This window comes from Pinus tabuliformis, chromosome 4_2 (assembly GCF_031772625.1).
Source record: "Pinus tabuliformis cultivar Carrire ecotype Pingquan chromosome 4_2, CPIR1, whole genome shotgun sequence".
In the NCBI taxonomy this organism is placed as follows: Eukaryota; Viridiplantae; Streptophyta; class Pinopsida; order Pinales; family Pinaceae; genus Pinus; species Pinus tabuliformis.
In genome coordinates this window covers 868649627-868713387 of record NC_142304.1, presented here as the reverse complement: position 1 = coordinate 868713387, position 63761 = coordinate 868649627, and the positions used below count along the sequence as shown (strand labels likewise).

The 63761-nt window shown below is 40.8% G+C and overlaps 1 pseudogene across 1 annotated transcript; it reads right to left on the bottom strand.

The window, feature by feature from the left end:
- Positions 1-4525: 4525 nt before the first annotated feature.
- On the bottom strand, positions 4526-55926 carry LOC149172414 (COP9 signalosome complex subunit 6 pseudogene; annotated as a pseudogene). Its single transcript, XR_016259272.1, has 3 exons — positions 55471-55926; positions 22576-22664; positions 4526-4675 (listed from the first exon to the last, which is right to left on the bottom strand). The product of XR_016259272.1 is annotated as a COP9 signalosome complex subunit 6 pseudogene (transcript).
- Between the last annotated feature and the right edge of the window lie 7835 nt (positions 55927-63761).

The following is a 63761-nucleotide window of genomic DNA, read 5'->3' as shown; positions in this document are numbered from 1 at the left end:
AGCTGACTTGTAAAGTTGTAGGCCATCACTGAAAATATGCAGCCTGCTATTAAGCCACTTTATTCTCTGATGTCACTTTATTCTCTGACATTTCTCTGATGTCACAGTGCATAGATATTTCACTTGCTAATTCTTGTGTGTATGTAGTGTGCTGTTTTTTTTGGCTGTTGGTTAAACACAGTGTTTGGGTCGATGGCCTTCACATAAGGAATGCCTTAACAGCAGGGTTGCGGGTGACTCACATTGGCTCAAAAGAAGGGCATAAAAAAATACAGGTATTAGGGACTCCATGATAATCATTAGGCATATGATCTATGCTTCATCAGCTCCCAGGGACTGATCCCCTCTTTCGATTTGGTGTCTTTCTTCCATATTCTCAGAGGAAATAATCAAAAAGTTGGCAAACAGGCAAACCATGCCTCCCAGTTGAGAGAAGAAAGGAGCATTGTGAACGAAGCCAATGGCACGACTCGCATCCCCTAATTGTGTCTATGAGCTTCAAGTTCTAGGTCAAGGATGTTACTCTTTGTTTGCAAGGAAGTTAGCAAACATTAGAATTGGAGATTTTGCTTTTTGTTTTCTTAACTTGGCTTACTGGCCTCTCCTCTGTTGAAGAAAGTGTAACTAGGTTCGGTATTTACAAATGTAATTTTGATCTTTGTACTTGTCAAGAAAAAGAAATATTATTTTTGTAAATTATAAGAATGAGTTTCTTGCTCATTTCATAAGTCTAGGAAAGTCAAAGAGTCAAAGTCATGTATAAGGAGCTCTTCTTGAGCCTATGTGTAATGTATATGGGTCAACCGAATGTCTAGAACAGCCCTCCAAAGACAAGCACAATCACTCTTGATGAAGTCGGCCTCCAAACAAGATAAAATACAGTCATGTCGGCTCAGAATGAAGACACAACAGTTCATTTGTACAGGTCAGCTTATTATGGAGACGAAACCACTATATATACCCAGTGAGGGTCTGTGCAAAACAGAGACATGGAAATCGGATTCCTCTGTGATTTTCGTGGGTACAGTACAGAAGAAAAACTCAACTTTCTAAATTAATTCGATGGGTACAGGAGTCTGCAATTCGCATTACAGGAGGACACTATTTCGAGGTCTCTGAAATTTCGTGGATATTTACAGTGGCACAGTTGCAGTCTCAGCACAATCATTTATGATGGAGAGGATCATGATGATCCCACTACAGTCTCGGCACATTTGTTATATTACACTCTCGGCATAATTATAATCACAGTATCTCTGTCTCAGCATACTTCTAAGATGAAGTCATGGTCTCGATATATTTAACGATGAAGGGATACACACTCAGAATACTCTTTAGGAACAGTCACAGTCAAGGCGTAAGTATGATGATAAGGATCTCGGTGATCTCACAGAGACACACCTTGTCTCATATTCTGGACGCAGTCATAATCATGGCACAGTGATTTCATGACCGTGATGAAGATATAATTACAAAGGCATAATCATAATAGAAGATCTCAGTGCAGCTTCAGTATATAGATTTCGTAGGTACAGTGATGATCTTCGTAATTGCACAGTGATAATCTCAGTAAATATGCAGTGATGATCTCAATATGATCTCAGTAAATGTACAGTGATAAACTCAGTGAATGCACAGTAATGATCTCGATGATGGCATAGCTATGATGATCTCAAAGATGACCTCGGTGAAGCAGCAGTGAAGGTGATGATCTCAGCAGTGAAGAGGATTGGTGTCTTGGTCTTGGAGTGGCTTAATTAGGTCAAGGGTCATGGTCTTGGTATTTGTCAATTGGAATCTCTATAAGAAGAATTTTGTGTGGGTTTTCCTCTCCAAGAGGGAGAGGTTTTGGCCCTGGTAGAAAGCCAACATTTTGTGTTCTTGTCTCTTTGCTTTGGTAGCTATTTGATGAACTAAAGAAGACACACTTTAATATTAAAGAATATGCTAATAAGCAAAAGTTAAATACCTCACAAATAGTTATCATGCTAAGAAGAATCTCATTAACTTCACTTGCCCTAGATTCTTCAACATCTTTGTTTCCCGTCCCCTCCCGCTCCCTTCGTTTCCCCTCCCCTCCCGCTCCCTTCGTTTCCCCTCTTTCCTATTTAACCCCCCCGTCCCTTCCCTTTGCCTTTCTCCTATCTTTCTCCCAGCTGCTCCCCTCTTCCATTGCGTCCTGCCTCCCCTCCTTACCATCATGTTCCCCTCCCCAACCCACCTCATCCCCTTGCACCTTGGGCCCTGTTGCATCACTGCATGTGAGTCTGGGCCTATCCTGGAGCCTCATGGCAGGAGCTTCCTCTGCTTGTAGCCGCAATGTGTCTGTGATCGTCACCCTGGTACAACACTTGTGCGTGGAAGGGTTCAATGGGTGTGTATTCAGCTCCCACGCCCTGGATCAAGGTGCAAAGGTCGGCGCACCACCTCGGGTGATTGCAGGATAATGGGGAATTCGGAGCAACATTTAATTCTGCACACATAACCACCCTGATCACTCGTGGGAGGAAGTTGAGGATGGGAATGACAGACCAGAAGCAGAGCTGCGAAATAGTGGCGGACTACTATGAATTTATGGAGGTACATCAGGATCTCAGCTCCAGCAGTTCCTCCCATGGTACTGCATCATCACACAGTCCTGCATTTGCTATTTAAGGAATAACGGTATGTTCAGTTTTTATGGTTTAAGGTTCTTTTCTGCTCAGGTGGCCTCTGTGAAGGCCTGGCGGCTGAAGTTGAGGTCGCTACGAGTCAATGGTTGGGTCTAGGTTGAAGGGAAGAAACTCAAGGCATCGGGTGTGCCTGAGTTTTCGAGTGGGAAGCTTCAGGGGGTTGCGGGTCTGAGTGTAGTTGCTTGGGTGAGGGTTGTTGGGTTGGGTGTTGTTAATTTGCTGAATTGGGAGGGGGTTTCAGACCAGAACCTCGGGTATAATTCGAGAGTGGACCCGCAGAGGGAAGTTTGTCTGAAAACGACCAAAATTGAGAAAGTTGTAGGTGAGAAGGTTGTTAATCTGCTAGACTATGAGGGTGTTCTGGGTCAAAACCTTGGGGCTTTGTTGGAGGCCAGTGAGGTGGACGGGGTGGTGGACGGTTGGTTCCTGGAGCGGTGGGTCAAGAGCATCCTGGAGTCGAGAGGGAACGACAGAAAGGTCTGTGACATTCTGGGAAGTCTGGAGGTGGACTCGAGTGTGCAAAGTGCAAAGGATAGTTCCTGGTCGGGCCCTTGGGGCAGTCGCAGGCTAAGGTCGGGGGGGCCGCGGGTGGGAGATTCTTTGGCTGGTAGGAGAAATCGGCCAACCTGCATCAACTGTGTGCAGGACCACTTGGAATTAAGGGAAGGACTGGTTGTTCTGCAACATAACATACACCAGCAGTAGTAGGAGAACCTGACTATGCAGGAGAGACAATTGGAAAAGAGGGAACGTATTCGCCAACTGGAGGATGAAGTGGATGCATTGCGGCAACAAATTGAGCAGTTGAAGCTCAAGGTGGAGGAGAGCAGCAAGAGCAACGATGAGGACTCCACTAAGTTGGACCTAAACAAGAGCAACGAAGAAGTCTCCATTGGCCTGGACCTGAACAGTCCAGCGCCAATGGATGTTTAGTTTTTATAGTATTTCTTACTGTTTTTTAAATGGCACAATACAAATGTAAATACTTAATGCTACAATTTTGTCGAATTTATAGTTATAGGAGCTCTGGAATTGGAAAATTATGTGAATATTACAGTGAATACTCTTATAGCAGGAATGCAGATCAAATGATGCATCAACAGCGCTTAGCAAGCTTGAAAACACTTTGTAAAATCTCGGTTTTGTTTGTGAACGGGCACGCTATATTTATATAAAAAATCTACTCATTCTAGTTAAAAGAAAATAGTTTTACAAAAACTTTCTTTTTTTCTAACTTAAAGTAATTTTTCACCTCCTTTCTGTTTTTTTTAAACTTTATATGACTTTTTAAAATTATAAAATATCCCTTTCTATTGTTCTATTTTTTTTAATAATAATTACTTTAATAATTTAATATTGATATTTTACTTCAATTTTTTTCCCTCTTTGTAATTATAATTTTTCAAAGTGTAATTTCCTTGTACAATGTTCTTATGAAAAGAAAATGTGTCAGTCTTAGATAATTTGATGGTTTTCTCTTCACATAATTATTATTTTTTTTAATGCTTGTTTGGTGAACTGTAGTTATGAACAATCACGATTTTCTGAAACTGCATCTATCCTTCCCACAACAATCGGTAAAGTTACCAATGGTTGTATGGCTTTTCGCAATTGTAATTGAATGGAAACCAACGATTTTTATTTTCACAAAGAGGTTGTCTTCCTTGGTAGCAGTGTACAGCATAAGCAACTGTGTACTAAACAAGGTATGGAATGGAACAATGGATTGATAGCAGTGGCGAGCAGTGGAGGGTGGTTGCGGCAGCGCAACTCGAGAGGCTATGGTGCACTAACAACGGCTCGATGGGGTGGCGACGTATGGTGCAGATGGCCGACAGTTGTTGTAGAGGGAACTAGTCAACTTTGGGGAGTTGGGTCGATGGCTTTCTGTGGGGAGCAGCATTGTAGCGAGCTTTTGTCTGGTTGACAGGGTAATGTGGTAGTTGTGTGGTGCTATCAATTGCGGCGTTGGTTGAGTTTAAAAGCCTGACGACAATCAAAACCTGGCGAAACATAAAAACTCCAAACTTGTGTAGAAAAACGCTTTAATTTGCAACGACAACGAAGTTGACAAAGAGTTGATGGCCAAAGGCCAAATCAGACTGGATTTGTGCAGTGGTTGAGCGGCCAGAGGATCGAACAGCTCTAATACCAATGTAATGAACAAGGTTCATATACTCAGAGGAATGCTCTAATAAAAATGTAACAAACAAAGTTCATATACTCGAAAAGTTAAACACTCCAGAAGACTTGGAATATGAAGATCTCCATTGAAGATACAAGAATATATATTAAAATGTATGAATGAGAATGATGATAGAAATGAGAGTGTGGGCCTGCAAGTGTCCCTTTTATGAACAGCCATGTCCTTAGGGACATACCTCTTCATTAACTGATTACTAATTAATCATTATTTATGATGTGTTATTCTTATTTTTATTTACATTTTTTATATCTATATTTTATTCATAACAGAGCTTAGGATTGAAGGCCAAAGAGGTAGGATCTTGACTCTAATCTAGCATTTGTGTTTTTGTATGTTCATTGTTAAATGAAAATGCTGTCTTCTCTCTTTCCCATTCCCATTCCTCCATTTTATTGCAGACAAGAAACTATAACTCCACCAAAGTTCAAAAAATCAAAACTTCAAACATCATGGCTATATGGCTTAGCATTCTCTTCATGTTGGTTCTTTTTTTGTTGTTATGGTGTTGGAGAGTAGGAGAAGGAGGGTTGATCATGATGAAGATGATGAAGAAGTGGGTAGTGGTGGATTTGAAACCCCTGGAGAGGAGCGGTACCTTGGTGAGGAGGAAGAGGAGAGTGGAGATGAGGGCACAAAAACGAAAGCAAACCAAACCCCATTGTGGAAATATGTTTCTAGGCTTGAAACGGGGAAAGCCTAGAACCACTAAATAAAACATATTGTTCAGGAAAAAGATCCTAACTTGTATGATATTATTCACAAATGTGTGTGTGTACGGTGGAATAAACTTAATGTTCCACTACATGCCTTGGTGTATATCCTTATGCCAAAATACTACTCTCCATCTTGGTTGGGAAAACCTACACCTGGGGGTGGGGTTAATGCCAAACCCCATACAGATCCAAAGGTACAACAGGGATATATGAAAGCATTAGACAAGTTGGTCCCTGATAGGGAGGAGTGTGCTAATTTGCGTCTTGAATTAGGCAGATACTTCACTAGCACTGGAGTGTTTGGTTCTTTGCATGCAATGGAAGATAGGGACAGATTTGATGATATCACATGGTGGGACGCATATGGCAAGTAGGGGATTTCGCCAAAATTGGCAAAAAAAGTGCTCTCACAAGTTGTAAATACTTCTTCTGCAAATAGGTGTTGGAGCACCTACAACTTCATCCATAGTGTGAGAAGAAACAGACTCAATGAAAATCGGGCAGAAAGCTTGGTTTATGTGCACTACAACTTGAAGTTGTTGAATCATTATTGTGATCGGGCACCTAAGGCTACATCATATAAAACTTGGGACAAGAACCTAGAGGAAGATAATTTGGAGGATGGTGCTCTACATCTAGAAGAATTGCAAACAGAACTTCAAAGAGATAATGATGAAGCAACACCAGCGATGCCACCCCCACCATCCAGTCTTAGTGCTCGAATTCCAACATCTTTGCCTTTGTTGCAGACACCTAAATGTACACCCTCACGTGGAGGGCATGTGGCTTCTGGTCCTGGTCATCCGACTATGCGGGAGGAGACTCCCAATAGTAGTAGACCACCACGACCTTCTCAAAAATTAGACTTTTCTCATGGCTGCAAGACAAAGTAGTAGATAATAGATTTACTTGTCTTTTCTAGTGTAAGGACCAAATGTCGTATACGCAGCGGAAATATTTAAAATACTTCGAAAACAAAAACACCCATCATAGGATTGTAATTGTAAATTGTAAAATGTATAAAAAAATTGATGTAGGATGATACAAATGAGTATGAGGGTCCTGTATATATAGCTAAGTATGTACCCTTTCACTAACGGTTATATCCTTGACGACATAACTTTTCATTAATTGCTAACTAATTAACCATTAATCTTATTTGTTGTCTTTTACATTTTCTGTGTTTAATTTTATATGAATTTAATTTGTTATATCTAGTTTCTAGTAGTTTTTATAACTGTTGACTCTTTCATATTTATTATGATATTTTTTGTAAACAATATATGACAATTTAAGTTTGAAGTTGGCAATTATAACTCATTGGTAATGAATTATGAATACGATGCTTCGTGAAGGTTGAAAGTTGAAACATTTCATTTCATGTTAGATATTTTTTGTTATAGTTTGGTTACTTGGTAATGGTTAATAGTACAACTTTAGTGATCAATGATGATAAATGTTATATATTGAAATTTTGAAAGCTTGAAACTTTAAGATTGATGAATCATGAGACTCAATATGTTGTATGTTACTAACTTGTGGACATGGTCAATGAGGATTATAACTTCTAGATGATTGATGTTATATGGTTCAATCCATGTTTTTATGTTTTTTATATCTAATTCATCATTCTACATGATTTTGTTGACATATATGCAACAAAATATATAAAAATTCGCTCCCAAACCGGGAGCATTTGAAAATGTCACTCCCTGCTCCCACTCCCAAGTAACCTTGCTTAAGAGTACACTCTATCACCAATACGCCCCATGGGGCCACTTGATCACTTTAAAGGTTTAAATTTTAACCCGGCTTCTAAGCACTCGACAAAGATGTTAATGCAGCAACTGACTCTCATTTTCAAGCTCTAATCAGCGAGCCTTGGTAGTGAGGTGTTCTGCAGGGACTGTCCACAATCTTTCACTAATGGTTATGACTAATGTGGTGGTTATGACTAATGGTTGCAAGGCTTTTCATCAATATTTTGGCATGATTAAGAGCATAACATTGCGTCTTTGTAAAATGCTTATTTCTTTTTAATGTACTGGACCTGGAAATAATGCAAGAAGTTGTTATTGAAACCACAAAGGCCTAAAACTATAGTATATGAAATAGCAAAAAACAAAGACAAGAAGCCTAATGTATGAAAAGCATTATTGTACCATTGCACTTTGAAATGTCCCAAATTTTTGGATTTCCTTGTGGTGAGATTAGGAGAGATTTCCAAAGCCTATGTCAGCAAGGTCATAGGAGCAGGACTATATTATTGGTGGGCCCAGAGGATTTTGAGGAGTTTTATCGGGGCCACTAGGATCGCTTGCTATAATTCATCATTAGGATCAGTTTTGCAAGATTCACTCTTGATTCCGTTCCATTTCAGAGACTCCTGTAAAACAGAGTTATTAATGGCCATATTTTAATTATTTTAATTTACGCTTAAGGTGTTGAGTAGGATCAATCCAATCATAATCGTTGTCATGGATTTTCTTCAAATTCGTCACCATAGGAGTGTCCATGGACCTTCAAGGCACCTCTATTTATACTAAAACGTTGAGCACAAGTGGGGGCAATTTGGTTGCTGGCCGACCTTGATGAACTGTCCCATAACACAAATAAATTCATATCTCCATGAATACTTATCGGAATCAGATGATCTTTATATCAATCCTACACCTCTCAGTGAGAGGAATCCAAAAAAAATCAGCTGCCAAAAATAAGATGACTCACGTGGAATTTGGCCCTTTTTGCCAATTTTAACACTCCCTCTCAACTAGGGAGAACTCCATCCGTTGATCCATCTGCCAGACTGTGTTATCTCTGCCATCAGTGCCTTGCACTACTCTGCTCTGCTGAACCATGAAGAAGAAGAATTAATCGAGAATGTCTCATACCATTCTCTACTGACCCGAAGTCAATCCTATATGAAGAGTGTGTCATACCACTCTTACTGATCCCAGATCAGTGCCAAAAGAGAGTGAGTTATATCACTCTTACTGACCCGAAGTCAGTTCCAAAAGAGAGTGTCTCAAACCACTCATACTGACCCGAAGTCAATTTCATTGATCTTAGATCAATATCGTAAGAGAGTGTCTCAAACCACTCATACTGACCCGAAGTCAGTTTCACTAATCCCAGATCAATATCATAAGAGAGTGTCTCAAACCACTCATACTAACCTGAAGTCAGTTTCATTGATCCCAGATCAATATAAGAGTGTCTTAAAGCACTCATACTGATCCGAAGTCAGTTTCATTGATCCCAGATCAATATCATCCTAGCATAGGGAGTACGACAGTAACATGTTGCGTCCATCGGTACCACTATGGTCCCTATCCTCATTTCCCTACTCATTGGGAAGATGAGAGGTACTTCCCATGAGTCCCAGACTGCATGGGTAGGATGTCTCGGCAGGAGAAGGATGAACCACTCATCCTACCTACATGTCGCAAGGCGTATCCCAGGGGAAGGTTGTACCACTCACCTTGTACACAACAAATCACTAGGGGAAGGTTGAACCATTCACCCTATGGTTGCTCATCACTCCAAGATGTACCCCCAAGCCCCCCAGAGCTCAATGTCCATATCATATAGGACCCTTAGGAGAGAGTCTCTCCACGACTCTTAGTCGCTCTCGGAAAGTCACGAGTTTGACCTTTCCCAGGGGCTTCGACAGAATGTCGGCGACCTGCACATTAGTCCCAATGTAATGGAGCCTTCTTGCTCATTGATGTACCATATCCCAAATAAAGTGGTACTTGATGTTTATATGCTTGGAGCGATCATAACACACGGGATTCCTCAACAATTGAATCCCTCTTTGGTTGTCACAGAAGATCACGGTGGTACCCATCATGTGTCCAAACAGCTCATTGAAGAGCTTCCTCAACCAACCAACTTCACACAAGGTCATACTCGTAGCTATGTATTCGGTCTCAGCGATGCTCAAAGCAACTGACTTCTGCTTCCTGCTCATCCAGGATATCGTAGCAGAAACCAAAGAGAAAAAGCACCCAGAAGCGCTCTTGTGATCCTCCACACTGCCTGCCGAATCAGCATTCGAATAATCATGCAACTTCACATTTCCGACAGTGTATCTCAATCCATGAGAAACTGTGCCCCGAAGATATCTCAGAAGATTCTTGGCACCAATCTAGTGAGGCTCAACTATATATGAGCTCAACATGCTAACTGCAAAACATGTATCTGGACGAGAGTTCACCAAGAACATCAATGCTAGAATGAGTTTATGAAACTCAGAGGCATTTCCCAAATCAAGTCTGGCATCACTACCACATAACTTCTGAAAGTTAAGGACCATCGAGGTAGTCACAGGTTTGCAGTTTACTATTCCAAATCCGAAATCTAACTCCCTCTTACTTTTGCAAATGAGAGGGTCAGCACCTGTCAGGAAGAGGTCATCCTCATAAGGTGCCAGAATGAGATGTCTATCATCCACAACCTTCAAGCAATTGTTTGGACCGGCTTCACTCCTAGTAAGTCCCAGCTTCATCAGACAGCTATCAATCCTCTCATATCAAGCCCGGGGTGTTTTGCTTCAAGCCATAGAGGGCTTTCTTCAACCTGTATGAGATTCCTGATCATGAATCTCAAACCCCTCGGGTTGTTCCAAACCTATAGACCTACTACATAAGGGGAATGGTCCCCTTGTAAGATTTTCCTTTGGTACATCTCGGACATGTACCTTCATGCTTTTCTTGATTTCAGGCATCCCTATCACCATTTGACTCACATCGGGTAGGGCCCCTTTATAAGCATACCTTCAGTGATATAGAAGAGATGTGTCAATTGACATGGTCCCTAAGGGGTTTCCTGCAACTTGATACACATTGTCAACCCAGAATAAAGGCATCTTTGAAAATTCCATTTTCAAACACGTACCTTTCCATTGATGAATGCCACCTTGAAACCTTTGACTTCCATTGCCGAAATGGACAACAGATTCTTCTTGCGATCAGGTTGTAGAATTTCCCACTGTAGATCACCTGATAATGCAATATACTAAAGCAAAATACTTGATCTACTTCTACAAACAAACGTGCGGAAGCTTAATCGATTTTGAGCAAGATCAAATAGAACACATATAACAAAGAATGAGAAATCAATCACACATGAACACAGGAGAATACTCTCAGGAAAGCCTCAGCTGAAAACCCTGATCCCTGTATTATCATACAGTGGAAATATCTCTGGATTACACAAAGCTCTAGCTCACAAGCTATCCAGCTCTTAGTACAATCCCTCCATGTTGCTCATAGATTGAATAGACACAACATATGCCTTCCTCCAGTCCTCCAAGCCTCTTATTTCTTTGCGCAATTTCTCCTGGGTCCTCTGGCTGCCACCTGTGTGAAATCACCTCTCACACAACTCACCAAACTCAGAGGTAACTGCGCAATCTCCATGGAATGAATTCCTTCTGCATGCAAGAGATATCCTCAATGGAATATTCCTGCAACTGATAGTACATTGTCCCATCCTCTGATCTCAACTGGGTCTCTAACTGAACTGACATGCATGAGTTATTTATGAGAGAATATTCAATTATTTGAAGTGCAGTAGTTACATGCATGCATGCATTAACTAACTGAACTCACAATCAGTTCCACAAACTGTTGGAACTAATCTAACTGGACTTAACTCAGTTAACTGAGCTAATTAATTACAACTCAAAGTACAACTCATCCTGATCTCCTTAATCAAGGGATAACTTCCTCAATCAAAGGGGAAACTGTTGCATGTCTTCACATAGACTTCATGTTTGATTTTCTACAACTAATTAACTCAAGATGAATTAATTAATTATTTTACAAACAGCTGCTAAGATCAAATTCGAATTTTGATTCTCAATTTTAGTTCAGGGACTAACTAAAATTGGAATGTATCCCGAAATGCTATTTATAGCAATGTTGTTTTTATCACTTCTATATTTAGCTTTTCTTGTAAATGAATTGAGTTACCCTCATTCAATTGAGGGGTAACATTCCCTACACCCTTTCCGGGATAGGTGGTATTGACTCCAAGTATAATCCCACGATTGTTTCCATCTCTACCAAATTAGAGAGAGCACCCTTCTATCCGACGAAGTGCCTTGAAGCACTACAATCAATAAGCCAGATTCCCAAAGAGTTTGGACTCTGGAGGAGAGGGCCAATATAAAATAATACTTCTTTATCTTATCAAAAACAACATTTGATTCTTCATTCCTGGGGTTCTTTACTTTCTTTGAAGAGTCGGCCATTTCCTTGATGTCCTACATTACCTGTCATTCCTCCGATCATTGAAGATGACCCTAGAATGATTGTTATCATCATCAAGTGATGTGTCCCTACCATTCGGACACTCCTTCGCATAATGGCCGAACTTATTGCAAGCAATGCATCTACCTTTCCTTCCACCCTTAGATCTGGACTTCCCATTGAAGTGATCTTTAGGTAGGCCATCAGATGCTTCTATTGTGCCACTCAGATAATATTCTCTGCTTCGACTTCACCCCTGGTGAATTTGAAGAGGGATGAGGAACCCATAGAGCCTTTTGTCCTTTCCAACTGTCTTGGGTGATTGCTCTTTCACTCTTTCTTGGGCTTTGTCTTCGCCTCAGCTCTAGTACCATGTTAATTTTAGGTATATTCTATGATGATAACAAATTTACTTCAATTTTCCATATTAGCTCAATATCAATTCCAGATTAGCAATCACATTTAGCATGATAGTAAAATGCAGATAGAACATAAACATAAATCGCAAAAGACAAGCCAAGCCAAGAGGACACAAGATGTGGCGCTAGCTAGGGACAAACCCCAATGTGGAGAAACCCTTGATCAATTCTTCTTATATGTTCTTCAATAGTTCAGTCGAGAGAGAGATAGTACATATACATCAGAACTCAACATATTGACTTATCTAAATCAAAGCATAGATCTTCTCTAAGAAGATAGCATATGAGGTAGTTGATCTGAGCTAAGTAGAAGGCATACTATGTCCACTGATCCAAGGTGACTCCATCACCATGCTGCTCCTCACTGTGTTGCACCTCACTGTGCTGCACCCAATCATCATGCTGAACCTGTCACTGTGCTGCACCCAATCATTGATCTGCTTTCATCACTGTGTTGCACCCAATCACTGATCTGCTTTCATCACTATGTTGCACCCATCATGTTGCATTCATCATGACATTAAATATGCTGCAACCATCAGCCATTGTACTCACCAGTCTTAGCTGCTTACTATGGCTTACAACCTAGCAGAGTAGCTAGACTCCTTCAACAGGTCCAGAGGGCAGTCTCCTAGCAGTCACAAAATCTGCCCAGATTTGTCTGCAATTGTCCTCTAAGGGAAGGTTGTCTCCTTTACAAGATCGTCCTTCACTTTTCATCACAGGATATGGCATACAGTATAACCCAAATACCATTGTAGTAAGAACATTATTAAACACTAGGATCTTTGATCAATCATCACTAAATCTTTGTCCCTTCATTACTGTAGGTATATATCTGACATGCCATACATCAGACTGAATATATCACTGTCATATGTTCACAAGATTTTACTGCTATGCTTTACTGTCATTAGCACATGAGTTACTATCACACAACACAGTCATAACATTATACTGAAGATAGTTTCCCACACATGGTAATTTCTTTACTTGACACTCCATTGACCAAGGGCTCTCTGTACTAGCCCAACACAAACTGTCCATCCAGAACTTAGATTAGGGCTCTGACCTTGCACTCCTTCCTGTGCAATCCGTTGTCCCAAAAGAGTGCTAAACACATGATTGGGCTTCCTCTATGCAACATATAGGAGCCTCCTTCAACAACGGATGTAAGGCAACATCTAATCCTTCTTTTGCTACGGAGTAAGGCCTGCGGTTAGGGCACACCTGGACAGTGACTAGGGCACAAACTGAACTATGGATTTAGCCTCATACATCAGCGTTTAGGGCCTGTCTTCCACGTCTAATTAGGCCTCATCCTTGGTTGCGGCTAGGGCACGTTGAGGCCTCCTTTATACACCATTCATTTGTGTCTATAAGGCTGCATTAGTCCTATTCTCTACAGCTAGGTGTCTTTTCCTAGGACAACGTTTAGGGCTTTTAAGGACAGTTGCTTAGGGTCTCTTCTATACCTACGTTTCGAACAATTAGAACTTCTCCTTGCTGCGCTATAGAAGTCTCCTCCATGACTACGTTTTAGGGCATCATCTCCATTAGGGCAACATTTTCTTCTTAGGATCTCTCCTCCCACCAAAACCCAAGACAACTGGAGAGGAAGAGATCACAAGAAGTGTGTGTTCAAATGACCTTCAAGGCACCTCTATTTATACTAAAACGTTGAGAACAAGTGGGGGCAATTTGGTTGTTGGCCGACCTTGACGAATTGTCCCATAACACAAATAAATTCATATCTCCATGAATACTTATCGGAATCAAATGATCTTTAGATCAATCCTACACCTCTCAATGAAAGGAATCCAAGAAAAATATCAGCTGCCAAAAATAAGATGACCCACATGGAGTTTGGCCCTAGTTGCCAATTTTAACATCTTCACTATAGGATTGATCACACACTCGATACTCAAACGTTGTGAGGTGCTCTTGGGGATCTTCTTCTTCGGTAAATATTGGTCTATTTGGGTCTTCTGGAGGAGGGAAAAGAAGGGCACCTAGAATATTGGAAAAATTGAAGGGATCGAAAAACCCATGCTTATGCCTCTTTCGATAGAGTGCCCTGTCAAAGAAAGGAGTATGAGGTGACTCATCACTTCTTTGATGATAAGTCAAGATTTCAAAGCTCCCAATTCTATGAAGGGCGTTGTGGAGTCACCAAAGAAACACTTATCTTGTCATTAATGAATTAATTCCTCAATGATTCACTAGGGAGGTACACTTGCTTTCTCCTCGGCAACGGCACCAAATGCAGGTGTCCTAGGACGGGTTCCTATGGAGCAACTACTAGGTCAAGTGGCAACAATGGGCAATAACCCACTGTTACTTGAGCTAGAGCTCCCTGCTCTTTACAGACTTTCACCAAAGGGAGGTGTCCCGGTATTAAGGAAATCACTAGAAGAAATTTATCAATGATGTGTAGATAGTGATTCCAAGAGCCTATTCAAAGGAGAGACTCTAATGATAGGGATTGCTTGCTTTAGAAGCAAGATGAATAGGTCTCCAAGAAGGGGTAGGGGGAAACCTAGACCCAGAGTTGAGGAGTATCTCTTGGTAAGAGGTGTCGCGGACCTAAGAATCCTAGAAGAATAGGGTTTCTAAGTAATCCTTACAAGATCAGAGTGATAAGGTTGCAGGACCACAAAGAAGCCTTAGTGGACCCAAACAAGATCAAGGGTTTGGGGTAAGACTTCAAACAAATGGACTTGACCAAGTGAGAGAGGAGAAAAGGATCAAAGTGATGAAAATTGACTTTAATGTTTAATGTAATGATCCCTAATGAAGCCACTTACCAAAGACAAGTTTGGGACAATGGTCCTCGAGCTAGGGCTTGGAATATCTTCAGATTTCACCGTCGGATTGTCTTGAGATTTGGAGGAACCTCTCAAGGACAAGCCAATGTAGTTCTTGACCAATTTTCATCAATTTTGGATGGCCACAAGAAATTTTGTTTGATGCCCTAGATGGCCTACTAGGGTTAGGGCTTAGAAAGAGAAGAAAGGAGGTGAGAATGATTTTGGTTTTGTGATCACCTAGGACTAGACCACTGCCTATCCTATTGGGAGAAATGAGTCAATGAGATTCAATGTTTAGAGATCTTTAAAGTTTATACCCAATCAAGGAGTTTCCCAGCAACTTCGCATGGCCCTAGAGGCAGCAATTAGGTCACTAGGAAAATTTACACTTTTTTGATGTTGCAATTGATGACTTATCACGATAACTATGAACATTCATATACCCCTAGGATATTTATTTTCTATAATTTGCATGAAACATATGAAAAGTCCTCACAAAGACAAGATTAACAAATTCGCATTTCACTAAGGCAGCGTCATGAGCGAAAATCTTCATACATTACCTAAGTGACAAAACATGAGTCATAAACCATGAAAATACACTTACAAGTATAGCGAAAAATCTTCCAATCATCAATAAACAAGAGAATTGAAGATCCAAGATCAAACACAAGCTCTTCCAAACATGGAGATGCATCAAGATCAAAATTCGTCCATCAATAAGGCTAGCAAAATTCTCAAGAGATACAAATCCAAATCCAAGTGATGATCAAATGAAATGATCATCACATCAATATATATCCTCCCTAATGGGTTCAATTTGCCTAATTAGGCCTAATAATGCCCCAACTAATAAAATAATGTGCAAAAATAACATTCCTCGGTGAGAAGCCTACCAAGATAGCTCCATAATACAAAAACAAGCCTCCTAAGAGGGAAAAATAGTAAACAATAGTTTGAAGGGCCATTGAGGCCTAGTGCAATCCAAAGTGTACCAAGATTAATGAATGAGCTCGAAACATAGTGATCGAGGGGTTGGCCTAATAATGCCCCAACTAATAAAATAATGTGCAAAAATAACATTCCTCGGTGAGAAGCCTACTAAGATAGCTCCATCATACAAAAACAAGCCTCCCAAGAGGGAAAAATAGTAAATACAATATTTGAAGGGCCATTGAGGCCTAGTGCAATCCAAAGTGTACCAAGATGAATGAATGAGCTCGAAACATAGTGATCAAGAGGTTGGCCCCTTAATATCCAAGAACCTATGGTGTCCCCAAGTGGCTATGGGGGCACAAAATATCCTCATGGGTCTCCCAATGGATCGAACAAGTTGGTATCCCATTTGTAAGGGCCAGAAGAATGATGCAAGCCCTCCCAAAGTCTCCCATGACGAGATGCATCCTCATTCGAGCCCTAGATCAAACGCCAAGTGTGTCGTGCAAGAGTGGAGCCAACTAAGCAAGGTGGTCTAGGTGCATCATCATCATCCAATAGGTTGAACATGAACAAGCAGTAAGTGAAACTGAAGGATCCCATGAAGTGGCAATCTGCTCTCTACTATGGTGGAGACCCGCGACTCTCAATGCTCATTATATAAATGGCAATATGACCCTCTGGAGGGCTTGGACCCTGTATAGGGAGACCAAACCCCAGATGAAGACCCACCTACAATCCTGTATAAGATCCAATGTGTTTTCTCACCTTCCAGTACAACCAATCATTAGTGCAATTAAGTAAATGAGCTTACACATCATCGAACCAAATGGACATTTCATAGTGGCATGCCCTTCCATAATGGGCTTCAAAACGTACAAGTGTCTCCAAGTTCAAGAAGGTTAACCAAGGACCTTATTAGGTAGTTCCGGCCTCTAAGGGGGTGACATTTCCATGGTACGTCAATCAAATGGCAGTTGGTATGTGAAATAATGATGGAATGGAGTGGGGCATCAGGAGAAGGCTCCAAGCCACATGCCACAGTACAAGGGTAGCTAAAATAAAGGAATCCCACACTTGGGTATATGAGTGTGGGAAGGAGAAATCGTGGTACATGAGTTACCTCGGCCATTGTTTTTCCACCCTTCTTCATATGCATTTTGCCTTTTATAGATTTTTCTTTTGTAACTGCTCGAGGCTCCAAGGGATGAGAACATGATATGTAAGATATAGTAGTGAATACCCCCTTAAAGTGGGGCAGTTCATCGCCCACCAGGGGTGGGGCAATCATGGGTTCCCTAATGATGTAAGGGGCCGGAGGGGCCCTAGGAACCAAGGTGATGGCCATGATGGTAGGGGTAGAGCTCATGTTTGGCTTTTGCCCACGTTGTAAATTTGTATGTCCTAGCCATCTTTTGCATTTTATGGTACATTTCCTATTGAGAGTGGCCAAATTATGCTTTTTCTTTTCTTTTAGCTGCATCAACCTTCTGTGCATCCTTCCAGGCCTGACCCAAGGTGTGCACAAGGGGATGCACAGGCTAACTCCTTGTGGACCCAGATGGGAAATATGGTGAATGGGGTTATGAGTGGAGGGTAGTGATGTATATGGTCTCAGGGAGCGGGACCGCGCAACCAAAATCGGGGTTTTCCATGTAGTGCCACCCCTAAAGCTAGTAGCCCATTCGCCGAGACTAGGATACAACATTAACCATCAAATTTGATAGAGGAAACAAGAGTACAAATCAAGCCCACTCTTTCCACCAAATCCCCCCACTAATCCATGCCCAAGTGTCCATGGTAAGTAAACAAAAGTACCCAACTACACAATGAAAAGCCATACTTTCCAGGTTGGAAGGCCCACCTTCAAACATACGATCATATCAGATGGGCAAGGGAGCATATGGTTGGCTTTGGTGGTGGAGATGGTGGCACATCGAGCTATCTGGTGGCTACAAGGGGGTTGCTGGCTATCGGTTGAGGACCATGTAGGAGAAATTTTTTCTCCTGTGGATACTACACACGGGTGGTGGGTAACACTGCCCACTTGGCTCCAACTCTCCATATATTGGGAGTCACTGACTGAGTGGTTGCCTCCACTCGTCTTGAGCTCTATTGCTCATCATCCTATTGATCGACCCAACTGCCAAATGGCTATGACTCAAACTAAGATACTGGTTGAGGCTCCATCTTGAGAGCTCTATGCTGCTCTCGCTCAACCATCACTTCTCTACTCTTAGAGCTTCGTGCCTTGCTGCTCAAGGTTGCACCTGTCTCAACCTATGGTAAATACAGATTTTTCTTCCTCACACCTTGTTATCTTCCAACACTATTGTGATTCCCTCCTTTCCATGCACAGAAATTCGAGGCTCCCTCTAGACTGTGATCTGACCTCAGTCCTAGGAACGCCATACTGTTATCCAAGGAATTGCTCTACTTGGCTCTTCAAACTCTAGTGCTCACCTTCCTGAGTGATTTGTGCTCTTCAACAAACTCTAATCTGTGTTTTTCAGAAACTTATCAACTTGATCTTTGTGTGTTGGTCTTTATGTTGATCTCTCCTCCGATACCCAGTAGATTTTCCTTGAAATTTTGCAACTGCTATGATGAACAATTTGAAACTGACTTCAATCTACCAAGACACAGAATTTCTCTACTCTAAATAAGCAGTAGAATAGAAACAGTGATAAAATAAACACAGTCACACAATAACACAATAATTTTTCTATGGCACCCAAATGGGAAATCTCTCTTCTTGTTGTAGAATTTATTGATAGAGTTGAAGAAATTAGATCTCTTTACAAGGCAATTTGTTTCACTAGAAAACTCAATGTTTTCACTGCTTACAATAGCTTGAAATACCCTGTACCAACCTTGACCTAGCGCCTCCTTACTAGCAACCTGCCTAGCCCTCTTTCCTTGCACACAAGTCTCCATTACTAGCCCAAATTCACTGCGCACAAGCCTCCTTTGGCTGGCCTGAATTCTCTACACACAGGCCTTCTTTGGTTGGCCCAAATTCCTTGCGCACAACCTCCTATTCTCCAGCAACAAGGAATTCTCCCTATGCTCTATGTATTGGCTCCTCCAAAGTACACACTCAATACAGTGATATGTGGTTTGACAGTAAGTCTTGCTGGTTGACACCAACGAGACCGAAGTTCAAATCCCATTGAGTATATGGCCAGCTATGATCTCTGCTCAAGGAGTAGACTCCCCATTTCCGAGAGTCTCAGCTCTTGTTAGATCATAGGATCTGGTATACCTGGCTTGCAGGTTGCTGGATATACTCTTGGTGTTATAAAGAAGCCACGAGAGTTGATCCATATTAGTCCAAGGACTTACCAATTCACCATGGTTAAAAAAAAGGTACATACTCACAACAAGAAATTCTCACACACAAATTGGTGCAACCTGCCACAAACTCGTGAGTTATTGTTTTCTCTCACAACCTTGTGCACAAAACAATTGATTACAATTGTTCCTTTGTCCTTTTAAGCAATGTGATCATGCTATATCTAGCAAGTGAAATTTTAGAACACAAGTTGAGTTTGACTTGTTAACTAAGTCAACTCCTAGTGTAAAACATCCTTGCTTCAATCAAGACCGAAGCTCTCCAACTCGTCAATTTCTAAATTTGAACATGCACTTGGATATCAACATAACTGCCTCTCCAACTCTGTGCATGAACCATCTAACTCCATGAACTCGTCCTAGCTCCACGACTTCATCCATGCTAAAGAAATGATTGATCGTGTTCTTTCTCTGGCTAAGGCACGCGCACAAAGATGACCTTCTTCACTATACTTTTCAACAAAATAAAGAAGAAGAGCTCGAGGAAGAACATCTGAATTCAAAAGCACTGGCTCAACTTGGTAGCCAAGCCAATGGTGGTGAAGGGGACAGATCTGAATCAATGAAAGACACCCAAAGGGGAATGGAATCAAATGAGATCATAATTCCAAAGCAGCAAAAAGAGGAAATACCCACAGAAAAAAAATCCGGGATGCATAAAGAGATGGCAATCAACTGGCAATAGTAACAACCAGCCCCAATCAAGGATTTTGGAGAAAGGTGGGAAGAAAGAAAGGAAAAAAAAAAGTTAAATTAAGTGATTTTTATCACTTAACCCCGTAAAATTTTTATGTTTTGTTTTATTATATATAATGTCTTTCTTTATAGTGTGCACCAGCTGCAAGGCTGGTCATGATTGAATGCCTTTGGGCATTTTCAGAATGTAATTGTCCTTATTCTCAAGTTGAATAAAATTATGATTTTTCCTTGGGAAAAAAAGACCAGATCATTGAGATCTGACCACTCCAGTTTTTCTGGTTCCAGTTCAAAAATCGGTTTGATAGGTGGACCAAGTCAGTTACCGGTTCCGGTTCAAAAATCAGTTTGATAGGTAGACCAAGTCAGTTACCAGTTCCGGTTTTAAATACTATGGTCAGCAATCCAATTGAAACCACCCTATGGCCCCAAGGCTGGTTATTAGCTCAGAAATTAGGGCTGAATGATGAGATGAGTCAAGGAAGGGAATCTTTTCTGACTAGACTAAGAAGAACCCATATAAGGTTGAATAGGTATCCTGACAATATAGTACAAGCAATGAATTAGACAGGGGTTGATTACACTACAAAGCTTAGCTATCTATCACTGTGATCCCTCAACCCTAGTAAGGATTGAATGGTGGTGGTCAAAATTGTGAAAGGTTAAGGCTCCATCTAAGAGTATTGACTTGGGAAATGCTTCAAAAGGGGAACAAGATTGGCCCTAGAATGTTTCACTGTATAAAGCAAATGAGTAGACTACCACTCATATTTTCTTGTCCCGTTCATTCTCTATGCAGGTCTGGAAGGATTTCAAAACTTTGTTGGGTTTTCAGTATTAGTGGCATCAAGAGATTGTAGATATGAATTTCCAGAGTGGTTTATAAGAAGAAAGCCAAAGCCTTCTAGGGCAGTTCCCATTTTAGCCACTTAGGGAATATGACTGGCCCACAACTCTAGTTTCGTTGAAGATAAACCAATCCCATATTTTCAAAGCTCTGCCTAGGTATTGACTCTACTATCAATTTACAACCCTGATGTGCATATAAAGGAGAGGAGGGTTGTGGGAGCACTTTCAATAGAAGGTCATATGCTTGGAGTTTCTTCAACAGGGACTGTCAAGGACCAGGGCAGAGGTGCAGATTGGGATTTGTTTTATTTTTTTCAGATTCTCATTTCTTCATTACAAAGGATATATACTAGGAAAAGGAACAAATCATGTTGGGGAATTCAAAGCTCTATTTTTACTTATGAAATCTGCAATTGAAAAAGGGATTGTCAAGTTTCAAATATTGAGGGATTCAATTCTAACTATAAATTGGATACAGAATAAGCTTCAGGTCCACGGTATTGGTTTATCCCCATTAGCTAAGCATTTGAAAAAAAAATCAAGGCAGATTCAAGAGGTATCTTTCAGACATGTCTAGACGGAGCTCAATGTTCAAGATAATACACTTTCTAAAGATGGTTTATGTTAAATTCTTTTATACCAGATCTGAATTAATTTACTTTAACAATTTATTAAAACCCTAGAAAATATTTATCTCAGAAATTTCTGAAATTGCTAATAAAATAATCACACTGGTATGTTAACTCGGCCCCTGGAATTGACCATCCTAAAGAAACTCGGCACTGGAGAAATGGACCTGTCTCACCAGAAAATTGCCCCCCTTTCTTCTCACCTCATACAATCCCTGCGCAATTGAGAAAATCAGCCTCTCAGGATGTTTCAGCCTCCTCTACAATTTGGGCTTCCTCTTAAACAACTCGGCCTCCCTAGCAATCAATGGCTAGGATTAAATCCCAAGCCTGACTTGAGCTCAACGGTCAAGATTATATCTAAGTTCCTCAAATAATTTTACTATTTATCCATAGAGCTTTGGCCTAATAGTCCACCATAATTAATTGAATTAATTATTGTACTTTTCCTAAGTTAACCTTAGGAAGAAATTGTAAAATCACTTACTCCCCCAAGCAAGCACCTAAAGAGGCAATCAAATATCTTCTACATGCCTAGACACCGAGCCAATGTAGAAAACCTTCCGAGGCTACAAAATCAACAGTTTACAATTGATGGAAAATCAATCAGATCATTGGAGATGAATATTAGGAGAGGCTTTTAGTCTCCTCCAAAAAAAGTTTTTCAGCTTTTTCTTGAAAGTGGCTATCAATGTAATTTTTTGACAGGCTTTGATCTCATTACTTGATAGGTGCTTTGATTCAATGTAATGTAAGTTCTTTGAACATGCCAACTTCAAGATTATATTTCTAATGAATGGTCGGTAGAATTATAGGCAATTCAGTGATGTTTACAGATAAGAGCACAAGAATTGACAACTATGCATCGTGCACCATATGGAATGTATTTCTAATTCTTCTTGAATGAAAAATAAGTTTTTTTTCTTGAAAAAAGTTTCAAAAGATGTTCATCCAAGTTGATTTACAGTTTAGGAAAAGACCCTTGCTTCAATAACAAAACAATAGAAGGCAACTGTTATGTCAGCACAACTTACAGATTTGTGAATTTGCATGTCTGTCTCTTTAACATCACTCCCAGTTGAATACCAACCAAGAATATCATATTTAGGAAAAACCTTCTTATCTGCACAATACAAAATTCCAGTGCTTGTTACCAAGAAATGCAAGATTATAAAACACAATTACACTGTCTAAATTTGGAATGTCAAGAAGGTATAAATCATATTATTGCTACATTAAATTTGGAATGTCAAGAAGGTATAAATCATATTATTGCTACATAACATAAACACACAATATTTTGGCATCTTCAAGCCATCATACAAGGCAGAAACCGAATACATAGAAACTGAAACTGAAGGGGCAGATTATTGAATCAAAGAAAAAAAGAAAAACCCCACATTAAGAGTTACGAGCATTCAAGAAATAGAGGTCATTTATCATGTATGTACAGTATCAAGACTGTCAATAACTTCCCAGCACCTAACAATTAACAGCATTGAAAACTTTTTTGCAAAATAATTAATTTCATACAAGCTTCTCAAAACTTTATTCAACAATGAACAGAATTTGGAAGTTCAAGAAGGTATAAATCATATTATTGCCACATAACACAAACACACAACATTTTGGCATCTTCAAGCCACCATACAAGGCAGAAGCTGAAGGGGCCGATTATTGAATCAAAGGAAAAAAAGAAAAACCCCACATTAAGAGTTACGAGCATTCAAGAAATAGAGGTCATTTATCATGTATGTACAGTATCAAGACTGTCAATAACTTCCCAGCACCTAACAATTAACAGCATTGAAAACTTTTTTGCAAAATAATTAATTCCATACAAGCTTCTCAAAAATTTATTCAACAATGAACAAAATTTGGAATTTCAAGAAGGTATAAATCATATTATTGCCACATAACACAAACACACAACATTTTGGGATCTTCAAGCCATCATACAAGGCAGAACCTGAAGGGGCAGATTATTAAATCAAAGGAAAAAAGAAAAATCCTACATTAAGGGTTTCGAGCATTCAAGAAATAAAGGTCATTGATCATGTATGTACAGTATCAAGACTGTCAATAACTTCCCAGCACCTATCAATTAACAGAATTGAAAACTTTAATGCAAAATAATCAATTAACATGAATACCCAGGGGCTTTTTTTCGGCGTCCAGAATCACTCCAAAAAACAGTAGATAAGATAAGATAATTATATTATTGTCAAACAAATGACCACAAAAGTAAGTCAAATGGACTGCTGAGTATAATGATGTCAATACAAAGCAGGAGTACTAAAAATCTTCTATACAAAGAACAAAAAGTAAGTAGAGTAATCTTCAGCCAACCACTGCTCAAAATTATGTCTCATTTGACTTAAATTCCTCTTAATCTAATAGAAAACAATATCTGAAAATCCCTAAACAATTTTCCTCCATCCACTATTGGCTGATTACTTTTCTTTGACATTAGAAGCACTAATAATAAGCACCCGAGCATTTTTTTCAGAGTTGTAGACAGACACAATTTTGGAAACCAGGAGAAAAAAAATGGAGTGTGGTCTTCACACAATTATGTGTCTCCATTCCACTTAAGCTCCTCTTAATCTAATTCAATATCAATATCTGAAAGTCACTACAAATTATTCCCTCCAACCTTCTTCATCCAATTACTTTTCTTTGACGATTAAGAGTCCCATTCGTCCTTGAATGAGGATAACCACTATAAAAGCCCCAGGGACTCAGAGGAACAAAAGTCAAAAGAATCTCAACTATGATTTTATGCATAACAATAAGGACATTCAAGACTCATCTAACAATATTGTTATACCTGACATAACAACCAGAGAGTAACTGCCACCAAATGATGCCAAAATAATTTCCCTTTATATATAACAGGACGAACATAAGACTCTAGACTAAAGGAGGTTCAACTTCTGATTGGCAAGCAAAATGAGCATTGAGAACAAACAAGGGCAAGCATCAGTGCATAATGTTAAGGATGCTGACAACGAGGATTCCTCTGAAAAGCGAAAGTGTTACAAATTTCCAACCCAAACATGAAGAGAAGAACTGGTCTTGAAGAAGGAACTGATTGATGTTATTCCCTTTGAATATAACAGAGCAAACATAAGACTTTTAACTTGAGGAGAGACAAGGTGAGGTCCAACTTCTAAATTTCAAGCACAATGACCAGTGAGGAACAAGTAAGGCCAAATTTCTGATCGTCGAGGAGAATTGATAGACAAACAAGAGAAGAATTGGTCTTAAACAAAATCTGAGTGCATATGACAGAACAAACATAAAACTCTAGGCTAGAGGTAAGATAACATAATTTTATTAATGTCCAACGAATGACCATAAATAGGTCAATGGGACTGAAGAATACAACCAGTACAAGTACAATGTGGGAGTCTAAACGCAACTCCTAGAAAATGCCAAAGCTAAATCTAGGAATAAAATGAAGTAAAGAAGGATACAATAATAGGGCATCCTCGTAAACATGTATATAACCGGATCATGTAGAAGGCTAAGTGAATTAGTCCAGGGCTGGAGGTCGATGATTGTCAAGAACAATGAGCACTGAGAGAAGACAAGAAAAACATCAATGCTTATCGTTAAGGATGCCTACAACTAGGATCCTTTTGACAAGTTAGAAGGTTTTACAGATTTGCAAGCAGACTAAGAAGATAAAAAATGGTCTTAAACATGTAACTGATTGAAGTAAACATGAGAATTTGATTATGGTTCTAATTCGTGTATACTAGGCTACTAACCTCTAGAATGGAAGATCTTAGGTATTCTGTTCTGGAGTTCCTTGGAAAGGTTTATCATACTGAATGTGCTCAAACTTTACTGATGGCAATGAGAGTGCTTACACCAGGATGTGTCAAGTGCTTATATCAGGATGTGTCATAACTTGCAGAAGCTAGCAGTTATCTAAGAATCTGTAGCTGTTTCATTACCCACAGGTTTATCACTCAAACTTGTCATTGTAATCATCTTTGTTGTGGACTTGTAGCACTGATTTGTTACGTGTTTCTACCCCAACTTACTTCTCGTCTTCTTAATTTCACTGCAATTATTTATCATATTCTGCAAACTAATCTTACATCAACAGAATCAAAACAGCTTAAGACAAGTTTGCTTATTAGTCCAGGGCTGGAGGTTGATGATTGTCAAGAACAATGAGCACTGAGAGAAGACAAGAAAAACATCAATGCTTATCATTAAGGATGCCTACAACTAGGATCCTTTTGACAAGTTAGAAGGTTTTTACAGATTTGCAAGCAGACTAAGAAGATAAAAAATGGTCTTAAACATGTAACTGATTGAAGTAAACATGAGAATTTGATTATGGTTCTAATTCGTGTATACTAGGCTACTAACCTCTAGAATGGAAGATCTTAGGTATTCTGTTCTGGAGTTCCTTGGAAAGGTTTATCATACTGAATGTGCTCAAACTTTACTGATGGCAATGAGAGTGCTTACACCAGGATGTGTCAAGTGCTTATATCAGGATGTGTCATAGCTTGCAGAAGCTAGCAGTTATCTAAGAATCTGTAGCTGTTTCATTACCCACAGGTTTATCACTCAAACTTATCATTGTAATCATCTTTGTTGTAGACTTGTAGCACTGATTTGTTACGTGTTTCTACCCCAACTTACTTCTCGTCTTCTTAATTTCACTGCAATTATTTATCATATTCTGCAAACTAATCTTACATCAATAGAATCAAAACAGCTTAAGACAAGTTTGCTTATGGTGTCAAGGTGTTTACATCAGAATGTGTCATAGCATGTAGTAGAAGCAAGCAGTTATCTAAGAATCTGTAATTGCTTCATTACCTGCAGGTTTATAAGATATCCACTCAGGCCTGTCATTGTCATCCTCTTTGTTTCAACTTGTATTGCTCATTTGTTAGGTATTTCTACCCCAGGTTACCCTCGTCTTATTTTTTTAGGTTTGACTACAATTCCTTCTCATTATCTGCAAACTAATCTTATGTCAACATACTAGATCTTAGCCAATGGTCATGCTCAAACCGGGGGAATGTCTTATACCATGTTACCATCTTATCCAATGGCCATGCTCCTTCCTGCAGGATGTCATGTACCATAGTTTTCCTGTGAACTCTAAATAGTATAAATGGAATTAGCAGCAACATTGAAAAATAAAATTAATAACAACAGCTGTTTTGTACAGAACTATCTCTTCAAGTAAATTACATAAATTACTTTCTACTTGTAGATTAAATAGGAAACAATATGTAAATATTATTAAATTAAAAAAGAAAGAAACTCAGTCAAATTCGTTTTGATTTATCTTAACCGGAGTGCGACCAATTTCAACGAGTAGATTAGTTAACAAAAGATTTTACACAAGTTTGGCACAATACAGAGTGAAAAACAATTAAAATTGGAGAACCCAAAAAGAGATAAATTGTTAAAATCAGATATAGTTATCTTAATTTAATGGGCTGAAAAGAGGGCATAATAATGATATGAAGTGGGAAAATGTATCTCAAGGGACTGCAAGAACTGCCCCTAATTCTCTTGCATACTATTACAGAAATTCATCTTCACATAACGGTGAAAACTTCGAATTAACCATCACTAATATGACTGAAATTCCTTCCAAGCAGATTAAATTAGAACACCATCTAGTTAAATATTTATGGTAGGTCGTTGGCTGTATTGAGAAAATGGAAAACCACAGATCCCACTCAATTAACTTTGACTTAGCAAACTACTTGACAGAATTCAGTGCAAGACAGAAAATTAAATAAATGAATGCTTTTATTAATTTAACAGGCAAGAAGAAGTGTCCATCAGATAAGGCGACAGAGAGTAACAGCCCACAGCTGTCGTACCACAGGCAGGCAGCAGCAGTTCCATTACCACACTTTAAGGCTCCTCACGTGAGAGAGGCACTGGTTATAAAAGCATTGTGTAGCACGGGTTTCAAATTCGTCCATCAATTCTTAGCATGAAAGGACACCTCCATAGTTTCAAAGAAGAACAATCCCATCCAGCTCCTACATGCCTGGTTTATTGTGTCAGTGGGCTGCAAGAGGATGCAAAGTTCAAGTGAGTAGAGACAAGAGTTGAGACAATGCGGTTTGATGTTCTTGCTGAAGGGAGAGATCGAATATACTCAACCCTGTCTGGTTTTTGAGGCCTTGAAGTGAAAAAATGAGAGGAGGGTCGCAAGAGGCACAGTAGGCCTCCAAAAGGGGAAAAGGGAAGAGGGGTGGAAAACTCCTAAGGAACAGAACAAGGAAAGTGGAGATTGTTGACATACACAGAGGCTACCTACTTCGTCGTTCAGAAAGCACTAAGATGCATGTGAAGCTCATATAATCTGGCATTAGGTAGACCACAGAAGTGAGCTCCAACCCCAGGTTATGTGGGGAATGAGAAGGTTGGCAGAGTCATACCTGACACACGACATTCCAGAGGCATAGATTCAAAATATGCAAAGATAGTTGATTTATACTGGCATTAAGTAGTTGCCTCTAACATTGGAAGGCAAAAGGCCAATCCTGTTCTGGAAAAGTTGGAAAAGATGCAAAGCGAATATGATGAATCCATCAATGCAATTCTCAGATCAGGTTAGGAGTACATTGGAGAGAAATACAAAACTTAGTAAGCCCCAGATGCTGTAGCTGAGGGGATGCAAGCTGGGACCCCTTCAAATTCAATCAACATGAACACTGAAGCATGGGAATGGCCTCCAGGCCTGTTTTGCTTCCTCTTGCTTTTATGAAGAATATTTCTTTAGTTCTAGGTTTTTGCCTTATATGCCACCTAGTTTAAGGACTATTTCTACTGTTAGTTACATGGACGATAATACTGTCAGTATTTTAGACTTCAGTGGCCTCTAGCCCAATTTTGCTTCTGAACAATGGCATATTTTCTGCATACCTAAGCACTTCATTAAAATTTGTTATTTTTTGGATAATAGAGCGGTGAGCCTAGTTCAATTAGGCCTCACCCTCTAATCAATTGTGCTATTTATCCGTATAGTAATAGAATAGTGTCTAACTTAACAAAATATCAGGCAACAGGAAGTGGCACACATCAAAAATAAGATTTGTTATTTTTGGCTGAACCTTAAGACGCAATATAAAAAGAAAAAGATTAAATATTTCGTAGATTTTTCTGTATTTTTTCTATCATTATTTCTGAATTTCGGAGCAATCTGTATAATTCAGTGTAATTTTATACTCAAGTATAATTTTATATCATCCATATTTCCAAATCTGTTTTCTTCCAAATGCCAAATTTGTCGAAAATACCAACCCCCAACTCCCCTGGAACCAACAAGCCTACCAAACTTTTCAAACTTGTTAACTATGAATTCAATATAAAATTACGGCGTTAAACATATTTATGCTGAAATTAATCTCCATCGCCAAGCAGCAGGAAACGTTCCTGATTTATAGAAGTAAATTTACCTTGTAATTTCTGAGATGAGGATATTTCACACTCTTTATTGGTGTTAATTACTTTTAAGTAAAATAAATCACCTATCACAAAATATGCTAAAGTATAAATGTTTTAAAGGTAGGTGAGATGCTTTAATCGTGCAAAACTTTAACAAATCATCTTGGGGCCTAACTTTTAGCGCAACGCAGTCCAAAGCCACTGCAACTCTAATATGAAATTCAATGTTTGTCTAAAGCATACCTAGAAGGCTTAAGTGTGCAATATTTCATGGGATTATCAAAATTAACATCCAGAAAAGTATTTGATTCATCAAACTAATAATTTCGCTCTGAAAATATTTAAGGGGTGGTAGCTGCCAAGTGGGGTGATTATTTGCCCCAGAGGACAAGTTGAAATATCCTACATGGGGTCTGGGAGATGACACGAACAACTAGGCTGAAGCATATGCTCTCTTGCAAGGTTTAATTCAGGCCCAAGCCCATAATATGAATAATTTGATCATCATAGGCAACTCTAGGAATCTAATATGTCATCTAGTCTAAGGCACACTCCCAGCAGATGTAAAATTGAATAGCATCCTCAAGAGAATCAAAACACTTCTAAATAAGATTTATTCCTACTCTATGTTTCATATGTTGAGACAGAATAATCAGGATGCAGACCAAATGTCCAATAAGGGAATTAAAAAGGCCATTGGAACCTTGTTGCTTAATGGACACAAGAGATATTATCCCATTCCTTAATGAAGAGGAGTATAATTTTAAGTGAATTGAGCCACCTCAGGTGTTGGTCACAGGGGACAAAGAAAAGGGAATTGTGGCATGCAAGTGTCAAAGGTATAGCAAGCATCTCTACCTCAAAGAGTGCTCCGACATTACCCTTGGGTTGGCAAGGAGAGGCAAGCACATTAGGCCAAGTGATCCAAAATGGATCTTGGATAGACTTTTAAGTCTAAAGTGTTCCTCACAGAGGAAAATGAAAGTCTACGGCTGCTCTTGGAAATAGTCTCATTGCATAGATCTTCTCATTTTGAATCTACTGCAACTTGAATGGGCTAAAATGGACTTCGGATGAAGAAGTTATCGCAGAAAGAAGATTGCCATTGTCCTTTGAAAAGGAGGCAAATTCTTGTAAAAATAAGCTTAAGGCCTTATATGCATAAATCGCATCGGAGATGTTAAAAGGAGGACTTAAAGCAAAGGCAGAAGGACCCCCAATTAGCGATCTCCGACTTATCGCATCAGAGGTAGGCCTTCGCCCGATATCGGGACCCTAGGCAGAGCGATATGCGATTGCGATTGTGATCGGCCGATCGGCAGATCGACGATCGACACACCCAAGAGGAAAGGACCCCAGGCACTACGATATGCCGATTGCGATTTGCTATTGGAGCCTATAGCACTGATCGGAGATATCGGCGATCGATGATCCCTGATACAGAGGGTCGTTGGGCACACGACATGCGATAAGCCAATAAGGCACGGACCCGGTGGGAATTATAAGCCCGATTTCATAATATTCAAAATCCGGAAATTCGGATTTTCAATGTATTTCCAGTGTAAATGGGTTTTTGGCCATTTAGCCATGCGACTTGCGATTTGCGATAGAAAGCCGAACCCGAAAGGTTTATAGATGCGGCTTTGTGTTATTTGAGTTTCGTGGTAAGCGGAATTTCGGGCGGGCCTCAAGCGGTAAGTGGTATTGGACGGGCTCCGCCCAATCCCATACACTAGCTGACACGTGGCATGGCGCAGGAGAGAGAAAACTGCCTTTTCGGGCGAGTAATCTCCATGCACATAAGCCACCCGAAATGGCTATCAGTCGTTGGATCGGAGATCACGCAGATCAACGGTGGGCTTGCGACAACCATAAAAGGGCGGACCCGATAGGGATATGAGCGCGATTTCATAGAATTTGAAGTTCAGGGTTTTGCACCTAATATTGTATTTCTAGTAAATCTCTGTGTATTGGAATTTTGTTCCATTTTCGGGTTTTGCCTGAAGGAAGGCCCCGATTCCTTTGTAACTGCCCCTGATCATTGTGCCACACTGCAAGCGGGCGTTTTATAGACAATGATGCGTTTGTAACGCAGAGAGAGCCACAGAGCCAGATGGCCAGTCGAAGAGACAAGGAGCAGAAGAAGCCGCAGAGGAATGATTACATGCAGAGAAACGGTTGGGGAAGCCGCAGAGCCAAAAGGATGCCTCAAGAAAGCCAGAGAGCTCAATTGACAAGGTAGCGGGAAGCGCAGGCAACTGAGGGAGGTTTTGGAGTCGCTTGGAGGTCGAGCGAAAAACCAGCGAGCCAAAAGCCGAGAGCCAGAGCTAGAAAGCCTGAGAGCTTCAGAGCCAGGGATAAGATGGTGTTCTAAGCCCATTGTGTTATGTGTAAACTAGTGGAGTTGAGCGCGGAGCTTGTAAAAGAAGTTAAGCCATAATCCCAGAGAGCCTAGTTGAGTTGACTAGAGCTCAAGGAGACGTAGCCCAAGAGTTTTGGGTGAACTCCATATTATATTGCCATTATGTGTGATTGCTTGTTGCTGCATTATTTACTGTCACATGTATTTACATATCAGCATAAACAACCGAATTTAAAGCGTTGAACAGTTAAAAATAAACACAAGCATACACCTATTTCAAGCATTATTAATTCCGCAATTGGTTAATTATAAGATCTTGGGAATATTTAAGCTTTAGAAGTGGGAGAGCTTCTTGTAAGCTTGACAAGAAGCCTTTAGTGCCCCATTTTCAGATCAGGTGGTATCGAAGCCTGAGATTGATTAACCCCACCTTCAAACAAGGTTATATCAGAATGCTTGATTGACAGAGCAAAGATTGCTTGTCTGAAAGGTGTTTGGGCAGTCAAGGACTGATTGTCTGATTGATTGTATGCTTGTTTGCAGATTAAGTATTGTTTGAGTTTGCAGAGGTGAAGGGAAAGCTATTGATAGCTCAGTCCAGGAGAGGACAAGAAGGAAGAAGGGCTGAAGGCATTCTTCTTATCCCAAAGGACCTCAAGGCAATCCTTGAAGCACAAGAGGTTTGTTGCAAAAGGTTGTTGAATAAGCTCTTTATTAATCTTGTTTGAAGTTCTTTTGTTCATTGGCATAATGACTACTTCTACAAGTGAGTCCTCAAATTATGCTTTCTTCACAAGATTCTTTGATGAAGACAAGAAGCAAGACTTGTTCACCATGATGGATATGGTGAGGGAAATGTATGAGGATGGAAGGAAGAGCAGCATACTTAGAGAGCAATTGAATTCCGTGGAGGAAGAGAAGCAGATGCTTTCTGACAAATTGCAGGAAATGGAGAGGCAACTTCATATTGCAAATATGAACCTGAAAAGGATGCATGAGTTGGAGTCACAGCTCTTTGTTGCCAAAGAAGCCTTAGTCAAGTATCAGCTTGAAAAAGAGGTAAACCATTCCTGTTTGTCTTCAAATTCTTCTAAGAATGCTTGTATTGGTTCTTTTGAAAAGCATACCAAAGACATAGGTTCCAAGCTAATGTCCTATATGGGCTATGAAGGAAAGGGCTTGGGCAAACATGCATAAGGTATTGTTGATCCAATAATAGTTGAGAAAAGGCCTAAGCACTTGGGTCTTGGCTATGGACAGTCTTATGGAGAAAGTTCCAAAGCTACCATGAAGGCCATTGAAACAGTTCCATTTCAAGTCTTCTACCTCAAGAGTGTGAAGATTGTATTCAGAAGGAATGCAATAGTTTGAAACATCATTTACAGGACACAGGTGTTCAAAAGCACACACTTGAACCAGAGAGTTGCGGAAACTCTAAAAGCCTTGAAGAGATTGATGGTGTTCCAAAGGGAGCCACTTCTTCATTTGATTCACCTCCTCATGAAGGCAATAAAGGTGAAAGAGAAAGGTATAAATCTGGTTCTAATCATGTTCCTTTTGATTTTGTAAAGCATGATAAATTTCCACATAGATATGGGAAAAGAATTGCATGTTCCTTTTATGGTTTGGATAACCATAATGTTTCTAGATGTTGGAAAAGGATAGCCACATGCAAGAAACTTTTGAAGGGAAGGAAGCAAGAAGCCAAAGGTCCATTGGACAAGGCAAATCATGTTGTCAAGAGGATGCACATGTGTTGCGGTTACTGCCATAAGCAAGGGCATCTTGCTGAAAGATGTTGGACTCTGAATCCAACAACGCTTCCACAAAAGCTTAAGAAAGTTTAAAGAGAAAGGATGATTCACATGTTGATGCTGATGTGCAGACAAAGGAAAGACCTTTGAAATGGATTGGTAAAAAATGGTTAGAGTTCTTATCCAATTAAGATTGCATATCTATTGATGCATCTATTTGCATTTCTTTGTTAATGAGATGCAAGTTGCAGGCTTTTACCAGGAAGGTGAATGGAAAAGTTGAGTAGGAGACTCACTTTGTTGTTGCAACATTATATTCATTTCAACTTCGAAAGTATAGTGTGCTTAAGCAAAAGTTGAAGGATGAAATGCATGCATAAGCTTGATGTGCATGAACACAGGGATGTTGATGTTGTCCTTGTATTTGAACATGTATGTGTAATTAACTTGAAGGGTTGATTGCTTTGACATGCATGTAATGCAAAATTGACTTGAGAAAAGTTGATGTGGTCTCCAAGATGGAGATAATGATGAAGTGTTTCATCTTTTGAAAAAGAGTCCTACATGTCTTTTTCTACATGCTTGACTTGAAGGGTCATTTGTTTTAAATGCATGTTTTGTGGGTTTGTTATCTACTCCATCATTTGTACGCAGATGTAAGACATGGAAGTGTTCACAAGATGTGAAAACCTGTTTCTTTTGTTGAAGCAGGAGTTTATGCCATCCAGTTGTTGTCTGTATTTCTGTTGTTGTTAACAGTTGTTGTTGACAACTTGTCAAACAGGTACAAATGAAAATTTTGTGAAGCAGATGTAACTTCACATTTGTTTGAGCCACCTTGGATCAATGATCAAGGCAGAGAAGTTCAAACTACCTTCTGTGACCATTTCAGCAGGAGTTCTGCATGAAGTCAAGGAGGAAAACAGTTCTTCCCAAGAGGACCAGCACATCCAAGAAGGAGAGTGGTCAAAGGCTTTGGTTCAGAGGCGTTATGCAGAGGCAAGTGTATGGAGGTTGAAAGAAGAGGGTGTTGTTACTCTCATTTACTGTTCAGATCAGTATGTTAGTCTTTTGGAGACCAAAAGTTCTTTTAGTGGGAAGGCGTGATCCAAAATGGATCTTGGATAGATTTCCAAGTCTAAAGTGTTCCTCACAAAGGAAAATGAAAGTTTAGGGCTGCTCTTGGAAATAATCCCATTACATAGATATTTTCATTCTGAATCTACTGCAACTTGAATGAGCTAAAATGGACTTCGGATGAAGAAGTTATCGCAGAAAGAAGATTGCCATTATCCTTCGGAAAGAAGGCAAATTCTTATAAAAATAAGCTTAAGAACTTATATGCATAATTTGCATCGGAGATGTTAAAAGGAGGACTTAAAGCAACAGCAGAAGGACCCCCGATTAGCGATCTCCGACTTATTGCATCAGAGGTAGGCCTTCGCCCGATATCGAGACCCCAGGCAGAGCGATATGCGATTGCGATTGCGATCAGTCGATTGGTGGATCAGCGATAGGCACACCCAAAAGGGAAGGCCCCAGGCACTGCGGTATGTTGATTGCAATTTGCGATTGGAGCCGATAGCGATGATCGGAGATATCGGCGATCAGCGATTGAGTGATCGGTGATCCCCGATACAAAGGGTCGTTGGGCACGCAACTTGCGATAAGCCGATAAGGGCCAGACCCGATGGGAATTATAAGCCCGATTTCATAATATTTGAAATCCGAAAATTTGGATTTTCAATGTATTTCCCGTGTAAATGGGCTTTTGGCCATTTCACCATGTGATTTGCAATAGCAAGCCGAACCTGAAAGGTTTATAGATGCGCCTTTGTGTTATTTGAGTTCCGTGGTAAGCGGGATTTCGGGCGAGCCTCAGGCGGTAAGTGGTATTGGACGGGCTCCGCCCAATCCCATACACTGGCCAACACGTGGCATGGCGCAGGAGAGAGAAAACCACCTTTTCGGGCGGGTAATCTCCATGCACATAAGCCACCCGAAATGGCTGTTAGCCGTTGGATCAGAGATCATGCAGATCAACAGTGGGCTTGCGACAGCCATAAAAGGGCGGACCTGATAGGGATATGAGCGTGATTTCATAGAATTTGAAGTCCGGGATTTTGCGCCCAATAGTGTATTTCCGGTAAATCTCTGTGTATTGGAATTTTGTTCCATTTTCGGGTTTTGCCTGAAGGAAGGCCTCAATTCCTTTGTAACTGCCCCTAATCATTGTGCCACACTGCAAGCAGACGTTTTATAGACAATGATGCGTTTGTAACGCAGAGAGAGCCATAGAGCCAGATGGCCAGTCGAAGAGACAAGGAGCAGAAGAAGCCACAGAGCCACAGAGGAATGATTACACGCAGAGAAACGGCTAGGGAAGCCGCAGAGCCGGAAGGATGCCTCAAGAAAGCCAGAGAGCTCAATTGATGAGGTAGCGCGAAGCGCAAGCAGCTGAGGGAGGTTTTGGAGTCGCTTGGAGGTCGAGCGAAAAACCAGAGAGCCGAGAGCCAAAGACAGAGCTAGAGCCAGAGCCGAGAGCTCGAGCCAGAGCCAGAAAGCCTGAGAGCTTCAAAGCCAGGGATAAGATGGTGTTTTAAGCCCATTGTGTTCTGTGTAAACTAATGGAGTTGAGCATGGAGCTTGTAAAAGAAGTTAAGCCATAATCCCAGAGAGCCTAGTTGAGTTGACTAGAGCTCAAGGATACGTAGCCCAAGAGTTTTGGGTGAACTCCATATTATATTGCCATTATGTGTGATTGCTTGTTGTTGCATTATTTACTCTCACATGTATTTACATATCAGCATAAACAACCAAATTTAAAGTGTTGAACAGTTAAAAATAAACACAAGCATACACCTATTTCAAGCATTATTAATTCCACAATTGGTTAATCATAAGATCTTGGGAATATTTAAGCTTTGGAAGTGGGAGAGGTTCTTGTAAGCTTGACAAGAAGCCTTTAGTGCCCCATTTTCAGATCACCAAGAAAGATCAAGCAAGTCGTGAGGTCATGAAGCATCGTGTCTGAGTGTGGAGGAGGTTGGCACGAGCTCTCCAAGATCATCCATCCATTTAGTTATGAATTGTTTAGTGAATGGAGCTCAGCTCGTATCAGGTGGCAAAGGGATATCAGTTCTATAGTGGTTTGACTTCAATCCCAAGTGATGACTCATCCAGTTCAAAGTGGGAAATGCATTGTTCCAAGAGGGATGTTTTAAACTTGGTGGCTGTAGCACAGTGGGAAATGCATTGTTCCAAGAGGGATGTTTTAAACTTGGTGGCTGTAGCACCTTCTGAAATCATTGTATCAGTTGGAGGCTAGATTTCAAGTACTATTGAATGTTCAAACAACAATAGGAAGGGAAATCATAATTGCACATTTACTATGGTATGTCATGAGAGATCATGGTATCAGACAGACAGGTATGTGTATAATGGCTTCAATAATAACTCATTTAATTTAGGAAATGAATTTATCAATGCCTGGTAGTCTCTATTTGTGGCATTTGTTAGGGGAAGGAAAGCCAAAATTGAAATTGTGCAATCCATCTCCCCACAGGCTGTGCATGGGTTGTGCTTTCGGGAAGATGACAGTTAGGTCTGCGTACTCCATCTGGTGTCTGTTTTGAAAGAAGTTCGAGATCAAGCAGTTCAGTGACACGAATATGTAACGTCCTCTACAAATTGAGGACGAATGGGACGAAGTAGCCTATCAATCCCTTTAAGCTATAGAGTTCCAAAAAAGAAAAAAAACCCCAAAAATTGCCATTGTTGGGTAAGTTTTGGGGCAGCTGGACAAAGAAACCCAAAATTGGGGCTAGGAGTAAAGTTTACTCAATCATTTTAGAAGAAAAGACCCCTCTAGGAAATCTACAAATATGAAAGGGATGAATTCATTTTGGATCATCAAGATTAGGATCATCTTATTCTATTCTTGACCTTTAGCTCTGAGGGTTTCAAGACCCCTTTTCTTCTTATCAACTTTGGTGGCAAAGGATTTCACCCTAGTTGACACCCCTCACTTTCTTTCCTCTGTTTGGCACATGATTCCTGTCTGCGCAGCAAATTCTGTAAAGACTAAACTTTGTATGGAAAGCAAATTTTGTGAGGTTTAATCTTTGTTCTGACACCGGGATTTTATCTGAGCAAGTTCTTGTGGTGGTTTACCTACGTTGGCACTAAGGCGCCGAGTGTCCTGTTGCAAGGAATAAGTTCTACGAAGCAGACGCAATTTGAATGGGAATCAAGCCCTGAAACTAAGCAGAAAAAGACAAGCGAAGCTCCCAAAACAAGGATCTCCCAGGTGTGGAAAAGGCGGAATTTTGTGGCTAAGCTCGGGTAGGATTACGGGTTCCTGTTGTGGCACAATCTAGAGTTTCTGTGATCGTTGCGGATCCTTGTAGCTAGTTACGGAACTTGTGTTGAGGGAGCCATGCCATTTGAACCTGTTTTTGGGGACACGTACCAGTATTACAGGGTTGTGGTGGCATTTTTGTGGGCTCAGATTCCCCGTAGTTGACAGAAATCCAAGCGTTGACTTCTGGCAGTGAACCCTGACCAAGCGAGGATCGGATTCCCTGTTGCTGACAGAAGACCAATCATTGACAGTCAAGGGTTGACTTCTCTGTGCCAGCAGACTTTGAACAAGCAAGGTATTAAAGTTGGCATCCAGATTAGTCTTAGATTCATAGTGATTTCGCTGGTGCTAATTAGGGCTTTTGGGGTTAACCCTAGATCTGATTTTAGCGCAAGGGATTACAATTGAAGTATGTATTATTAAAAGGCCGAAGACAACCTGAAGGCATAAGGTCATCGGATCAAAACTTTAATTTATCTTCTGAACTACGGTAGTTTGTGATGACTGTTGGCATATAAACTGTTGAATTGTCTACTTGATTATAGTCTATGAAGTGAATTCGAACAATTGATACTGAATTGTTAAATAATTGTTGTTTACTTGAAACTTCATGCCATTGCATTCATATTTATTGGACTATAGAGTTATTTCTGGTCAATAATTGCAATACTGTTAATTACATTTGACTATACTGTCATCATCTGGTTGCACACAGTATTTGAAATTTTATTTAAACCCTAGTCATTCAAGGGTAAAACTAGGGCAAAATTCCACTGCTATATTACAGTGGTAGCAGAGCGTTGGAATCCTGCCATCCTATGAGTTTGATGCATGTTTCCAGGAGATAACAGTAACATTACAATCAAGAAGAAGAAGGTTAATCGCAGGGCAACAGTGGAGGGTAAGGAAGAACGAGGAGATCCAGCAACAAGAGCATGGGTGCAAAAATTGGACACCTACTTCAGGCTCAACCCTATGGCGGAAACAGATGCGATCCAATTGGCCACATTGCATCTAGAAAGGGAAGTGCATGAATGGTGGTATCATGGTCTAGTAACTTTGAGGCATGCCAACATCACTTCTTAGGAAGATTTTACTCAAAGGTTGATAGAAATATTTGACCAAAAGAACCTAGATATCCACTTCAAAGAATTGGCACTTCTGAAGCAGCTAAGATTGCATGAAGAGTTCATTGCAGAATTTGAATGTATCGCTGTCATGGTAACAGACATATCTGAACAAAGATTAGTCATGCTTTTTACAGAGGCTTTATCCTAGCCACTACAAGGCTAGGTAAAAGCATTCAATCCCACAACCGTTCAAAAGGCTATCAAGAAGACTCGCGATATGGGAAATGCAACAATCAAATCTATAACCTCTCCTAAACCTTTCATTCCCCCAAAGGATAAGGAGAAGAAGGCCCCTCAACATGATTGGCCTAAATGGGACAGGTTAGATGAGGAAACCCGAAGCAAACTATGGAGGAAAAAGTTATGTTTTACTTGCAGGGAACCATGGGAACCTAGACATCGTTGTTTAGGAAAGGGGAAGATTCACTACATCGAAGTGCTCTCTGACCACGAAGAAGAAGGAGAAGAACCCACACCTAGCAATGATGAACCCACTGAGCCTAGCAATACCAAGGAAGAACACCCACAAGAAGAAGCTAAAGAGGAGGAAAAACCCCACGAAGAAAAGAAATCCCGACCACAAGTTAAGATTGCAACTCTTTCAAGAACACCCAGATATTACACCTTCAGGGTCAAGGGAGTCGTCAAGGGACAATGTATCACAACCTTGATTGATGGGGAAGCTACACATAATTTCATTGATGTAGTGTTAGTAGCAAAGAGAGGGCTTCCCACAAAAGAATTCGAAGGCCTTGATGTAATAGTAGCAAATGGGTACAACTTGGATTGCACATGGATGATCCCAGGTTTGAGTGTAACACTTGGTAATTATACTTTCACTAGTGACTTTTACGTAATTGATTTGGCGATATTAATATGGTATTGGGGGTTCAATGGTTGTATTCATTGGGAAAGCACACTATGGACTATCAAGCATTGGAAATGGAATTTAAAGCACCAAATGGTAGTAAGGTGGTTTTGAGGGGTATGGCAAATGGTGGACCACAGGTCGTTTTTGCTAGAAGGATGGAGGCCATTTTTAGCCATAGGGGCATAGCATATGCAACAGAATGCAGGATTACAAACCAAAGGGTTCCCGACAATGACAAACCACAGTACAACGCAGACATTCAATGAGTGTTGGACAAGCATGGTAAGGTATTTGGTGATATTCCCCCAAGATTATTGCCTAAAAGAGGATTTGAACATACTATAGAACTAGAAGAAGGGGCGCCAAACCCATAATCACCACACCATATCAACATCCAACGAAATTCAAAGGACAAGATAGAGAAGACCATCCAAGGATTATTAGCAATGGGCCATATCAGGCCAAGCTCAAGTTCGTTCACCTCATTTGTAGTTTTAGTAAAGAAGAAGGATGGCGTTGGAGGATGTGTATTGATTATTGAGCTCACAGCAAAAAAACCATTAAAAATAGGTACCTTATTCCCACTAGACGCGCTTCATGGAGCAGTATATTTTTCAAAGATTGATTTACGATTAGGGTACCATCAAATTCGAGTTCGAGAAGAGGACGTGTCAAAAACAGCATTCAAATGCCATTATGGACACTTCAAATCTTTGGTCATGACATGCCAAAAACAGTGTCTTCAGCAAGCAACTAAGGATGTTTTTATTGGTATTCTTTGACGACCTTCCCTTCTACAGCAAAACCTGGAACGATCATTTGGGGCATTTGGATACAATTTTGAGCATTATGCAGGAGCAATCTCTCTATGCCAAAGCATCAAAGTGCAAGTTTGGGTTGATGGAGATTCTTTATTTGGGACACATAATCAACGCAAAGGGAGTACAAGTTCATCAAGAAAAGATTCAGCCAATATTGGACTAGCCCACACCCAAGACCATGACAGAATTATGAGGATTCTTCAGAATTCGCAGTTATTACAGACATTTTGTCAAAGGTTTCTCTCAGCTAAGTGCGCCCTTGCCAGATTTAACTAAAAAAGGGGCATTCAGGGGGATAGAAAAATTCGACAAGATATTTAACAAGCTCAAGAAAGTGATGAGCTCATATCTTGTGTTGGCCCTCCCTAGCTTTAGTCAACTATTTATATTAGAGTGCGATGCATCAAGAGAAGGCATAAGGGTAGTCTTAATGCAAAAGAGTCAGCCTATTACATTCGAAAGTTGGAAGCTTTAGTACACAAAGAGGCATTATTCCATATACGACAAGGAGATGTTGGCTATCATGCATGCATTGGCAAACTTCAGGGAATATTTGGTAGGAAACAAGTTCATAGTCAGGACAAACCACAACAACCTGCATCATTTCTTGGGACAAAAGGACCTGAACAAGTGGCAACAGAAATGGGTGAGCAAGATCCAAGCTTATGATTTTGATATTGAGTATGTGAAGGGAAAGAAGAATGTTGTGGCTAATGCACTTTCCAGGAAACCAACAACATGTGCCCTCATAGAACTTACTGAAGATTGGAAGGCTCACCTCTCAGCGAAGTATGCTAAGAACCAATTTGCTTGTGCAATTATCGACCAGATCATCCAAGACGATAGGTACAAACTAGTTGACGGGGTTATTTATTATAAGGACAAAATATACTTGGTTCCCAAGTCTACACTCAAGGAAAAGATTTTGAAGATCACACATGACATTCCATCAGGTTAGACATCAAGGTTTTTTCAAGACGTACCGACAAATTCGAGAACAATTTTCTTGGAAGGGTCTGAAGAAAGATGTGATGAAATACGTCAAGGAATGCATGACATGCCAACAGAATAAGGTCGAGCATACGCATCCTATAGGTCTTCTCCAACCTCTACCTATTCCCGAACAAAAATGGGAGAGCATCTCGATGGACTTCATTACAGGGTTGCCCAAAGCACAAGGTAAAGATTGCATTTACACTGTGGTGGACAAGTTGACCAAATTCACACATTTCTTTGCAATCTCATTTGATTATTTGGCCAAACAAGTAGCAGAATTGTTTTTCTGAGAAGTCTTCAAACTACATGGACTACCAAAGAATATAGTTAACTATCGCAACAGCAAGTTTATGGGTGCTTTTTGGCAGGAACTCTTCAGGCTGGTGGGGATTGAATTAACCCCTAGCACTAGCTATCATCCGCAGACAGATGGTTAGACAGAAATCGTGAATAAGTGGATTGAAGGGTACCTACGCAACTATGTGACGGGTCAGCAAAAAGCATGGATCAAGTGGTTGTACCTTGGGGAGCATTGTTACAATACCACCTACCACTTATCCATTGGGATGTCACCATTCAAAGCTCTATATGGGTATGATGCACCATCTTTATCAACAGGGTTTTTGGAGACAGCAAGGTGCCTATTGCTAAGGATTGGATACAGGAAAGTCAGGACATCCTTAGAGTATTCAAGAAAAAATGAAGGTTGCTTAGAATTTACAGAAGTTGTACACAGATCAGCGTTTCACAAAACGCAACTTTGAGGTAGGGGACCTCGTCTTCTTGAGATTGCAACCCTATCGACAGCTTACCCTTAAGAAGAGTGGCGCTGAGTTATAAATTCCGAGAGACAACAGAATCCATAATGTATTTCATGTGTCGTGCCTCAAGAAGGTCGTGGGGCAACAAGTCACCATATCTGTTGAATTGCCACCTTTAGATGAAGAAGGGCAACTAGAGTTAATTCCAGAGACAATCATGGTCGTGCAAGAAAAGAAGTTAAGAGGGAGAGTAATTCCAGAATACCTTATCAAGTGGAAGAATTTGCCAGATGAGGACGCGACATGGGAAGGGGATTGTATTCAACAGCACCCGAATTTGCAATTACTTGAGGGCAAGCAACTTCGGGCAGGGGGGACTATAACGTCCTCCACAAATTGAGGACAAATGGAAAGAAATATTCTATCAATCTCGGTCGGCTATATTCCACCAATTAGGGAAAATCGCCCAAAAATTCTCACTGTTGGGCAAGTTTTGGGGCAATTGGGTGAAGAAACCCAAAATTGGGGCTTGGAGTAAAGTTTACTAGATCATTTTAGAAGAAGAGACCCCTCTAGGAAATCTATAGATATGAGAGTTATAAATTCATTTTGGGTCATCATGTTTGGGATCATCTTACTTTGTTCTTGACCATTAGCTCTTAGGGTTTTAAGACCCCTTTTCTTCTTGTCAATTTAGGTGGTGAAAGATTCCACCATAGTTGACATTGGACAACCCTCACTTTCTTCTCTCTGTTTGGCACAAAATTCCTATCTGGGCAACGAATCCTGTAAAGACTAAACTCGATTTGCGCAGCAAATTTTGTGAGGTTTAATCTATGTTCTGAGGGATATAGATCTTGAGGTGGTGCTTGGTGATGACTCTATAGTCTGGGCAATTGTTATTGGGACCGTATCCTTTCAAAGGGAGTCACAACCTCCCTTGATAGTGACAAAGGTCTTATATATTTTGGGGTTGAAACAGAACTTGATATCAGTTTCCAATATTGAGGACAAGGGGTATGAGGTGGTGTTTCATGATGGGCATGTTCTCATGTATCCTAAAGGATCCAGTATCACTTTAGCCAAAGTGATTGGAATCTGTCATGGGAAGCTATACAAGCTCACGTTTCAGCCAGCTAGAGCATTGGTTTCTACCAATAGCAATAGTGACTTATGCGAGTAGTGGCACAGAAGGATGTATGCAAGTAGTGGCACAGGAGAATGGCCCACTTATGGGGTTCTGAGAATATGGAGAGAGATTGTTACAGGGCTACTAGATTTCAATACTAAGCACCAAGATGTGTTCAAAGGGGAGTGCATTGGGAAAGTATAGCAAGGCTGCTTTTCCAAGCAGTGATAGTCAGGTAGCAGGTATCCTTGATTTGGTTCATTCTAATGTGTGTGGTTCTGTGTCTTCTATATCATTGAGTAGATATGAATATTATGTCACTTTCATGGACGACTTCTCCTAGAGGACCTGGATTTTTTTCATGAAGACCAAGGGTGAGGTCTTCAAGAGGTTCCAAGACTTTAAAGTTGTTGTGTAGAACCAAACAGGTAAGAAGATCAAGGTGTTGAAATATAACAATGGGGGTGAGTATACCTCCAATGAGTTTAAGGACTTCTATGCGAGCAAGCACAAAGAGGGAGTTGATTGTTCCTTACAATCCACAGCAGAATGGAATTGCAAATAGGAAGAATGGGGCCATAGTAGGGGCTGCGAGAGCCATGCTTCATGATTAGAGGCTACCTTTCTTTCTTTGGGCCAAGGCTTGTAACAATGCAGTGCATTTGCAGAACAGGAGTCCATGAGTTTTAGGGAGCAAGACTCCTGGGGAGGTTTTTTATGGGAAGCAGCTTGAGATAGGACACTTTAGGATTTTTGGGTGTCTGACTTATTCTCATGTCCCTGAGGAGAAGAGGACAAAGCTAGAACCCACAGCTAAGAAGGGTGTTTTTGTGGGGTATAGCAAGACCTCAAAGGCTTACTACATATATATATTCCTACCAACAAGTAGGTTTTTGTGAGGCGGGATGTGAGATTGAGGAGGAGAGAGCCTAGAGGAGGTCATGAGAGTTCAATCAAGTAGAGCAACAAACTCCTCAGCAAAGGATTTCACCACAAAGTATTAGACCACAAGGTACAGGATCACAAGGATCAGGAGGATCATAGGCTTCAAGGGTGACAGGGTCATAGGGCACATGTTCCCATGGTGCAGGTTCACCATCGACCATAGGTGCATCATCTTCAAGCACACAATCTTCAGAGGATATACCCACCCTAGTACAGAAGGCCACTTATGGGAAGAGGAAGCCAAGATGGCTTCATGAGACCTTGAAGGAAGCCCAAGAATCAGTGGGAAAACCCAAGTGGTCAGTTAGGGAGAGCAGACCACCAGAGCAGTTTGGTAGCTATTTGGCTATGGTGAGTAGCATTGTTGAGTTTGAGCCTTCTGGCTATGAGGAGGCAATAGGCTAGCTGGTCTAGAGGGATGCCACGGTGGAAGAGTATGCTTCCATCATGAAGAATGGTGTTTGGGAGATTGTACCAAGGCCTGAAGCGAAGTCAGTGATGACTTCCAGGTGGTTCTACAAGATTAAATATGTTGCAGATGGCAACGTTGAGAAGTACAAAGCTTAGTTTGTGGCTCAAGGGTTCTCACAGGTAGAGGAAGTTGATTATGAGGAGACCTTCGCTCTAGTTGCTTTGTATACTTATATTACATCAGTGATCTCTATAGTAGCAAAGATGGGATGGAAGATCCACCAAATGGATGTGAAGATTGCATTTTTGAATGCGATTTACAAGAGGTTTACATTGAGCGGCCACATGGCTTTGAGGTGCATGGGAAGAAGTCTCGTGTTTGCAAATTGAAGAAGGCACTTTATGGACTGAAGCAAGCTCCAAGAACTTGGTATTCTCAGATAGATACTTACTTGCAACAATTGGGTTTCAAGAAGAGTGATGCAAATCCAAACCTTTATTACATTGTTGTTGGTGAGGATCCTCTCATTCTAGCATTGTATGTGGATGACTTATTTATTAAAGGTATAGAGAGGCTCATAGAGTACTACAAGTAAGATCTTGCTTCAAAGTTTGAGATGACAGATATTGGACTGATGCATTATTTCTTGATCGGCTCATTGATGTATCTGGTCAACACTAAACTAGACATTTGTTTTGCAGTCAACACTCTTAGTAAATTTATGGTGGAGCCTAGGAGAGTGCATAGGGTGGCTGCAAAACATGTGCTTCGGTATCTACAGGGGTTAGTGAACTATGGTTTGTACTATGTTCAAGGGGATGGAGTCAAGTTCACTGGCTATACAAACTCAAATTGGGCACGATGTGTTGATGACAGGAAAAGCAATGCCAGGTGTTGCTTCAGGTTGGATTCGGCAATTGTGTCATGGTTCAACCAGAATCAACAGTTAGTAGCACTGAGTTCTATTGAGGTCGAGTACATGGGATAACGTAGCTTGAGTACATATATGGGGTGGTGCAGCTTGAGTACATACCTATTGATGAGCAAGTAGTGGACATTCTCAAGATGTCCTTGCTAAGAGGCAAGCATGTGTGCTAAGGATAAGATGGGAGTGGTGAAGAACACTTTCCTCTATAAGAGGGAGTGTTACAAAAAGTGTGTCAAGGACAAGTGTTCCTAAGGCTTGGTGTTTAGCCTAGAAAAAATTGTCCAACATGACCCCTTAACATAACTTTACAAGACATAAATTCATAAAGTGACTTTTTGGAAATTAAATGAAAAGGCAACTTAGGGGATAAAGTGACTTAAGTGGATCAATCGGAGATTAAATCCCCACCCTTGATCTCAATGGCTAAGATCTATTGTCAACCACAGGATCATAGGGTTAGGTCACTCTTCATTAAGAGAGAACAAAAGGAAACTCAAGGGAGAAAAATGCACCATTTTGCATTCATTCTTCATGAGCTTTGGAAAAGAGGAGAAGAGGATTGAGAGAGCAAGTACAGCAGGAGAAAGGGAAGTACAGCAGCATGTATAGCACAAATCTCAAGGAGGAGGCACAAATTTCAAAGCCAAAAACAACACAAAATTCGAGGAGCTTTTACTGCAATATGAACACAAAAAGCAAAGAGGATTCAGCATATTAATTGCAGCAAAGGCAACCCGATTTTCGAGGGTATGACAGTGTTGCCAAAGCTGCTATAGCAGCATGAAAATCAAGGCAATCTAGGCACAAAATTCTGAGCAGTGTTCAGGAAGAGGATTGAGAGAGCAAGTACAGCAGCATGTACAGCACAAATCTCAAGGAGGAGCACAAATTTCAAGGCCAAGAACAACACGAAATTCGAGGAGCATTTACTGCAATATGAACACAAAAATCAAAGAGGATTCAGCATATTAATTGCAGCAAAGGCAACCCGATTTTCAAGGGTATGACAGTGTTGCCAAAGCTGCTATAGCAGCATGAAAATCAAGGCAAACTAGGCACAAAATTCTGAGCAGTGTTCAGAACAAAAGACAATTGACAATGCATTAATTGTTGTCAAAAGGTACTGCAATGCCAGCACAAATTTCCAGGAGTTGGGCACAAAATTCTAGGGGGTTTCTGCTGCATCAAATGTTGTCAGACAGAGAAATCCCTCTCTCTTACTGGTTTCCCCTTCAGGGTTTTTCCAAGGTCTATTGACTAAAATTTCCTTGCGTAAAAATTTTGTGGGTTGCTTGTGTTTTATCTCAGCAGAGGCAAAAAGTAGATTAGACTCATGTGTTTTAACTTTTTTAAATATTCATGTTTATGACAGCAACAAATAAAAATGTGGGTTGCACATTAAACTTGATGAGACTTCACTAAACTTGAAACCGGGTTGGGTCTAAGCCAAAAAAATTCTACAATTTCACACTCTTAATTAGTGCCAATCACTTCAAGTAAAATAAATCACCTACCACAAAATATGCTAAAGTATAAAGGTTTTAAAAGTAGGTGAGATCCTTTAAACCATTTAAATGAATTTGATCCGATGTAGAAAGGAGAACGATGGAGGCATTGCGTTGGATCAGTGTTAGGGATTCTCAAGATTTTATGCTTAGAGTCGCCTCAAGCTTCACATCTGCAAGGTGTTGCGCAGACCTGTCTTAGTGCGTAGATGAAGGCCTTATGCCCTTGCGCAGCGTGGATCAAAGGGAGAATTTGGTTGTTCATTCAATGCATGAGTCCATCAACCGATTTTGTGTGCATCTGATATGTAAGGATATGCCATTAATCTGCTTTGCAAAATATGTTGGTATCATAGCTCCTTCTGAGTATACAACGAATGAATTTCACATCAGAAAGGAGGTTGATGTAGTGATCTACAGAGACGGCGAGGTTTTCTTGCAATGGTCAAGTATCTTTTTCAAGAACATTTGTGACGAAACGATATTTCTGGGCTATTGACCAAAAGTTTCTTAACATCAAATTTGACCCTTTTGATACCAAATCTGATAATGGCAGTGAGCTATGGTATGATGGGACTCCAAAGCGAGAAGGAGACTCAAACTCCAAACAAGCAAGGTTTAATTTTGTATGGAGAGTTGGCTCTTCTTTCTAGATCTGAAACGATCAGAAGAAAGGTGGTTAATTTGACATTTTATGTGCAGGATTTTTTGCTTGATCTAGGGATTTCACTCGTTAGACCCCATATTCGATTAGATCAAATTGAAGATATCCTAGATCTAAATTTGCCCCTCTATGGGTCTCCTCTTTGTCGTTTAGATCTAGATCTGAACAAAAGCCAAAAAGAAAGAGGAAAATACCAGATCTTTGTCAAGAATTTAAATGGGAAGGCCACAATCCAATGGATCCAAGGTACGGATCTAGTGGAACAACTAAAGCAAAGAATCCAAAATGACTGGGGATTACCAGTAACACATCAAGTTTTGTTATATGAAGGAAAAGTGCTCCAGAACTCTTTCTAGCTGAAAGAATATAGTGTGGCAAGAATTCTACCATAACATTAAATCTGCGGATGCGGGGGGTTCTACAACCTTCAAAAACCCTAATACAAATCCTAGAAACCCTAATGGATCTATCTCGTTCAAGGATGCACTGAAAGGGAAGTCTGCCACTCCAAATGATCAGATCTAAAATTTGTCAGGTCCATACATTGTCGAGTAAATGGACAAGGTACCAACTATGGATGTAAAAACCCCAGAGGTAAAATCATATTTTGTTGATCTACAATCTAAGGCATTAATATGTCAGTTTAATGGTTTATGGTCGAGACCTGAAGACTTATATCAGTGGGTGTACTCTTCTTGGACAACAAATTGCGATCTCTACTTGTGCTCTAAAGGTTTCTTCATAGTACAATTTGACACACAGCAAGATATGGAAAAAGTGTTGATTTTTGGTAGAGCACTTCTGTAAGTCTCAAAATTTGCAGGGAGGCTTAGACACATGCATTCTCCAATAACCAGAATTTGTTTTGGAAAATTCCACCCGGAGACAGTTTTATTAAAATAATTAATTATTTTTAATGGGTCCCTAAGTCTAAACTTAGGAAATTAAAATAATTAATGGGTATTAATCTAAACTGTGGGTGTAACTTCTAGAAGAAGGCGGTGATCAAGTCAATACGATCTTAGCCATTGATTAGAATCTAATCTGAGCCGTTGATTGATCAACTAGAGGATTATAAGAGAAGGCTTGATGAGCACTTGGAGAACACACACACAGAGATCAGAAGTTCAATTTTCTAAAGCAGAGTTGCCGGAGAGATTTTCGATAGTGATAGTATCCGGAAGAGGGAAGTTTTCCTGGACTAGAGAGTACAAGGTAGAGAGGGCAGAACGACGTCCAGATAGAGGTTGACGTTGGCCCACGCAGAGCTAACACAGTGGCAACGCAGAGCCTAAAGGAAGATCGAATTCCTGCTGGGGAGATCGATTTCAGAAATCGAGAGCTGGGGTGTGAGACCGGGAGGCTGGAAATCGAAGTTTCTGGGCAGCAGAGGATCCCGAGGAAGAGCAGAGCAGGGCAGTCCCCAACTGAGGTGACGCAAAGACTGCATAAGGTTGACGCAGATCTGCGCAGAGGTTGACGCAGAGCCTCCTTCTAGCAAGATCAAGGTCAAATTCTTCTAGTGATAGGTTGAGATCATCTCACTATTTGTTTTGTCTAGTTTCTCTTTGTATCAGATAGCCAATCAGGCTTCCAACAAATTGTACTCAAATTTACTACTGCATAATAATAAAACCCTCAAAGTTGCTGCACCGGTTTTCCCACATTGGGTTTTTCCTGGTACATTTGTCCAAAAATAACTATGTCAGAGTTGCAGGTGAAGCAAGAAGAACAGAGTCAGAAAGCCCAGCACTGAAGGAGGAAGGGAGTTCAAAATTCCTGCAAAGGCAACAATTCGAATCCCCAGAGGGTTTGCACAGTCAAGCCAGGAGAGCAAGATTCTCGCGGTAAATCTCTCTCTGAATGAGTCGACAAAGAGGTGAGATTTCCAGATTGAAATTTGTCAGTTGCAGAGGGAGCAGCATAGCAGAAACTTCAGCGAAGAGGTTTTTCTGGTGGGACGCAGTTTTCTTCAGGCAATTTCTGGGCAGAAAGACGTCAGAGGGAAGAGAGAGACACGGTTGAGGGAATTTTTCCTCAGATAACTTCCAGCCAAGAAGTCTGAATTATCATCAACTGAGCAACAATAAGGAGCAACAAATCTACTGACTCCAGCAGGGAGTGTGTAGGCTAGCCTAGCAGCAGAGCATAGGAGAGAGGAGGACATTCGACTTTCTATTTGGCAAAGATGGCAACCAGTGGGACTGAGAGATCAGGACAGGTTGGATGGGTCATCCAACTATGCGATCTGGAAGGCAAGAATGCCATGCCTTCTAGATGAGCATTTTCTCAAAGTCTACATCGACAGCGTGATAGCTGAGCCCTCAGATCCAGATTAGCTCAAGAAGTACAAGGGAGAAATGGCGAAGACAAAAAGAATGATCCTCAACAGAGTGAATGATCATATAGTCTGCCACATAGTTGGCAGAAATAGTGCCAAAGAGATGTGGGATGCATTGTCGACGCTATATCAGGGATCTTCCGAGCAGCGGAAGATGTGATTGGAATAGAAGACGAGATCTACGCAGATGCAGAAGGGGGAACGCATTGATCCGTTCCTCGCGAAGCTTCAAGAGACCCGAGATGAGCTAGCAGCTATGGGGTCGACACCTCAAGGATCTGAGATGGTTAGACTGGCCCTCAATTCAGTCTCAAAGGAGTGGCAAGCCTTTGTCCAAAGCATCCTAGGCAGGGCGACTTTGCCAAATTGGGATGAGATGTGGGTAGCTCTCAAGCAAGAGGAGCTGAGGAGGGACTTGATCAAGTGTAAACTTGACAGAAGCAGCAACAGTGGGTCGAAGCCTAAGGAGGAGGATGAGAATGCAGCTCTCGCATCTAAGGGGCAGCAGGAGTAGTAGAAGCGGAAGAAGGATGTTTCAAAGATCAAATGCTTCAAGTGTGGTGAACTCGGTCACTACGCAACACAGTGTCCTCTCAAGAAGAAGGACAAAGATGAGAAGCATGATCTGAAGGTTGGAGCCACGAAGATCGTGTAGGATGAGTTCGCTATGACAGCCGAGATACCTCCAAGAGGGAGGTGCGCTGATTTAGAGTTATAGTTTGAAAGAGCTACAAATGGGCAGGATCCTGGAGGAGCCCACCTCTCAAATCAAATCCTTGCTACGGGAGCCCAGACCAGTAGTAGCAGGATGGACCAGTGTCAGTTGGTGCAGAGGAGTGCAGGAGTGACAGTTGCAGTGGCTAGGAGTGCCAGAGACTGAGCAGCGCAAAGCAGAGTTGGCGGCATTGCAGATGGCACAAAGCAGAGGTCAACAGCAGCGCAGAGGTTTCAGAGGATCAGCGCAGAGACTAACAACAATCAAACTCCAACAGCGAGATGCATCATACTGCACACCAGTTCAGTAATTTGGGATGTTTTTTAGTTGTGGATGCAGTAGCAGTAGCAGTTGGTGAAGGATGCAGTGCAGATGCAGTATTGGCAGTGGCAGTGCTAGTAATAGCACGGATGCAGAAATTCAGAGGGAGTTGCAATACGGATGCAGTGTTGACAGTGGTAGGGTCAGCAACAATACAGATGCAGCATTTGCGCAGTAGTTGGTGGGCAATGATGTCAGACATCAGCAGCGCAGAAGGAGATGTTACAGAACAGGGTGATGCTTCAGCAGGGTGCATTGTCATAGCACATTCCTCGCTAAGAGAGAGTGTTGATTTCTAGTAGCATCGGATGTGCTCTAGGTCTCAAAATTTGTAGGGAGGCTTAGACACATGCATTCTCCAATGACCATAAATCATTTTGGGAAATTCCCCCCGGAGACAGTTTTATTAAAAATAATTAATGACTCCCTAAGTCTAAACTTAGGAAATTATAATAATTAATGGGTATTAATCTAAACTGTGGGTGTAAGTTCTAAAAGAAGGCAGAGATCAAGTCAATATGATCCTAGCCATTGATTAGAATCTAATCTGGGTCGTTGATTGATCAACTAGAGGTTTATAAGATAAGGCTTGATGTGCAATTGGAGGACACACAGAGAGAGATCAGAAGTTCGATTTTCTGAAGCAGAGCAGCTACCAGAGAGATTTTCGATAGTGATCTTTTGCAGTGAGGGGCAAAGATAGTATCCAGAAGAGTGATGTTTTCTTGGGTCGGAGAGTACAAGGCAGAGAGGGTAGAACGACGTCCAAAGAGAGGTTGAAACTGGCCCATGCAGAGTTGACGCAGTGACAACACAAAGCATAGAGGAAGATCGAATTCCTGCTGGAGAGATCAATTTCAAAAGACAGGAGCTGGGGTGTGAGACCGAGAGGCTGGAAATTGAAGTTTCTGGGCAACAAAGGATCCGGAGGAAGAGCAGTGCAGTCCCTAGCTAAGGTGACGCAAAGACTGCATAGGGTTGATGTAGATTTGCGTAGAGGTTGACGCAAAGCCTCCTTCCAGCGAGATCAAGGTCAGATTCTTCCAGTGACAAGGTGAGATCATCTCACTATTTGTTTTGTCTAGTTTCTCTCTGTATCGGATAGCCAATCAGGCTTCCAATGAATTGTACTCAATTTTACTACTACATAATAATAAAACCCTCAAAGTTGTTGCACCGATTTTCCAACATTGGGTTTTTCCGAGGACATTTGTCCAAAAATAACTGTCATTGTGTTGTATCTTTTCCCTGTTCAGTTTCTTGTTTCGGCATATTATTTTAAATGGTGAATGTTGCAGTTGTATTTACTTCAATACTTACTGTAGAACACAATAAATAACTTGTATAGATTAACAAGTAGGAGAAGTAACATCAGTTTTCTACAATAGGGATTCTGGGTTTAGGAATTTTCACAAAAAGTTCTAAACGAAGGACCATGGTTTTGGGGTAGAGCAGGGCATTTTGTTACTCCATGGTTCCCTAAGTTTGATGCAACAACCATGGTGATAACAACAATGCTAGTCTAGGTAAGGTTGCCAAAGCTCCCTCTTCCATTCTAGCACCATCTAATCTTCGAGGACATCGGAAACACTTTGGGCAAATTCAAAACAATTGACCTGGATAAAACAACAAAAAGAATATTTACATTTGCCAAGATACGTGTAGAAATCGACCTCAAAAAAGGTCTTCCTCATCGTCTTCTTTTAAACATGAAAACTTTCAGTGGACACAACAGTTAGATTATGAGAATACAACATTCAGATGTCGAGCTTGTTTTCAAATGGGTCACTTGTAAAATCCCTGCCCACAAGCAAGAAAGGCCCCAAAATAGAACAAGAGGTGGGTCCCTAAGCCAAGGAGATGGCAACTTCCTATTATTTCAGAAGACAAAAATGAATAGCTCGAGGGAAATGTTCCAAATACAAAAGCACAAACATAACCGAGTAGCCAATCAAATGGCGGAGTGGGGGATCAATTAGGAACAAACTATGGTGACTCTTAGCCAACATGGTACCAAATCAATAGAGATCACAGCATCAAAGCGGTAGAATGCGAAAACACCCACTAAAAAGGAATTGGGGGGCACAAATAAATCCCATATATCTAAGGGCTCGGACTCTAGATGGCAACCAAATGGCAATACTAACAGTTGCTCCCAATCAAGGAGTCTGGCGAAAGGTGGAGAAAAAGAAAGGAAAAAAAGGGGAAGCTAAGTGATTTTTATCACAATTAGCTCGACAAAATTATGCAAATTTTAATTTTAGTTTCTTCTTTGTTGTGCATCAGTCGAAAGGCTGACATGATCAACTGCTTTCAAGAATCTACAAAATATTTTGTTCCTTGTTTTCAAGTTGAATAAAATTACAATTTTTCTTCACAAAAAAAAGGCAAGATCCTTTAAACGTGCAAAACTGAAACAAAATCATTTTGGGGCCTAAATTTTAGCACAACGCAGTCCAAAGCCATTGCAACTCTAATACGAAGTTAAATGTTTGTCTAAAGCATACCTAGAAGGCTTAAGTTTGCAATAATTAATGGGATTATCAAAATTTGCATCCAAAAAAGTATTCAATTCACCAAACTATTGGTTATGCTCTAAACATATTTAAGAAATGGTAGGTGCCGAGGGGGTTGATTATTTGCCCCAAAGGACAAGTTGAAATATCCTAAATGTGGTCTAAGAAACGGCACGAACAACCAATCTGAAGCATATGCTCTCTTGCAAGGTTTAATTCAATCTCAGACCCATAATATTAATAATTTGATCATCATAGGGGACTCTAGGGATCCAATGGCCATTGGAGCCTTGTTGCTTAATGGACAAGAGGGATATTATCCCCTTCCTTAATGAAGAGGATTATGGTTTTAAGTGAATTGAACCACCTTAGGTGTTGGCCACAAGTTGCAAAGAAAAGGCAAATGTGTCATGCAAAAGTTAAGGGTATAGGAAGCATCTCTACCTCAAGGAGTGCTCTCAAAATTACCCTTGGGTTGGCAGGGAGAGGCAAGCGCATCAGGCCAAGAAAGATCAAGCAGACCATAAGGTCATTAAGCATCGCGTATGAGTGTGGAGGAGACTAGCATGAGATCTCCAAGATCATCCATCCAGTTAGTTATGAATTGCTTAGTGAATGGAGATCAGTCTGTATCAGGTGGCAAAGGGATGTCAATTCTACAGGAATTCAATTTCAATTCCAAGCAATGACTCATCATGTATCAATGTGGGATATGCATGGTTCCAGGAGGGATGTTTTAAAATTGGTGGTTGCAGCACCACCTACCCAATCATTGTTTTAGTTGGATGATGGAGTTCAAGCAGTGTTAAATTTTCAATCAGCAATTAAGGGAAGAGAAATCATAACTGCGCATTTGCTATAGTATGACATGAGAGATAAAGGTATCAGATGAACAGGTGTGTGTACAATGGCTTCAATAACTCCTTTAATTTAGGGGATGAATTTACCAATGTCTGGCTGTTTCTATTTGTGACTTTGGTTTGGGGAAGGAAAACTGAAATTAGAATTGCGCAATCCACATTCCCACAAGCTCTGCATGGGCTGTGCCTTTGGGAAAATGATAATAGGTCTGCGTACTCCGTCTGTGGTCAGTTTTGAGAGAAGTTCAAGATCAAACAGCTCGGTGCCACGAATACCTTCGAGGGAGCTTGGGGTGGTTACGACAACAAGGGAAAGGTCGTGAATTTGAGGCAACGATGGCCAACTCCCATCGCAATGGAGAAGCAACTCTGAAACATCTAGGGGCACAACTGCAACAAATGCAGAATGATATTCTTCAACTGCAATAAAAGTACAATCAGATGGTCTCTAGCTTAGCTGCAACAATGGACATCATGACTGATCACAGAACTCTGATTCAAAGATCTGAGGATGAGATTGCTAGTCTGCCCCAGCAAATCCAGGACCTTGAATTGACCCTAAGTCATAGGCAGCCCGTCACTGTTCATGATAGGGAAGAACTTCATGGAGTTACTGCTACTCTAGATACTAAGAAATGGAATGTATACAAAAACCCTGCAAGATAGTAGGCACTTTTTAGTATATATTTACCAATAGATACTCTAGTAATGCAGTATATTTAATATAGCTCTTCTTTGAATTCAGGCAGATGAAAAGAACAGTCTGATCAATTTGTAAACTTTGCTGTATGGCTGTGCTCCAAACGCAGATTTCAATATGAAATATATTTCTTACTACGGTTGCGATAAAATGCTCTGAAGATATTTAGATTGCCGACTAAAAACAACAACAACCTGCAAATAAAATTCTTTAAAGAATATACACTGCTCGTTAAATTTTCAATGGTTCACATGATTGTTGAAATTTGCATCCAAAGAAAGGATCTGTAACTGATCAAATATCGCTAATACTATGATAATACTTGAATTAAGAGATAAAAACAACAATAACAGGAGACCGCGAATAAAGATCTTTATAGAACATACACTGCTCGTGTTTCTTATCGAGGAAGGCACGGTCCAGAATTTGCGTAGAGGCATCGTACATCAACTCGAAACTGTTAAAGATTTCCACAACACGACCGCGCTGGACGCCAATAACGCATCCGAAAACCCTAGGGACGTTTCCGCCCTGTGCAACACTCTGCGCCTTGAGCCTCGTGTGATGGTCCGAAATGTTTACAATTACCAGCGGATGGAGCTTAAATGTGAGCCCGCTGCTGGAAGACATTGCAGGTATTCAAACAATAGACCTCTAGCGCTCAGACAATCTAAGGGTTTCGAGTACAGTTTTGCTGATTCCTGCGAAGTAAGCCCTCTGTAAGTTCTTCCGTGCGTTCGAGAGTTTACCAGGACCACGGAAATTCAGAGAAAATTATGATCGACCAAGATTTTGCTATGGCTTTTACAGTGTAACAGTTTGTGCTCTTTTAATACTTTTCGTTGAGCGGGTTTGTGGTCTTTAGTTACGGTTGAAAACGACGTGGTTTTTAGTTGTAATGGTTTGTTTGCTTTCAAAGTTTTTTTGAATGAGCAGTTTTTTTTTTAAACAAGTGACTTTTAACTTAATAAAATGTTTATTATTATATATGTATAAGTTTAGATTTATTTCAAACTTGGATTTATTAATGAAGAGGTTAAATTTCTTGATATGTAATATTTTTAATTATTTAATATATGTTATATTATTATTTTTTGTATATTGAGGGTTAATGTCTGTGTTAGTGATAGAAGACTTTACAAAAACACTGGATTATAGGTTATAAAATCTATGGTGTTCTTGATGTTGTTGAATGTGTCGACAACAAGGGGTCTCTTTGATGTGAAGTCTCAATAGACTTTACACCATTTGGAATAGGAGCCCCAAGCAGAATATGATTGGTTGTCAAATCCATGTTCATAAAGATATGCCTTCGCTGCAATGAACACATAAGATGACATATGCATAGCTTTGGTGACAGCCAGTGTGTGAACTTTGTAAGATATCAATTGCAATGTATAAAAGGTTCTTTCACACCAAAGGGGAAAAGAGTGAGCCCCTTGAAAGAAAGTAATAGTACTATCTTAAAAGAGACACACGAGCACATGTAAAAGAATTGTTAGCTAACCTGCAAAATAGTTCACAAGATAACAATGATCATGATAGCATAAACAACACACATTCAACAAGATACATACTAAAGTAAATGAAATAGTTCATTAACATTAGTGTAAATGAAATAACATATACTGCAAACATATAAAGAGTAGTCTTACAACATCCACGATATATGCATGAAAGTGTGACGGCTCTAAGAGCTTCTAATCATTAAGTGAAAGTTTCAAGCATACAATTACATTGATATGACACTAGCCCCAATAGTGGAACATGAAGCCACCACTTACTTCTCCAAATAATGATACTCTTCCTATGCTAGACTAGAGAAGCCAAGGCTCCAAATCTTAGGTTCCAAGCCCTTTGTTTGAGTTATGAGGGTTTATTTATAACAAATGGGATGACTCTTCATCTCCCTTTGTGACCTTTGAGCTTCCCTCATGACTCTTGGACTTATTTTGTCTTTACTCTAACTAATGACTCTTCACATTCCACATTTAACTCTTGGACTTCCACTTACATTTACACTTTATTATTTTTCAAATACAATAGGACAAACTCCATATAAGACAAAAATGGCTAGAGCCTAATAAGACAAAACTTAATACATTAAGATTGAGTTTGAGGAAACTCTAGCTCAACAACTTCAACTTGTAATTTTGTAGTGACATATTGATGCCAAGCTTTATATTGTGCAACTATGTCCTCAAACTTTGCAGGAAGATTTGGTTGATATCTGACTCTGGCCTCCATAGCATCTGGGTAAATGGTTTTGGAGCCATTATGTGCCTCATTCCATAATAAGAACAGTTTCATATTAACTTTAGCAAGTCCATCTATATACTTGTGCATGTTTTGTTTGGTGATCTTCGAGTCTTCTTTTGTAGTGACCTACTTCAAATTATCCAAGTATTCTTAGATTTTATGCTCAATGATGTTTCTGCCCTATGTCTCTGCAAATGGTCCAATAGAAGGGATCTTGTGTGTGCTGACCAGGGAATCCAAACTATTGTATAATCGTGCGTAAGCAACTATAATGTTGGCCACAAAGTAGCGAGTTGCTTGTTGCTTGTTGCTTTGCATGAGCATTTTGACCTTAGCCTTCTGCAATTTTGCTTCTTGTCTTGTTTTCCTAGCCAACTATGCAAGTGTGTTCTTGTACATGGTACCCCATTCTTGGATCACACTAATGGCTGCATGATTTTTTTAGAGCTTTCACATTTTCTCGTGACCTCTTCAGCATGTCATGCAAGGGCACTACCGACTTATGTATAGTGTTAATCACTTCATAAATTTGCCTCATGGTGTCTCCCAATGCCTAGATTTCATATATCATTACGTGAAGCTCTTTCAAGTGAGAATCTGCAGAAGACAATTGTTGGTTCTGAGTGTGAATATGATCTATTTGTTGTCTTGTAACATCCAGATCATTTGCCATTTTTTGTCAACACGGAGGAGCCTCCTCTGGAGATTATCAAACTGGAGCTCCCGCGCTTGCCTTCTGCGACCTTGACAGGCCTCCCGCAGGCCTCCTGCCTAGCAGCCCTGCTGCTGGGCCCTCTCCTGTTCCCGCTGGCCCGCCTGGGCCCCTTTCTCAGAGCTTCTCTTCGCCTCCCGTGGTCTCTTTCGGGCCTCCTGCTCGGCCCCAGCTGAGGGGCCTTTCCCCCTGCTTTCTTTCCAGCTTCCGCCCCTCTCTCCATCCGGTCACCGGCGAATCTGGCCTCCCTCCGTCATGGCTGGGACTGACTCCTCCCCGCAGCAAGACAATGAAGATCAGGAAAAAAAATTGCTTCTCTCATTCCAGAAAATACTACCTCAAGAATCCGTCCCTCTGCATCAAAGTTTGTCAAGAAGCTGGCCGACATCCCTGAAGTTTCTCTCCCTCCCAGTCTCCCGAGGAAGGCAGCGATCTCTTTGGCTGAGCGGGGTCTTGTAGGTTAGTTTACTGGCCTTTGGCCTTCTCCCAAAGCAGTCCAAAAATGGGTAGAACGTAACTGGAACACGATCATTCAAGGGAAAATAGCCATTAGATTCTGCGGAAGGGGCTTCTATACTTTCCTCTTTGAAACAAAGAAGACCAGAATCTCATATTCAGAAATGGTCCCTACTTCATGGATTTGAGAGGCCTCTACCTGAATAGATGGTCCCCTGATTTCGACCCGGAAATGGATATCCCAAATGCTGTTCCGGTTTGGGTACGTCTGCCTCACCTCCCTCTGCATTGTTGGGGGGAAAATCTGTTAAAGCTATTGGGAATGTTGTGGGAAAATACATTGACAGATGTGAACCAAAGGAAAACATGCATGCTTGTGCAAGGATTTGCGTTGAAGTCGACTTAGGGAAAGGCCTACCGGAAGCCATCAAGATCAAAGTGGACCAATGGACCCATATTTAGCAGATGGACTACGAACAAATACCATTCAAATGCAAGGTATGCCACGAATATGGTCATTTCGCTAATAGGTGTAGTAAGATAAAAGTAAATGAACTGAATGAAAATGTTGAAACTTCTGAAGGCACATGGGAGCAAGTAAAAAAAAAAAGAAATCAAACCCCATCCAGCAAGGCCCTAATACTAAGCCCCACCCGGAATCCCAAGCTACTCCCCCACCCCTCCCATTTCGACCCAACCTTTCCTCTCCTCCTCCAATCCTTTTGAATCCTTAGTGGACGAAGATCCCTCCTCCCCCCCTTCCTCTCCCTCAGCCACTGCTCTAGCAATCATCCCCTCCCCCTCACTGCCCCTCTCCTCCCCTCCTCCTACCATAGATCGTATTCTAACAAGAAATAAACTCAAAGAAGCAAGCTTCACCTCTGAACCACCGAGAAAAGCAGGCAGGAAGTCAAACAAAGAAATAAGAGATGAAACAGCAGCAAAAGAAATGGCCACGGGCACACAACAACCGATGGACTCATTCTTGGACAAGCAAAAAGGAAGCAGGGAAAAGACAAAGGAGAAGAGCGGGGCTCACCAAAAAATTAGTAAGTAATGATATTGGTCTCTTGGAATTGTAGGGGGCTGGGCTCCTCTCTAAAATCAAATGCAGCCTGGGATTTAATCATACATGAGCAGCCAGATCTTTTCCTAATCCAGGAGACCAAAATGTCTAACCAAGACTTTCAAACATTCACAAAAAGACACAAAAGCTTTGCAGGTATAGCAACAGATTCCGTGGGTGCCTCAGGAGGAATAGGCACATTATGGAATAAGAGAAAATGGGACCTCATCAGCCAAAACTCATCTATCTGGTGGGTCAGAACTGACCTCAAAAATAAAATTACAAAAGAAGAATATATTGTTCTTAACATCTATGCCCCAAATCACTACAGGGATAAAGTTCATTGTTGGGATTCCATCAATTCAGAGCTGCAGGTCTGTCAAAATAGGAACACAATCATGGGTGGTGACCTGAATCTAATCAGGAACATTGAGGAAAAAATAGGAGGGAAATTCCTCGCTGATCCTTCAAGAGATACTCTGGAAACAATAATAGAAACTCACAAACTCATTGACATCCCCCCTAACAATGGTAAATTTACTTGGAGCAATAAGAGAGCAGGAATTCACAACATCAAAGAGAGACTCGACAGGATATTAATTCATGAAAGAATAGTTACAGGTTTCTCCTCAGTTAAAAGTAAGATAGTTCATGCCACAGCTTCAGATCACAAGCCTGTGGTCTTGATTCTTGACAATGAAAGAAATCTCGGCCCTATCCCTTTCAAATACAATAAAATTTGGGATACCAAGGAGGGCTTCCAAAAACTCATCAAAGAACACTGGGAGATGGAAGTCATCAGTTCACCTCACTATGTATGGGAAGCAAAATTAAAATCCTCAAGAGCAGTGATCAAACAATGGGCCAAAGAGAATGCAATATTGGAAAAAAAAAATAGAGCTACACAAACAATTGGAGCAATGGAATCAGGAGAAAGAGGATCAACAAATCTCAAAGGAAGAACAATCTCAGGAAAATGAAATGTTTAGGGAACTCTACAGGCAGAACAGAGAAGAGGAAGAAGAGCAGAGACAGAAATCGAGGTGCCTTTAGCTCAGAGCTGGAGACAAAAACACTTCTTTCTTTCATAATAACCTTAAGCTCAAAAGAGCAGGAAACCAAATTGATAAAATTACTGCTAAGGGAAAAGAACTAAGTGAACAAGAGGAAATCAAAGAAGCAGCACACAGTCACTTCAAATCCCTCTTATCAGCAGTCCCCCAGTATATGGACAACGCAGATTTCCTACAACCAGTCGAGTGCAAAATCAACGCGCATCAAAACAGTGAGTTGGATCAGGATGTTTTGGAGGAGGAAATAAGGATGGCAGTGTTCAGTATGCAGCCGGACAAGGCCCCTGGTCCTGATGGCTTCACTGCTGCCTTCTTCAGGAACCACTGGGATATCATAAAAAAAGACTATGTAAGGATGGTTAAAAATATCTTCAAAAAAAATAAGATGGGCGAAAACACTAAAACCTCCCATCTGGCACTTATTCCCAAGGATCCCAACCCTCTCTCCTTTGATCGCTTCAGACCTATCTCTCTTTGCAATGTCTCCTACAAAATAGTAACCAAAATCCTGGCAAACAGACTGAAAAAGCTTCTGCCTTCCCTTATATCAGAGAACCAAGGAGGATTCGTTCCTAAAAGACAAATAACGAACAATGTCATCCTGATTCAAGAAGCAATCCATAGCAGCATCAATAGAAAGGAAAGAGGTATGATCATAAAACTTGACATGGCAAATGCCTTCGACAGGGTCAACCATCAATTCCTAGCTAAGGTTCTCAAGAAGTTTGGAATATCCAATAAATTTATAAGCATCATTATGGAATGCATCTCAAACCCTTGGATAGCCCCCCTAATTAACGGTAGGCCCAACCGCTACTTCAAAAGCTCCAAAGGATTGAGACAAGGCTGCCCCCTCTCTCCCTTCCTATACATCATCATGGCAGAAACCTTGAGCATACACCTGGAAAATCTTCGAAAGCAAAAGGAGATCACAGGGATCAGCATAGCGAGAGGGATAAAAGAAATTAATCACTCGCTCTTTGCCGATGACACCCTTTTAATTGGGGGAGCCTCAAGCTTAATGGCAAGAAGATTCAAGAGAACTTTGGACACCTTCCTGGCAGTCTCAGGGGGATTGCTAAACAACAATAAGTGCAAAATCTATACTTGGAATGTCCCTCTCCAAATCATGCAAAGAATCTCTCTGATCATGGACATCCCAGTTCAAAGAAACTGGAGCCACTTCACATATCTTGGTCTGCCCTTGGCAAAATAAATTGTCAAGTCTGAGATTTGGAATAAGCAGATCGAAAAAATGAGAGGGCTTCTCCAAAGTTGGGGGCTGTCTTGGCTAAATCTGGCGGGCAGGACCACCCTCATAAAGGCTCTCCTCTCAGCTCTCCCCATATACCAATATGTTGTCACTCTGGCCCCTGCCAGCACTCACAAGCACATGGAGTTAATCATGAGAAGTTTCCTCTGGCAGGGAGGGAAGCAAGACTCAAAAAAATTCAGTCTGGTCAGATGGGATCAAGTTACCCTCCCTTTTGAAAAAGGGGGCATAGCAATCAAAATCCCAAGCCTTACCAACAAAGCGATGGGCTTCAAATTGGTGTGGAGAATGCTAATGGGAAAAGGTTCCTAGCCTCTTAAAAGAAAATACCTCAATGGGCTGCACTCCAATGTCCTCACTAATGTAATAGTGGAAAGGCCATGCACTCCAGTTTGGAAACTTATCAAAAAAGTCCTCCCCCAAATTAAAAATCACATTTCTAAGTCGCCTGGAAATGGCAAAGAAATAAATATCTAGACTGACAAAATTATGGGATCGGAACCAAGAAATCTCCTCCAGCAGTTCAATACTTTGAAATTATGGATGGAGGCCAAAAATTTGCATTCTTTATTTGACATTTCAGTTTGGGAGCACAACAGTTGGTTAGCTTGGAGGGATCTCCCTCTCTCAAATAATCTCAGGAAACAATGGGCAGACCTCAAGATTTCTCTGACGGGATCAGCTCCTTTAAACAAAGATGCTCGTGACAGCTTCATCTGGGACCCCAGCGGAGGCCATTTCACTGTAAAAGATGGGTATAAACTCCTTCAGTCCAGCCCCACTCTAGGTAACTGGAATCTTCGATTAGTTGTGTGGAACACTAAATGCCTTCCAAAGATCAAATTCTTCACTTGGACCCTCCTTAAAGGAAAGATTCTCACTGCCGAGAATCTCAAAAAAAGAGGAATCCATGGTCCCTCAATTTGCTGCCTCTGTTGCGCAGAGGAGGAGAGCAGTCAACACCTCTTCATAGACTGTCCTTTTGCTCAAAACTACTGGAAGCAAATTATCAGTCCGCTGAGACCTAGAGAAACCTTCGACCAGCTCTCAACCCTCAACAGAAACTGGGAGAAAAGCTACCCCAACACAAGAAAAGGCAAGACTACCATTACTCGCTTGTGGAAATGTATCCCTTCAGCTCTCAGTTGGCAAATATGGCTCACCAAGAACAACTGCATCTTTAACAATCAAAAACCAAACCCAGCTCACACCCTCGCCAAAACTATGGGCCTAGTTGCCGAAATGATAAGTGCCAACTCTGTTTCTCAACCTGATCGCTCCAGCTGGCAGAAGGAAGAGGAAGAGTGGTTTAATAAATTCCACTTAAACTATGTCAAGAATATGCAACCTCCATCAACTGCAGGCAAGGGGGGGAATAATTGGAAACTTAGGGGTCCACAAGAAGACATAGAACAATGGATACATTAGCAAAAGAAAATTACTCTCCAGTTCGATGGTGCATCCAAAAACAACCCGGGGCAAGCAGGGGCAGGGGGAATAATCAAAGACCAGAATGGCCAAGTTATCATCACCTATGAATGGGGATTGGGAAACATGTCGAACAATATGGCGGAGGCCTACAGCCTTCTTCTAGGCATCAGCATTATGAGAAAACTGCAAGTCAAAAACCCAATCATAATCGGCGACTCGGCAATTGTGATTGTTGCTATGGCCTCAGGGGGAGAATTCAAGAAACAGGCTCTCAACAACATCAAGCATAGGATCAAGGATAACTCAAATCAGATGGGGGACATCCTCTACAAGCACGTTATGAGAAATAACAACTCTAAGGCGGATTCACTAGCCAACAGGGCTGTCAATAGACCCACAGGACAGGT